This window comes from Coregonus clupeaformis, chromosome 30 (genome assembly GCF_020615455.1).
Source record: "Coregonus clupeaformis isolate EN_2021a chromosome 30, ASM2061545v1, whole genome shotgun sequence".
Lineage (NCBI taxonomy): Eukaryota > Metazoa > Chordata > Actinopteri > Salmoniformes > Salmonidae > Coregonus > Coregonus clupeaformis.
Genome location: NC_059221.1, coordinates 25,240,867 through 25,310,674, shown reverse-complemented (window position 1 = coordinate 25,310,674; position 69,808 = coordinate 25,240,867). Strand labels below are relative to the sequence as shown.

Here is a 69,808-nt window from a genome sequence, read left to right as displayed (position 1 = left end):
CTTACCAGCTGTCTTAGTAACCTTACTGGCTGTCTTAGTAACCTTACCGGCTGTCTTAGTAACCTTACCGGCTGTCTTAGTAACCTTACCGGCTGTCTTAGCAACCTTACCGGCTGTCTTAGCAACCTTACCGGCTGTCTTAGCACCCTTGCCGGCTGTCTTAGTAACCTTACCGGCTGTCTTAGTAACCTTACCGGCTATCTTAGCAACCTTACCGGCTGTCTTAGTAACCTTACCGGCTGTCTTAGTAACCTTACCGGCTATCTTAGCAACCTTACCGGCTGTCTTAGTAACCTTACCGGCTGTCTTAGTAACCTTACCGGCTATCTTAGCAACCTTACCGGCTGTCTTAGTAACCTTACCGGCTGTCTTAGTAACCTTACCGGCTATCTTAGCAACCTTACCGGCTGTCTTAGTAACTTTACCGGCTGTCTTAGTAAACTTACCGGCTGTCTTAGCACCCTGTTCATCAAGAGGTGAACAACAGATGGGGTTAAGAGCACAGGAATAGACAGAGCAGAGAAAGTAGGGAGGTGTGGAGGATTACATTCATTTCACAGTTTAAAATTGAGAGATGGATATGTTGCTACTACTACTAGATTAGAAACTAATTCTCTAAGACTAGATCTGATATACCACTGGAATAATATAACTGGAACTGTATCCCATGACAACGGGCCAACAACACTAGAATGACTAACGTTACTCTACAGAGACAAGCCTTCTCAGATGGTGGTGAACCTGATGAATGCTAAGGAGAACATCGACGTTCCTCTAGATTGTCCTGCTGCCAAGAAACCTCAGCAGATCCTGGCCACACCCCCACGCCAGAAGAAGCCTAAGGTACCTGACCTGCCACCATGGAGATATACAGTATATAATATAGCATCTTCACTCTGTATTGAGTTGGTTGACCTGACACCAAAAACTGTTACTTTTGAAATTATTGCAAATTTATTAAATATAAAAAACAGAAATATCATATATTTATATATATATAAGTATTCAGACCCTTTACTCATTACTTTGTTGAAGCACCTTTGGCAGCGATTACAGCCTCCGAGTCTTCTTGGGTATGACGCTACAAGCTTGGCACATCTGTATTTGGGGAGTTTCTCCCATTCTTCTCTGTCAGGTTGGATGGGGAGCGTCGCTGCACAGCTATTTTCAGGTCTCTCCAGAGATGTTAGATCGGGTTCAAGTCCGGGCTCTGGCTGGGCCCCTCAAGGACATTCAGAGACTTGTCCCGAAGCCACTCCTGGGTTGTGCTTAGGGTCGTTGTCCTGTTGGAAGGTGAACCTTCGCCCCAGTCTGAGGTCCTGAGCGCTCTGGAGCAGGTTTTCATCAGGGATCTCTCTTTACTTTGCTCCGTTCATCTTTCCCTTGATCGTGACTAGTCTCCCAGTCCCTGCCGCTGAAAAACATCCCCACAGCATGATGCTGCCACCACCATGCTTCACCGTAGGGATGGTCCCAGGTTTCCTCCAGACGTGACGCTTGGCATTCAGGCCAAAGAGTTCAATCTTAGTTTCATCAGATCAGAGAATCTTGTTTCTCATGGTCTGAGAGTCCTTTAGGTGCCTTTTTGCTAACTCCAAGCGGGCTGTCATGTGCCTTTTACTGAGGAGTGGCTTCTGTCTGGCCACTCTACCATAAAGGCCTGATTGGTGGTGCTGCAGAGATGGTTGTCCTTCTGGAAGGTTCTCCCATCTCCACAGAGGAATTCTGGAGCTCTGTCAGAGTGACCATCGGGTTCTTGGTCACCTCCCTGACCAAGGCCCTTCTCCCCCGATTGCTCAGTTTGGCCGGACGGCCAGCTCTAGGAAGAGTCTTGGTGGTTCCAAACTTCTTCCATTTAAGAATGATGGAGGCCACTGTGTTCTTGGGGACCTTCAATGCTGCAGAAATGTTTTGGTACCCTTCCCCAGATCTGTGCCTCGACACAATCCTGTCTCGGAGCTCTACGGACAATTCTTTCGACCTCATGGCTTGGTTTTTGCTCATGTCCAATCAATTGAATTTACCACAGGTGGATGCCAATCAAGTTGTAGAAACATCTCAAGGATGATCAATGGAAACAGGATGCACCTGAGCTCAATTTTCGAGTATCATAGCAAAGGGTCTGAATACTTATGTAAATAAGGTATTTTTTTTATTTCTAAAAACCTGTTTTCGCTTTGTCATTATGGGTTATTTTGTGTAGATTGAATTTTTGTTTTTTAAAATTAATTTTAGAATAAGGCTGTAACGTAACAGAATGTGGAAAAAGGGAAGGGGTCTGAATATCTGTTTCTGTCTTCCTCTCCTATGTTCTCCATCACATTTTCAGCGTCTAACTTTCCTAGACACCTGCTCGTCGAACATCTCATTCCAAAATCATGGGCATTAGTATGGAGTTGGTTCCCCCCCTTTGCTGCTATAACAGCCTCCGCTCTTCTGGGAAGGCTTTCCACTAGATGTTGGAACATTGCTGCGGGGACTTGCTTCCATTCAGCCAAAAGAGCATTAGTGAGGTCGGGCACTGATGTTGGGCGATTAGGCCTGGCTCGCAGTCGCCGTTCCAATTCATCCCAAAGGTGTTCGATGGGGTTGAGGTCAGGGCTCTGTGCAGGCCAGTCAAGTTCTTCCACACCGATCTCGACAAACCATTTCTGTATGGACCTCCCTTTGTGCATGGGAGCATTGTCTTGCTGAAACAGGAAAGGGCCTTCCCAAAACTGTTGCCACAAATTTGGAAGCACAGAATCGTCTAGAATGTCATTGTATGCTGTAGCGTTAAGATTTCCCTTCAATGGAACTAAGGGGCCTAGCCCGAACCATGAAAAACAGCCCCAGACCATTATTCCTCCTCCACCAAACTTTACAGTTGTCACTATGCATTGGGGTAAGTAGCGTTCTCCTGGCATCCGCCAAACCCAGATTTGTCACTTGGACTGCCAGATGGTGAAGCATGATTCATCACTCCAGAGAACGCGTTTCCACTGCGCCAGAGTCCAATGTCAGCGAGCTTTACACCACTCCAGCCGACGCTTGGCATTGTGCATGGTGATCTTAGGCTTGTGTGCGGCTGCTCGGCCATGGAAACCCATTTCATGAAGCTCCTGACGAACAGTTATTGTGCTGATGTTGCGTCCAGAGGCAGTGTTGCAACCGATAACATACGATTTTTACTCGCTACATGCTTCAGCACTCAGCGGCCCCGTTCTGTGAGCTTGTGTGGCCTACCACTTTGCACCGTTGCTCCTAGATGTTTCCACTTCACGATAACACCACTTGCAGTTGACCGGGGCAGCTCTAGCATGGCAGAAATTTTACGAACTGACTTGTTGGAAAGGTGGCATCCTATGACAGTGCCACGTTGAAAGTCACTGAGCTCTTCAGTAAGGCCATTCTACTGCCAATGTTTGTCTATGGAGATTGCATGGCTGTGTGCTCGATTTTATACACCTGTCAGCAACGGGTGTGGCTCAAATAGCCAAATCCACTAATTTGATTAATGTAGTGTATCAGTGGATGAACAACCCTCTCTATCTACCCTTTCCCCTGGTCCTTTACAACAACTCACTCTGATATTCTCTTTCCTTCCTTCCGCCCTTCCTTCCATCCTTCCTACCTCCCCACTCCCTCCCTCCCTCCCTCCCTCCCTCCCTCCCTCCCTCCCTCCCTCCCTCTCCCCTACCTCCCTCCCTCCCTCCTCCCTCTCCCCTACCTCCCCACCTCCCCCCTCCCTCCCTCCCTCCCTCCCTCCCTCCCTCTCCCCTACCTCCCCACCTCCCCCTCCCTCCCCCACCTCCCCCTCCCTCCCTACCTCCCCACCTCCCCCCTCCCTTCCTACCTCCCCCACCTCCCCCCTCCCTCCCTACCTCCCCACCTCCCCCCTCCCTCCCCATCTCCCCACCTCCCTCCCCCCTCCCTCCCTCCCTCCCCCACCTCCCCCCTCCCTCCCCACCTCCCTCCCTCCCTCCCTCCCTCCCTCCCTCCCCCCTCCCCCCTCCCTCCCCCCCCTCCCTCCCTCCCTCCCCACCTCCCTCCCTCCCTCCCCACCTCCCTCCCTCCCTCCCTCCCTCCCTCTCCCCTACCTCCCTCCCTCCCTCCCTCCCTCTCCCCTACCTCCCCACCTCCCCCCCTCCCTCCCTCCCTCCCTCCCTCCCTCCCTCCCTCCCCCACCTCCCCCCTCCCTCCCCCCTCCCTCCCTCCCTCCCACCTCCCTCCCTCCCTCCCTCCCTCCCTCCCTCCCTCCCTCCCTCCCTCTCCCCCTACCTCCCTCCCTCCCTCCCTCCCTCTCCCCTACCTCCCCACCTCCCCCCCTCCCTCCCTCCCTCCCTCCCTCCCTCCCTCCCTCCCTCCCCCACCTCCCCCCTCCTCCCCCCTCCCCTCCCTCCTCCCCACCTCCCTCCCTCCCTCCCTCCCTCCCTCCCTCCCTCCCTCCCTCCCTCCCCTACCTCCCTCCCTCCCTCCCTCCCTCCCCCTCCCTCTCCCCTCCCTTCCTACCTCTACAGGGTAAACAAAGGAAGCCTGCGGGTGGTAGTTGGTCAGGGGGGCAGAGCCGCAGTGCCAGGGAGTCCTGCCAGGGGGAGCTGGCCAATCAGGAGGTTGGAGCTCTGCACTTCAGTGGCTCCTCCCACAGCCACCAGCGCTACGACACGCTTCCCGAGGCCTTCAGCAGGACGTGAGTACTAGTACCAGTTTTACCATATCCAATCCTCTGGGATCTAGGACTGTCTAGGGTGAACGGCTAGGAGTCTGTTTGGAATTCAGCTAGAGTGGTGTTTGAGATCGGCTACAGTGCTGTCGTTGACCGCAGATTGACTGATCTACAAATCATCTTGCTTCCTAAATAACTGCTCAGTATTATTTGTAGATCAGTTAGCCTGCTCAATCTGTGATCAGCAACTGAGCAAAATGGCCGGTAAACAACACTTTTCCCACCTGTCACTGCCCCGTCTCTCCCACCTGTAACACCTGTCACTGCCCCGTCTCTCCCACCTGTAACATCTGTCACTGCCCCGTCTCTCCCACCTGTAACATCTGTCACTGCCCCGTCTCTCCCACCTGTAACACCTGTCACTGCCCCGTCTCTCCCCACCTTTCCCACCTGTCACTGCCCCGTCTCTCCCACCTGTAACACCTGTCACTGCCCCGTCTCTCCCACCTGTAACACCTGTCACTGCCCCGTCTCTCCCACCTGTAACACCTGTCACTGCCCCGTCTCTCCCACCTGTAACACCTGTCACTGCCCCGTCTCTCCCACCTTTCCCACCTGTCACTGCCCCGTCTCTCCCACCTTTCCCACCTGTCACTGCCCCGTCTCTCCCACCTTTCCCACCAGTCACTGCCCCGTCTCTCCCACCTGTAACATCTGTCACTGCCCCGTCTCTCCCACCTGTAACACCTGTCACTGCCCCGTCTCTCCCACCTTTCCCACCTGTCACTGCCCCGTCTCTCCCACCTTTCCCACCTGTCACTGCCCCGTCTCTCCCACCTTTCCCACCTGTCACTGCCCCGTCTCTCCCACCTGTAACATCTGTCACTGCCCCGTCTCTCCCACCTGTAACACCTGTCACTGCCCCGTCTCTCCCCCACCTTTCCCACCTGTCACTGCCCCCGTCTCTCCCACCTGTAACACCTGTCACTGCCCCGTCTCTCCCACCTGTAACACCTGTCACTGCCCCGTCTCTCCCACCTGTAACACCTGTCACTGCCCCGTCTCTCCCACCTGTAACACCTGTCACTGCCCGTCTCTCCCACCTGTAACACCTGTCACTGCCCCGTCTCTCCCACCTTTCCCACCTGTCACTGCCCCGTCTCTCCCACCTTTCCCACCTGTCACTGCCCCGTCTCTCCCACCTTTCCCACCTGTCACTGCCCCGTCTCTCCCACCTGTAACACCTGTCACTGCCCCGTCTCTCCCACCTGTAACACCTGTCACTGCCCCGTCTCTCCCACCTGTAACACCTGTCACTGCCCCGTCTCTCCCACCTGTAACACCTGTCACTGCCCCGTCTCTCCCACCTGTCACTGCCCCGTCTCTCCCACCTTTCCCACCTGTCACTGCCCCGTCTCTCCCACCTTTCCCACCTGTCACTGCCCCGTCTCTCCCACCTGTAACACCTGTCACTGCCCCGTCTCTCCCACCTTTCCCACCTGTCACTGCCCCGTCTCTCCCACCTGTCACTGCCCCGTCTCTCCCACCTGTAACACCTGTCACTGCCCCGTCTCTCCCACCTTTCCCACCTGTCACTGCCCCGTCTCTCCCACCTGTTACTGCCCCGTCTCTCCCACCTTTCCCACCTGTCACTGCCCCGTCTCTCCCACCTGTAACTCACCTGTCCTCTTCTTTCCCCCCAGGCCTCACATCTCCATGGGTCTACGTGTGAACTCGTCAGACGGCCTGGTGTTCTACGTGTCAGGATCACTAGAACGTTCTAGTAGCAGCTCTGTGGTGACCCTCTCTGTCTCAGACGGGCACCTGTTGCTCCTCGTCAACGGAGGGAAGAGGAAACACAGCATCCGCAGCCACAGGAAGTACAACGACGGGCAGTGGCACACGGTAGGCCATGTGATAAAGACATGATCGTTGTCACATGCATACAGTGGGAGCAGATCCTTGTATTTGGATTCTTTATTTAGATATAAAGCTCTGCTCTGCAGTACGGAAGGATCACATACTGTCACTGTAGTCTCATCGTCGCTTTGTCACTTCTTTCCTGATTGAAATCAACATTGAGATTGAGGTCTATGTGTATCTGACTTGTGTATCTGTGTGTGTTTGTTCAGGTGTTTGTGAAGAGGGAGAGAGAGAAGGCCAGTTTGATTGTTGATGGGATCGATGCCCAGTCTAAGAGGGTCTCAGGGGGAGAGAAGAACCCCCTCAGTCCCCCTCTCTACATCGGAGGAGTTCCCTCAGCACTCACCAGCTCACTTCTCTCAGTAATACAGCCTTTCCTCCACTCTCCTTTCCTCCACTCTCCTTTCCTCCACTCTCCTTTCCTCCACTCTCCCCTCCACTCTCCTTTCCTCCACTCTCCCCTCCACTCTCCTTTCCTCCACTCTCCCCTCCACTCTCCTTTCCTCCACTCTCCCCCCACTCTCCTTTCCTCTGCTCCCCTCCACTCTCCTTTCCTCCACTCTCCTTTCCTCCACTCTCCACTCCACTCTCCTTTCCTCCACTCTCCCCCCACTCTCCTTTCCTCTGCTCCCCTCCACTCTCCTTTCCTCCACTCTCCACTCCACTCTCCTTTCCTCCACTCTCCTTTCCTCCACTCTCCTTTCCTCCGCTCTCCCCCACTCTCCTTTCCTCTGCTTTCCTCTCCTCCACTCTCCTTTCCACTGCTCTCCTCCACTCTTCTTTCCTCCACTCTCCTCTCCGCTCTCCCCCACTCTCCTTTCCTCTGCTTTCCTCTCCTCCACTCTCTTTTCCACTGCTCTCCTCCACTCTTCTTTCCTCCACTCTCCCCTCCACTCTCCCCCACTCTCCTTTCCTCCACTCTACTCTCCTCCACTCCTCCACTCTACTCTCCTCCACTCTCTCCTCCACTCTCTCCTCCACTCTCCTTTCCTCCACTCTCTCCCCCACTCTCCTTTCCTCCACTCTCCTTTCCTCCGCTCTCCCCCACTCTCCTTTCCTCCACTCTCCTTTCATTTTACATTTTTACATTTTAGTCATTTAGCAGACGCTCTTATCCAGAGCGACTTACAGGAGCAATTAGGGTTAAGTGCCTTGCTCAGGGGCACATTTACGTCATTTAGCAGACGCTCTTATCCAGAGCGACTCACCAATTGGTGCGTTCACCCTATAGCCAGTGGGATAACCACTTTAGAAGGATTACTTTATCCTATCCCAGGTATTCCTTAAAGAGGTGGGGTTTCAAATGTCTCTGGAAGGTGGTGAGTGACTCCGCTGTCCTGGCGTCGTGAGGGAGCTTGTTCCACCATTGGGGTGCCAGAGCAGCGAACAGTTTTGACTGGGCTGAGCGGGAACTATGCTTCCGCAGAGGAAGGGGAGCCAGCAGGCCAGAGGTGGATGAACGCAATGCCCTCGTTTGGGTGTAGGGACTGATCAGAGCCCGAAGGTACAGAGGTGCCGTTCCCCTCACTGCTCCATAGGCAAGCACCATGGTCTTGTAGCGGATGCGAGCTTCAACTGGAAGCCAGTGGAGTGTGCGGAGGAGGGGGTGACGTGAGAGAACTTGGGAAGGTTGAACACCAGACGGGCTGCGGCATTCTGGATGAGTTGTAGGGGTTTAATGGCACAGGCAGGGAGGCCAGCCAACAGCGAGTTGCAGTAGTCCAGACGGGAGATGACAAGTGCCTGGATTAGGACCTGTGCCGCTTCCTGTGTAAGGCAGGGTCGTACTCTCCGAATGTTGTAGAGCATGAACCTGCAGGGAGCGGGTCACCGCCTTGATGTTGGCGGAGAACGACAGGGTGTTGTCCAGGGTCACGCCTAGGCTCTTCGCACTCTGGGAGGAGGACACAGCGGAGTTGTCAACCGTGATGGCGAGATCATGGAACGGGCAGTCCTTCCCCGGGAGGAAGAGCAGCTCCGTCTTGCCAGGGTTCAGCTTGAGGTGGTGATCCGTCATCCATACTGATATGTCTGCCAGACATGCAGAGATGCGATTCGCCACCTGGTTATCAGAAGGGGGAAAGGAGAAGATTAGTTGTGTATCGTCAGCGTAGCAATGATAGGAGAGGCCATGTGAGGATATGACAGAGCCAAGTGACTTTCCTCCGCTCTCCTCCACTCTCCTTTCCTCCACTCTCCTTTCCTCCGCTCTCCCCCACTCTCCTTTCCTCCGCTCTCCCCCACTCTCCTTTCCTCCGCTCTCCCCCACTCTCCTTTCCTCTGTTCTCCCCCACTCTCCTTTCCTCCACTCTCTCCCCCACTCTCCTTTCCTCCACTCTCCTTTCCTCCACTCTCCTCCACTCCACTCTCCTTTCCTCCACTCTACTCTCCTCCACTCCTCCACTCTACTCTCCTCCACTCTCTCCTCCACTCTCCTTTCCTCCGCTCTCCCCCACTCTCCTTTCCTCCGCTCTCCCCCCACTCTCCTTTCCTCCGCTCTCCCCCACTCTCCTTTCCTCCACTCTCCCCTCCACTCTCCTTTCCTCCACTCTCCCCTCCACTCTCCTTTCCTCCCTCTCCCCTCCACTCTCCTTTCCTCCACTCTCCCCCCACGCTCCTTTCCTCCGCTCCCCTCCACTCTCCTTTCCTCCACTCTCCTTTCCTCCACTCTCCTTTCCTCCACTCTCCTTTCCTCCACTCTCCACTCCACTCTCCTTTCCTCCACTCTCCTTTCCTCCACTCTCCTTTCCTCCGCTCTCCCCCACTCTCCTTTCCTCTACTTTCCTCTCCTCCACTCTCCTTTCCACTGCTCTCCTCCACTCTTCTTTCCTCCACTCTCCCCTCCACTCTCCCCCACTCTCCTTTCCTCTGCTCTCCCCCACTCTCCTTTCCTCTCCCCCACTCTCCTTTCCTCTCCCCCACTCTCCTTTCCTCTCCTCCACTCTCCTTTCCTCCACTCTACTCTCCTCTCCACTCGACTCCACTCTCCTTTCCTCCACTCTCCTCCACTCTCCTTTCCTCCATTCTCCTTTCCTCCACTCTCCTTTCCTCCATTCTCCTTTCCTCCACTCTCCTCCATTCTCCTTTCCTCCACTCTCCCCTCCACTTTCCTTTCCTCTGCTCTCCCCCACTCTCCTTTCCTCCACTCTCCTTTCCTCCACTCTCCTCCACTCCACTCTCCTTTCCTCCACTCTACTCTCCTCCACTCCTCCACTATACTCTCCTCCACTCTCTCCTCCACTCTCCTTTCCTCCACTCTCTCCCCCACTCTCCTTTCCTCCACTCTCCTTTCCTCCGCTCTCCCCCACTCTCCTTTCCTCCGCTCTCCCCCCACTCTCCTCTCCTCTCCTCTCCTTTCCTCTCCTCTCCTCTCCTCTCCTCTCCTCTCCTCTCCTCTCCTCTCCTCTCCTCTCCTCTCCTCTCCTCTCCTCTCCTCTCCCCTCCATACCACTCTGGTATTTAGTGCCTTGCCAATGGTCTGTTTCCCTCCATGTAGGTGCCAGGTCCAGGAGGGTTTGTGGGCTGTGTGAGGGACCTGAGGCTGAATGAGGAGAGCCCAGCCAGTCCCTCCACCAGCCTGGGGGTTGTACCCTGCTTCCAGACCACTCTGCAGCCCGGGGCATACTTCTCCTCCCAGGGAGGTCACATGGCTATAGGTATAAACTACCTCCTCTCTTCCGCCTGTCTAACTCTGTTGCCCCCTCTCTGAAACCATTTTGATTAAATTGGCTACTCTTGAAATTGTTGGATTGGAATTTTTTACAAAAATCTGTAACATTTGGGATGTTGATTTTGGGGTCCAGAAAATAATCTATGAAAAACCCAGGATTATGAGACAGCACAACAAAAGACACCGTGTTGTTTTAACAGTCTGAGGCACACTGAATAATCTCTCTCTGTCTAGATGAGTCCCTGATGTTGGGACGGGACCTGGAGGTCCAGCTGGAGGTCAGGCCGGTGTCAGACTCTGGTCTCCTGCTACATGCTGGCACCGGGGCTGGGCAACAGCTCAGCCTCTACCTCAACCAGGGAGCGGTAACTGTCATAGTAAACAGTGGCAATGGAGAGTTCTCTACTTCCTTCACACCAGAGGAATCCTTGTGTGACGGGCGTTGGCACAGTATCACAAGTGAGTGGTTTACATACACACACACACACACACACACACACACACACACACACACACACACACTTTGATGTTTTAAAGAATGAATTGTTTCACCTTCTTTAGCACTGTAACGTCCTGTCATTTGAGATTTGCAACAATATGATATTAATGCTTGGAAGTTTTCTAATAATTGTATATTTGTTTAATAATTTATTGAATGATTGCTTAATTGATTGATTGGTTGATTGACTGTGTGAGTGTTGTGTTCCGCTGTTCTCCCTGTAGTTGTGAAGAAGAGCAATGTGCTCCAGCTCCATGTGGATGCAGCCAGTGAACACAGTGTGGGGCCCAAGCAGGGCCGATCCTCAGGGGCCAAGGGGGCTGTGTACCTGGGGGGAGCACCAGGTGAGGACACCCCCCATATAGAGATACTATAGAGCTTTTCAACTGTCAAAACAATATCACGTTCTGTATGCACGCGCAACCAAAAGGTTCCCCAGTAAACATCCGCCAATGCATCGCGCCATAATTACTAGCTAGCTAGCTAGTTAGTTGGCTAGCTAGTGCAAAATGACAAATTAGTATTTCTTGAGCCAACCAAAAAAACGGAACAAAACTAGTTATATACACACATTGATTTGTTGCTACCAGTTCCACTAAACAAAATGATCAAATAACGTTAGTTTCCCATTTATTATCCGTTTGCTCGGGTGGTGTTAGCTACATTTGGCTAGCACAGTAAATAACCACAAAGCTAGCGTGATGTGAAGTTCGAGAAAGATCAGCTTACCGTGTTAGCGAGTTAGATATATTAATTTCCCTCACGACAGCCAACAATATAACCAAACTAAATGTAGCTAGTATACGAGTCCAATGTTTGACGGCCACATTGTTTACATCAAAAGTTAGCTAGCGGCAGTAATTACCCCACTATCAACCCCTCTCTCTCCCCACTCACCAATCTGTCTCTCCTAGCTCTGTCTTTGTCCTCCAAAACGCAACTATATTTTACCCAGGTGCATTGCCCACTTAGTTTCAGTTAAGATACATACTGTAGTTGTAATGGGGCGGCAGGTAGCTTAGTGGTTAAGAGCGTTGTGCCAGTAACCGAAAGGTCGCTGGTTCTAATCCCCGAGCCGACTAGGTGGAAAATGTGGCCTTGAGCAAGGCACTTAACCCTAATTGCCCCTGTAAGTCGCTCTGGATAAGAGCGTCTGCTAAAATGACTAAAAATGTAAATGTAGTTGTAATGAACCGCTAGCTTTGTGCTCGGCATGTATTATCGACCTCCCATTACGAGACCTAGCTAGCAACTACATGTAGCTAGTAAAGCTAGACTATAATACAAATGCCAGCGCTGACACCTTGTGGCGAGGATGTCAAACTGCATATTAATTACACCGGGATGAGACATTAACATGAAGCAAACAAATTGCTACTTTATTTCAAGCAACATGTGTTTTTGAATTTAAATCAAATTAACCTTAAAATATTCCGTTCTGCACACCCTCATGATAGCGATATTTGCTAATAATGTCTCTCTCCTGTGCATGTCATCCTTAAGGTCTACCTTCATTGCAGGCTCTGCTGTAGCTGGCCGCAACCGGGAGACAATGGGGCGGCGCACAATTGGCCCAGCGTCGTCCAGGGTAGGGGAGGGAATGGCCGGCAGGGAGGTAGCTCAGTTGGTAGAGCATGGCGTTTGCAACGCCAGGGTTGTGGGTTCGATTCCCACGGGGGGCCAGTATGAAAAAAAAAAAAAAAAAAAAGACTAATGTATGCACTAACTGTAAGTCGCTCTGGATAAGAGCGTCTGTTAAATGACGTAAATGTAAATGTAAATTGCACTAATCCATTTAATGACGGCAGGAGCTGTAGTAGTCTAATCTGGTATCCTTCAACATGGTTAGCCTCATTAATTGTCTAATGAAAAAGAGAAACCCACACACTGCTCTTGCCAGTAATGATTCCCACGCCCAAGTTATCTCAGATGCGTGTGCTTTTCATGTTTCTAACAGTATCATTTCAAATGGAAACAGTGTGTTCGGATTTGCCAATACAGTTGCAGTATGACAAGCCACATGTACAAGTGCATTGGACCACGAGGCTAATCCAGACTAATCCCATCATATGCCCAATTTGTAAGTCGCTCTGGATAAGAGCGTCTGCTAAATGACGTAAATGTAATGTCTGCATTGGACATGCCCACGAGGCTAATCCAGACTAATCCCATCATATGTCTGCATTGGACATGCCCACTTTAAGGAGTATTTTTTTACACTAATACAGGAATAATAAAGGCCTAGTTCACTGATTTTGAGGGGGGGAAATAATTTAATTTAAACAAATATACACATTTTTTATTTCGATTTATCAAGGGGTGCTGCACCCTCAACATCACTACTTATATACATGCATTCATGATAGACAGGAGGGGAGACTACTTCAAGTCTCAGGATGATGACATCACACTGGCTACTAGAACTTCCCTGCAGCTCACCTCTGCTCCAGTCACACCCCTTTCACCTTCTCCAACGCCACCAACAGTATAACTCGGCCGCTGACTGTGTGATCTGAGTCAATGTAGCTAAATTGAATACCCACAACATTAACTCTGTGGGTGATAGATTGACTCAAATTCACACAGTCTGCTCTGCTGGCTGCTGAGGTTGATGCGGAGGAGGAGGATGGTCAGTGAGTGTGTAACACACGTGAGCTAGTTGACAGGTGAGTGCTAGGCTCTTTCTCAATCCATCCTTCCTCGATTCCTCTCCTCGCCTCCTTCTCAAAACCCATTGGAGAAGAAGGGTCAGAGGGGAGGGACCTTGTACCTTCTCCTCCAACACAGTCGTGATACAATACAGGTGAGGAGACAGGATGTGAGTAATCAAGGAAGGAACACGTGAGACAAAGCCCTAGGAGCCATTGTGTGGTGCTGTCACCCGCCCTGAGACATAAAGTACTGTCATCCTAGCCATCCAAGATCATGTTTTTTTATTGTAGGATAAATGGACGCTGCTTTGTGGGTATGAAGTGCAGTTGTGGACAGGGGTTGCATCCTAGGTCAGCCATACGGGGATTGTTACACCCACACCAGTGATCAAGGACATCAGCTTCAGCTGCAAATCTGCTCAATATTATCAGACAAAATGAAAGTGTGACAACCAAATAAAACAGACAAATACACCATACTTAATTAAAAGAATCAACACTTTATTTCATATCATACAAGGACGCCTATGTAAATAACAGTGGGTTTAGCCATCCATCTTACTCCAAAACAAGAGATGATTGAATAGTTAAATGAATGGTGACTAATAGAAATAATCAGCAGAATGTCAGGTGTTAGTGCAGGGCTGGAACAGAAACCTGCACACCCAGTAGCTAGATCTCTAGCAGTAAGGTTGGCCATGCATGTTCTAGGTCTATACATTGTTGCTTTAACAACAATTGTTGTAGTCCTACAACCAATTCTAACAGTAAACCAATAGCATATGTAACCCATTTGAGATATACCCTTCAGTCTCTCCAGGACTTGGTACTTTCTTTGGGACATTTAAATCGGCAGACAAGGTTTTAGCAGCTTTCACAGGTCTCAATATCTGAGGTTAGGAAACAGAAATTAGACCAGGTCTTGCTTCATTATTCTCAAAGTGATATACCATTTGATATAAAAACAAAATGTTGGCTTTCTATTCTGTTATCTAGTATAGATGGTTAACTTGATAAACAACTTACCCGTGTGCTACACATCATCCTGGCACCGCCACCTCCTGCTGCTAATGTTACAATGCAATGCTTTTTGGGGGAAATCTATCAAATTACATTTTCAAAAATAGATTCATCCCTGGTCGTAAGGGAATACTATGGTCAAAAAACAACTAGACTAGAATTAGCTAACTCAGCTGTTGTTTACAAACGCACCCGGATGTTCTTCCACTCCTCCTCAAAAAGCTGAACAAATATATATAACGCAACAATTTCAAAGATTTGACTGAGTTACAGACAATGGGCCTCAGGATCTCGTCACGGTATCTCTGTGCATTCAAATTGCCATCGATAAAATGCAATTGTGTACGTTGTCCGTAGTTTATGCCATAACCCCACCGCCACCAGGGGGCACTCTGTTCACAACATTGACATCAGCAAACCGCACGCCCACACGACGCAATGTCTGCCATCTGGCCGGTACAGTTGAAACCGGGATTCATCCATAAAGAGCACACTTCTCAAGCGTGCCAGTGGCCATCGGAGGTGAGCATTTGCCCACTGAAGACGGTTTTGACGCCAAACTACAGTCAGGTCAAGACCCGGGTGAGGATGACGAGCACGCAGATGAGCTTCCCTGAGACGGTTTCTGACAGTTTGCAAACTAACAGCTGTCCGGGTGGCTGGTCTCAGACGATCCCGCAGGTGAAGAAGCCGGATGTGGAGGTCCTGGGCTGGCGTGGTTACACGTGGTCTGTGGCGGTCCTGGGTTGGCGTGGTTACACATGGTCTGCGGTTGTGAGGTGGACATACTGCCAAATTCTCTAAAAACGAAGTTGGAGGCGGCTTATGATAGAGAAATGAACATTCAATTATCTGGCAACAGCTCTGATGGACATTCTTGGAGACATCTGTGGCAAGAAGCTGATTAAACATGTGACAAAACTGCACATTTTAAAGTGGCCTTTTATTGTCCCCAGCACAAGGTGCACATGTGTAATGATAATGCTGTTTAAATCAGCTTCTTGATATGCCACACCTGTCAAAGTGGCTGGATTATCTTGGCAAAGGAGAAATGCTCACTAACAGGGATATAAACAAATTTGTGCACAACATTTGAGAGAAATACGCTTTTTGTGCATATGGAACATTTCTGAGATTTTTTATTTCAGCTCATGAAACATGGGACCAACACATTACATGTTACATTTATATTTTTGTTCAGTGTATATACAACCCCATACCAGAGATACTATATAATACATATACATGTTCGGAAAGTATTCAGACCCCTTTACTTTTTCCAAATTTTGTTAGGTTAGCCTTATTCTAGAATTGATTAAAATGTTGTTTTTCCTCATCAATCTACACACAATACCCCATAATGACAAAGCAAAAACAGGATTGTAGACATTTTTGCAAATGTATTAAAAATAAACTGAAATATCAGATTTACCTAAGTATTCAGACCCTTTACTCAGTACTTTGTTGAAGCACCTTTGGCAGTGATTACAGCCTCGAGTCTTCTTGGTTATGACGCTACAAGCTTGGCACACCTGTATTTGGGGAGTTTCTCCCATTCTTCTCTGCAGATTCTCTCAAGCTCTGTCAGGTTGGATGGGGAGCGTCACTGCACAGCTATTTTCAGGTCTCTCCAGAGATGTTCGATTGGGTTCAAGTCCGGGCTCTGGCTGGGCCACTCAATGACATTCAGAGACTTGTCCCGAAGCCACTCCTGCGTTGTCTTGGCTGTGTGCTTAGGGTAGTTGTCCTGTTGGAAGGTGAACCTTTGCCCCAGTCTGAGGTCCTGAGCAGGTTTTCATCAAGGATCTCTCTGTACTTTGCTCCATTCATCTTTCCCTCGATCGTGACTAGTCTCCCAGTCCCTGCTGCTGAAAAACATCCCCACAGTATGATGCTGCCACCACAATGCTTCACCGTAGGGATGGTGCCAGGTTTCCTCCAGACGTGACGCTTGGCATTCAGGCCAAAGAGTTCAAGCTTGGTTTATCAGACCAGGGAATCTTGTTTCTCATGGTCTGAGAGTCTTTAGGTGCCTTTTGGCAAACTCCAAGCGGGCTGTCATGTGCCTTTTACTGAGGAGTGGCTTCCGTCTGGCCACTCTACCATAAAGGCCTGATTGGTGGCGTGCTGCAGAGATGGTTGTCCTTCTGGAAGGTTCTCCCATCTCCACAGAGGAAATCTACAGCTCTGTCAGAGTGACCATCGGGTTCTTGGTTACCTCAATGACCAAGGCCCTTCTCCCCTGATTGGTCAGTTTGGTCGGGCGGCCAGCTCTGGGAAGAGTCTTGGTGGTTCCAAACTTCTTTCATTTAAGAATGATTGAGGCCACTGTGTTCTTCGGGACCTTCAATGCTGCAGAACGTTTTTGGTACCCTTCCCCAGATCTGTACCTCGACACAATCCTGTCTCGGAGCTCTACGGACAATTATTTCGTCCTCATGGCTTGGTTTTTGCTATGACATGCACTGTCTACTGTGGGACCTTACATAGACAGGTGTGTGCCTTTCCAAATCATGTCCAATCAATTGCATTTACCACAGGTGGACTCCAATCAAGTTGTAGAAACATCTCAAGGATGATTAAAGGAAACAGGATGCACCTGAGCTCAATTTCACGTTTCATAGCAAAGGGTCTGAATACTTATAAGGTATTTGTTTTTTATAAATTTGCTAAAATGTCTAAGCCTGTTTTCGCTTTGCCATTATGGGGTATTGTGTGTAGATTGATGAGGAAAATAAATAATTTAATCAATTTTAGAATAAGCCTGTAACATATCAACATTTGCAAAAAGTCAAGGGGTCTGAATACTTTCCGAATGCACTGTAAAAACATGCATACAATACAGAGGCTGCATTTACACAGGCAGTCCAATTCCGATATTTTGCCCAATTTATTGGTAAGACCTGATCTGATTGGTCAAAAGACCAATTACTGGAAAAAGATCAGAATTGGGTCTGCCTGTGTAAACGCATACAATATAATACTCTTTAATGACTCTTTATTTAGTGGTTCTGTTGTGCTGTGAGGAATCCCCTAACTCCCTTCTCTGCTACTCACTGGAGTCAGAACTAACATTTTATCTCAGAAGTCAAAACATTTGAATAGTTAGGGTAATGATACAATGGTTTTAAATCTTAAACCGTGCGTGGGTACCTTGCGGGATACAGATAAGTGAAATGGAGACGGTGTTTTTTCGCCACACATACAAAACCCATCTTTAAATTATCTTTCTGTATTCTGCAACTCATCATTCACTGTGTTCTTCCTCTTCTGTCCTCTAGGGGGTGTTGACGTGCCTGGCCTCCCCGCTGCCCTGCCCTCCTTCCATGGTTGCGTACGGAGAGCGGTCCTGAACCAGCGACCAGTCATGCTGTCCAAACCCCTGTCAGTACACGGAGCTGTGGGCACACAGGGCTGTCCAGCCATGTAGACCCCCTTTTTAGCCCCGTTACACCCAGCTGGGTCGCGTTCATAAAAAGGACAACATTACAGAAAGTTCAGATAGGTGTTTCTATGTAGAACCAATATGATTGTCTGTCATGTAGAATAGGCCAGCTCTTTTTTTTTTTTTTTTTTTTTTAAACGTTTCACCTCCCTGAATGCACCCCTGGGGCAAGTTCAGTAGGACAATGTTGTGGAGCTTTGCAGATAGGAATGTTATGAATAGAGCTGATGTGATACCTGTATTCTACACACGTCAGAGAGGCATGTGTGTTCTAGATATTGTATTTCTATCTGAACATTCCACAACGGTGTTAGCCCTGTTGGATGCAGCCCCGATGCTCCTTCTACTCATCTCCAAAAGGATCAATATAAAAACACATAGTGTACATTGTACACGTCTACCATACAATCACTGGTGTTGGGGTGATGTACATTAGTTAATTTGAATATATTCGTTTTTATTTTCCATCTCGAGTTCCAGTACGCAAAAAAAAAAACTAAACGCTTCAAGTGCTAGAGTAACGATAGCTTGAAAATCTAGACCTCCGTGTCATACAAGGGAGTGGAATGATGGCACAAACAGACCGGTACCCGGGCTAGAGCGCAAGATGGCTAAAGATGTCTTTTGTTAGTACCGTAGCAGTAACCTACATCTCTCAGGGGCTGGTTTCACAGACATAGATTAAGGGTTCGATTCAATCCGTAGCGCTGAAGATCCGCTCTATGTTCCCGTGTTTTGCGGAGACTGCGTTCACAGTAAATGCTGCATATGTCGGCTCAGTCGGAAATTACCTTTCAATTTCGGTCGCCCTATAACTTCCTTGATCCGGGTTGAATCGAGCACTAAACCTAACTGGACCAAACTGCACTTATTTTATACAGACTACTGAAAATCTTATGGTTGTTTGGCCATGGTTAGAATACACTTCCAGACTGCAACTAGTCCTGGAAAGTCTGCTTAAAAAAAGTAAAAAAAATAATATTAAGAATCCCCTTAGTAGAAAATGTGGTTTGATCAATATTGTTCTGCTTTAGATACATTGATTTTGACTTTAGCTCCATAAAAATGCTTTCATGTTGAGAATACTAAATGTCTGTCTATGAAACCAGCCCTCAGTAATACTGTGGTGCATTTTAGTCATTTAGCAGACGCTCTTATCCAGAGCGACTTACAGGAGCAATTAGGGTTAAGTGCCTTGCTCAAGGGCACATCGGCAGATTTTTCACCTAGTCGGCTCGGGGATTAGAACCAGCCACCTTTCGGTTACTGGCACAACGCTCTTAACCACTAAAGCTACCTGCTGCCCCTCATCCCTTCAAGATGGAAACCGCGCCACTGTCCGCCCCAGCACCTTTTGTTGTTTTATGGAGGAAATGGAGGTGAGCAGTGTGTTAAAATAAACAGTACATACTCTTCTGTTCCGGGGGGACTGTTTGTTGTTGTCAGTAAATTGATATTCTGTTGTAATATCCCAAAACGGACAGTGTCAGTTTCATCATTAAGGATTCCAGCTTTAAAATACTATAAATCAGTTAGCGTTAGCATCCACACCATATCTACTGTATTTTATGGAATTGCACATTTTATATAGTTGGTATAAATGGGAAAATGTATGGATTATATCACAAGAGTTTAAAACTACAAGCAACTACTGTTTTATGTTATTATATAATATTTCACTCATAACATAAGCTGATCCCCCCCTAAGAAGTATAGTATTAAATACATTTTTAAATAAAGCCTTATTTGATAAAAAAAAATGGGCATGAGTCAACTTCTTTGTATTTTAGTGATCAATTGTTTGCTTTTCAATAAGAAACAAAAAAAGGCATTGGTCATTTTCATTATTTTACTAATTTATGTTCACGTCAAGCTGATTGGTTCGTTGGCACATTATTCATGAGACGCATCAGAGAAAGGCAGAACATTAGTTTAGGCAACACTCCAGACTAGCGGTAGTAAGTAACAGGATGTGACATCATCTAATCCAGACTCATATCCTCATCATCATCCTCCTTCTTCTTCTTCTTCTTGTCTTTATCCTTGTCAGTCCCTTCCATGGCTTTGGCAAACGCTTCCACATCTGAATCAGAATTTAGAAAAGGGGAGGGGGGGGGGGGGGTTCAGTTCTTTGCTCAAGGGCACAACAGCAGTAGGCAGCAGATGGTATATTGACGCTAACCTCTGGTTACTGGCCTGTCTCTAACCTCAAGGCTACTGCTGCCCCCTGTTGGCATGTGTGCTTACTGCTCGTGTGAGGATGTGTAAATGACGTGTGTGTGTGTGTGTGTGTGTTTGTGTTTGTGGGGTCTCACCTCCTTTGTTAGCTGCGTCAACAGCCTCTGAGGGCAGACCAAACTGGTTCATGAGAGGTCCAAGCTGTCCTGATGCCAGGGCACTGCTGAACATACTCATCGCCTGGGGGGGGAGAGAGCGACAGAGACAGGAGTTTAGCGTTTACCTGAATAAGGGAATGTTATGGAGGTTCTTTGTCAGTCATACCGATCAAAATGTTTCTCTGTAAACTAGGAGATATACTGTTTGTGATTGTTTTAAAACCCCCCTCACCTGTTGGAACTGCGGCGAGGTGAGAGTGTTCTGGATCTCTTCTGCACTCTGAGGTAGAGACTCCCCAGAGGGCAGGTAAGGCAGGAGCCTCTGTTGAACCTCCGAGTTAGACAGGATAGGAGCCATGATCTCCGGGGTGCACACACTGGCCAGGTCCACTGACGAGAGAGAGAGAGGGTTATACACAGTGTATAAAACATGAAGGACATCTTCCTAATACTGAGTTTCACCCACTTTTATATACTGAACAAAAATATAAAAAACTCAACATGTAAAGTGTTGGTCCCATGTTTCATGACCTGAAATAAAAGATCCCAGAAATCTTATCATACGCACCAAAAAAAAAAATCTCAATTGTGTGCACAAATTTGTTTACACCCCTATTGGTGAGCATTTCTCCTTTGCCGAGATAATCCATTCACCTGACAGGTGTGGCATATCAATAAGCTGATTAAAGAGCATGATCATTACACAGGTGCACCTTGTGCTGGGGACAATAAAAGGCCACTAAAATGTGCAGTTGTCACAAAACAATGGCACAAGTTGATAGAGCGTGCAATTGGCATGCTGACTGCAGGAATGTCCACCAGACCTGTTGCCAGAGAATGTAATGTTCATTTCTCTACCATAAGTCGCCTCTAACGTTGTTTTAGAGAATTTGGCAGTACGACCAACCGGCTTCACAATTTGAATGCACAAAGATACCGTGAAGAGATCCTGAGGTCCATTGTCGTGCCATTCATCTGCCGCCATCACCTCATGTTTCAGCATAATAATGCACGGCCCCATGTCGCAAGGATCTGTACACAATTCCTGGAAGGTGAAAATGTCCCAGTTCTTCCATGGCCTGCATACTCATCAGACATGTCATCCATTGAGCACGTTTGAGATGCTCTGGATCGACGTGTACGACAGCGCATTCCAATTCCAGTCAATATCCAGCAACTTTGCACAACCATTGAAGAGGAGTGGGACAACGTTCAACAGGCCACAATTAACATCCTGATCAACTCTATGCGAAGAGATGTCGTACTTCATGAGGCAAATGGTTGTCACACCAGATACTGACTGGTTTTCTGATCGACTTTTTTTTTTTTTTTAAGGTATCTGTGACCAACAGATGCATTCAGAAAGTATTCAGACCCCTTGACTTTTTCCACATTGTTACATTAGACTTATTCTAAAATTGATTAAATAGTTTCTCCCTCAATCTACAATACCCCATAATGACGAAGAAAAATGTATTAAATATAAAAAAACTGTAATATCATATATACACACACACAAGTATTCAAACCCTTTACTCAGTACTTTGTTGAAGCACCTTTGGCAGTGATTACAGCCTCGAGTCTTCTTGGGTATGACGCTACAAGCTGTATTTGGGGAGTTTCTCCCATTCCTCTCTGCAGATCCTCTCAAGCTCTGTCAGGTTGGATGGGGAGCGTCGCTGCACAGATATTTTCAGGTCTCTCCAGAGATGTTCGATCAGGTTCAAGTCCGGGCTCTGGCTGGGCCACTCAAGGACATTCAGAGACTTGTCCCGAAGCCACTCCTACGTTGCCTTGGCTGTGTGCTTAGGGTCGTTGTCCTGTTGGAAGGTGAACCTTCACCCCAGTCTGAGGTCCTGAGCGCTCTGGAGCAGGTTTTTATCAAGGATCTCTCTGTACTTTGCTCCATTCATCTTTCCCTCGATCGTGACTAGTCTCCCAGTCCCTGCAGCTGAAAAACATCCCCACAGTATGATGCTGCCACCACCATGCTTCACCGTAGGGATGGTGCCAGGTTTCCTCCAGACATGACACTTTGCATTCAGGCCGAAGAGTTCAATCTTGGTTTCATCAGACCAGAGAATCTTGTTTCTTATGGTCTGAGAGTCTTTAGGTGTCTTTTGGCAAACTCCAAGCGGGTGGTCATGTGCCTTTTACTGAGGAGTGGCTTCCGTCTGGCCACTCTACCATAAAGGCCTGATTGGTGGAGTGCTGCAGAGATGGGAGAACCTTCCAGAAAGACAACCATCTCCACAGAGGAACTCTAGAGCTCTGTCAGAGTGACCATCGGGTTCTTGGTCACCTCCCTGACCAAGGCCCTTGTCCCCTGATTGGGTCGGGCGGCCAGCTCTGGGAAGAGTCTTGGTGGTTCAAAACTTCTTCCATTTAAGAATGATGGAGGCACTGTGTTCTTGGGGACCTTCAATGCTGCAGACATTTTTTGGTACCCTTCCCCAGATCTGTACCTCGACACAATCCTGTCTCGGAGCTCTACGGACAATTCCTTCGACCTCATGGCTTGGTTTTTGCTCTGACATGCACTGTCAACTGTGGGACCTTATATAGACAGGTGTGTGCCTTTCCAAATCATGTCCAATCAATTGAATTTACCACAGGTGGACTCCAATCAAGTTGTAGAAACATCTCAAGGATGATTAATGGAAACAGGATGCACCTGAACTCAATTTGGAGTCTCATAGCAGAGGGTTTGAATATCTCTGTACATAAGGTATGTTTTTTTACATTTACATTAGCAAATTATTCTACAAGCCTGTTTCTGCTTAGTAATTATGGGGTAGTGTGTGTAGGTTGCTGAAAAAAAAGTATATATTTAATCAATTTTAGCATAAGGCTGTAACGTAACAAAATGTGGAAAAAGTCAAGGGGTCTGAATACTATCCGAAGGCACTGTATCTGTATTCCCAGTCATGTGAAATTCATAGATTAGGGCCCAATTTATTTATTTCAATTGACTGAATTCCTTATATGAACTGTACCTCAGTAAAATCTTTGAAATTGTTGCATTTATATGTTGTTGTTCAGTATATTTATTAGTCACACACACTGGCCAGGTCCACTGAGGAGAGGGTGATAAATATACACTATTACTTCACGAGACAACACAGCATGACGCCAGATGTTACGGTCTTCTCATATGAAGATGCTGAAAAATCTAAAGTAAAATGTCTAGTCATTATGGTAGTCAGTTTATTCTGCAACTCTACTACAGTCATTATGGTAGTCAGTTTATTCTGCAACTCTACTACAGTCATTATGGTAGTCAGTTTATTCTGCAACTCTACTACAGTCACTATGGTTGTCAATTTATTATGCAACTCTACTACAGTCACTATGGTAGTCAGTTTATTATGCAACTCTACTACAGTCATTATGGTAGTCAGTTTATTCTGCAACTCTACTACAGTCATTATGGTAGTCAGTTTATTCTGCAACTCTACTACAGTCATTATGGTAGGTAGATTATTATGCAACTCTACTACAGTCATTATGGTAGTCAGTTTATTCTGCAACTCTACTACAGTCATTATGGTAGGTAGATTATTATGCAACTCTACTACAGTCATTATGGTAGGTAGATTATTATGCAACTCTACTACAGTCATTATGGTAGGTAGATTATTATGCAACTCTACTACAGTTATTTACTGCCTACAGTTTATTATGCAACTCTACTACAGTCATTATGGTAGGTAGATTATTATGCAACTCTACTACAGTCATTATGGTAGTCAGTTTATTATGCAACTCTACTACAGTCATTATGGTAGTCAGTTTATTATGCAACTCTACTACAGTCATTATGGTAGGTCGTTTATTATGCAACTCTACTACAGTCATTATGGTAGGTCGTTTATTATGCAACTCTACTACAGTCATTATGGTAGGTAGATTATTATGCAACTCTACTACAGTCATTATGGTAGTCAGTTTATTATGCAACTCTACTACAGTCATTATGGTAGTCAGTTTATTATGCAACTCTACTACAGTCATTATGGTAGGTCGTTTATTATGCAACTCTACTACAGTCATTATGGTAGGTCGTTTATTATGCAACTCTACTACAGTCATTATGGTAGGTCGTTTATTATGCAACTCTACTACAGTCATTATGGTAGGTCGTTTATTATGCAACTCTACTACAGTCATTATGGTAGTCAGTTTATTCTGCAACTCTACTACAGTCATTATGGTAGTCAGTTTATTCTGCAACTCTACTACAGTCATTATGGTAGTCAGTTTATTATGCAACTCTACTACAGTTATTTACTGCCTACAGTTTATTATGCAACTCTACTACAGTCATTATGGTAGGTAGATTATTATGCAACTCTACTACAGTCATTATGGTAGTCAGTTTATTCTGCAACTCTACTACAGTCATTATGGTAGTCAGTTTATTATGCAACTCTACTACAGTTATTTACTGCCTACAGTTTATTATGCAACTCTACTACAGTCATTATGGTAGTCAGTTTATTCTGCAACTCTACTACAGTCATTATGGTAGGTAGTTTATTATGCAACTCTACTACAGTCATTATGGTAGGTCGTTTATTATGCAACTCTACTACAGTCATTATGGTAGGTCGTTTATTATGCAACTCTACTACAGTCATTATGGTAGTCAGTTTATTCTGCAACTCTACTACAGTCATTATGGTAGTCAGTTTATTCTGCAACTCTACTACAGTCATTATGGTAGTCAGTTTATTATGCAACTCTACTACAGTCATTATGGTAGGTAGATTATTATGCAACTCTACTACAGTCATTATGGTAGGTCGTTTATTATGCAACTCTACTACAGTCATTATGGTAGGTAGATTATTATGCAACTCTACTACAGTCATTATGGTAGGTAGATTATTATGCAACTCTACTACAGTCATTATGGTAGGTAGATTATTATGCAACTCTACTACAGTCATTATGGTAGGTAGATTATTATGCAACTCTACTACAGTCATTATGGTAGTCAGTTTATTCTGCAACTCTACTACAGTCATTATGGTAGTCAGTTTATTCTGCAACTCTACTACAGTCATTATGGTAGGTAGATTATTATGCAACTCTACTACAGTCATTATGGTAGTCAGTTTATTATGCAACTCTACTACAGTTATTTACTGCCTACAGTTTATTATGCAACTCTGCTACAGTCATTATGGTAGTCAGTTTATTATGCAACTCTACTACAGTCATTATGGTAGTCAGTTTATTATGCAACTCTACTACAGTCATTATGGTAGTCAGTTTATTATGCAACTCTACTACAGTCATTATGGTAGTCAGTTTATTATGCAACTCTACTACAGTCATTATGGTAGGTAGTTTATTATGCAACTCTACTACAGTCATTATGGTAGGTCGTTTATTATGCAACTCTACTACAGTCATTATGGTAGTCAGTTTATTATGCAACTCTACTACAGTCATTATGGTAGTCAGTTTATTATGCAACTCTACTACAGTCATTTACTGCCTACAGTTTATTATGCAACTCTACTACAGTCATTATGGTAGTCAGTTTATTATGCAACTCTACTACAGTCATTATGGTAGTCAGTTTATTATGCAACTCTACTACAGTCATTATGGTAGGTAGATTATTATGCAACTCTACTACAGTTATTTACTGCCTACAGTTTATTATGCAACTCTGCCATCTTTTTAAAAAATCCCTATTTAGCCATCTAAAACAAGCTAATTGTTCAAAGTGAAAAGTGAAAAACAAAGCCAACGTTTTCACAGCATGTGTAATAATAATATAACTACTTCTCCCCATCCATTTCAGTGGCGCAGTCGTCTGCTTACCCTCAGATCCCTGTGCCGCGACGGCGGCGGACATGGCCGGTACGTTCATAGTGGCCAGGATGCTCTGCAGGTCGCTGAGCTGGATGGGCTGAGTGGGGGAGCCGACGGCTGCAGGCACTACTGGGGTCTGGGCTGCAGCAAATCAAATCAAAGTTTATTTGTCACAGACAGGACGTGTGTTATTTCATAGTTTTGAGGTCTTCACTATTATTATACAATGTAGAAAATAGTAAAAAGAAAAGAAAAACCATTGAATGAGTAGGTGTTCTAAAACTTTTGACCTTTGAACTTTGTGTGTATATAAACATCCCCTTTTCAGGACCCTGTCTTTCAAAGATAATTTGTGAAAATCCAAATAACATCACAGATCTTCATTGTAAAGGGTTTAAACACTGTTTCCCATGCTTGTTCAATGAACCATAAACAATTAATGAACATGCACCTGTGGAACGGTCGTTAAGACACTAACAGCTTACAGACGGTAGGCAATTAAGGTCAGAGTTATGAAAACTTAGGACACTAAAGAGGCCTTTCTACTGACTCTGAAAAACACCAAAAGAAAGATGCCCAGGTTCCCTGCTCATCTGCGTGAACGTGCCTTAGGCATGCTGCAAGGAGGCATGAGGACTGCAGATGTGGCCAGGGCAATAAATTGCAATGTCCGTACTGTGAGACGCCTAAGACAGCGCTACAGGGAGACAGGACGGACAGCTGATCGTCCTCGCAGTGGCAGACCACGTGTAACAACACCTGCACAGGATCAGTACATCCGAACATAACACCTGCGGGACAGGTACAGGATGGCAACAACAACTGCCCGAGTTAAACCAGGAATGCACAATCCCTCCATCAGTGCTCAGACTGTCCGCAATAGGCTGAGAGAGGCTGGACTGAGGGCTTGTAGGCCTGTTATAAGGCAGGTCCTCACCAGACATCACCGGCAACAAAGTCGCCTATGGGCACAAACCCACCGTCACTGGACCAGACAGGACTGGCAGAATGTTATTGGTTTCTGGCCATTTTGAGCCTGTAATCGATCCCACAATTGCTGATGCTCCAGATACTCAACTAGTCTCAAGAAGGCCAGTTTTATTGCTTCTTTAAATCAGCACAACAGTTTTCAGCTGTGCTAACATAATTGCAAAAGGGTTTTCTAATGATCAATTAGCCTTTTAAAATGATAAATTTGGATTATCAAACACAACGTGCCATTGGAACACAAGACTGATGGTTGCTGATAATGGGCCTCTGTACGCTCATGTAGGTTTTCCATTAAAAATCAGCCGTTTCCAGCTACAATAGCCATTTACAACATTAACAATGTCTACACTGTATTTCTGATCAATTTGATGTTATTTTAATGGACAAAAAAAATGACATTTTTAAGTGACCCCAAACCTTTGAATGGTAGTATATACACTGCTCAAAAAAATAAAGGGAACACTTAAACAACACAATGTAACTCCAAGTCAATCACACTTCTGTGAAATCAAACTGTCCACTTAGGAAGCAACACTGATTGACAATATATTGCACATGCTGTTGTGCAAATGGAATAGACAACAGGTGGAAATTATAGGCAATTAGCAAGACACCCCCAATAAAGGACTGGTTTTGCAGGTGGTGACCACAGACCACTTCTCAATTCCTATGCTTCCTGGCTGATGTTTTGGTCACTATTGAATGCTGGCGGTGCTTTCACTCTAGTGGTAGCATGAGACGCAGTCTACAACCCACACAAGTGGCTCAGGTAGTGCAGCTCATCCAGGATGGCACATCAATGCGAGCTGTGGCAAGAAGGTTTGCTGTGTCTGTCAGCGTAGTGTCCAGAGCATGGAGGCGCTACCAGGAGACAGGCCAGTACATCAGGAGACGTGGAGGAGGCCGTAGGAGGGCAACAACCCAGCAGCAGGACCGCTACCTCCGCCTTTGTGCAAGGAGGAGCAGGAGGAGCACTGCCAGAGCCCTGCAAAATGACCTCCAGCAGACCACAAATGTGCATGTGTCTGCTCAAACGGTCAGAAACAGACTCCATGAGGGTGGTATGAGGGCCCGACGTCCACAGGTGGGGGTTGTGCTTACAGCCCAACACCGTGCAGGACGTTTGGCATTTGCCAGAGAACACCAAGCTTGGTCGCAAATGGGTCTTCCAAATGGACAATGACCACAAGCATACTTCCAAAGTTGTGGCAAAATCGCTTAAAGACAACAAAGTCAAGGTATTGGAGTGGCCATCACAAAGCCCTGACCTCAATCCTATAGGAAATGTGTGGGCAGAACTGAAAAGCGTGTGCGAGCAAGGAGGCCTACAAACCTGACTCAGTTACACCAGCTCTGTCAGGAGGAATGGGCCAAAATTCACCCAACTTATTGTGGGAAGCTTGTGGAAGGCTACCCGAAACGTTTGACCCAAGTTAAACAATTTAAAAAGGCAATGCTACCAAATACTAATTGAGTGTATGTAAAACTTCTGACCCACTGGGAATGTGATGAAAGAAATAAAAGCTGAAATAAATCATTCTCTCTACTATTATTCTGACATTTCACATTCTTAAAATAAAGTGGTGATCCTAACTGACCTAAGACAGGGAATCTTTACTAGGATTAAATGTCAGGAATTGTGAAAAACTGAGTTTAAATGTATTTGGCTAAGGTGTACATAAACTTCTGACTTCAACTGTATGTATATGTATATGTATATATATATATATATATATATATATATACATACACACACACACACACATATACTTTATTGCACCGTTTACACCCCACTGTGAGTGAGATAGACAGAATACAGCGGGGTGTAAACGGTGCAACAAAATATCAAAGTACAAATGGTAATAACACTAACACAATAAGGTGCAATACTACAGATAGAAAATACGGTGATAACACTACCAGCAGGAGTGGTGGGGGTGACAGTGGGCGAGGCAGCGGAGGTGGCAGCAGGGGTAACCGGAGTGGTGGGGGCCGCGGCTGAACTGATCCTGGTGGCGGCAGAGCCGGAGGAGGGGGTGACGGCCGCAGACTGGCTACGGGAACTGTGGTTGGGGAGGGAAGAGCGGAGGCGTTATAGTGATCGTTATGGTGTGTACTGTACACGTAGCATAGCTTATATCTATGTAATGGTCTACGCTAAAATACTGTACAGGTCAGCTTCCGTCTGGCGTGACTGTGTTAGCTGTGTAGTTGGCTAGCTAGCAAGGAAGAAGAGCCTGCAAAGCAACCATATTTGTTTGGCATAGCAACCTGCCAATAGAACGAACCTCAACGGAACAAACAACCAGTCGGCTTGGCTGGCAACAGAGCCAATGGACAAACGACCAGCCGGCTTGGCTGGCAACCCTAGATTTTTGTCGGGACTGTATTCTCGTGGAAGCATGAAACAGCCTATGATTACATTTAGCAAAATAATGTTTTTATTTCATTGTAGAAAAGCAAATTGTACACTCAAGGTTGTGTGATACAACTTCTTTAGCATGGCTGTGCTGATCTAGGGTACCCGGAGCCGCCTCGAATGCAGCACGGCTGGGCTAGAAAAGTCGTATCACACACCCTCTCCCTCTCGCCTCCAACTGCTTTATTATGAAGTAAGATCTGAAGAAAAATCTACAGCTGCTAGCTAATATGAAGTAATGGTGGTATTAGAATATTACCTGGGAGATGAGGAGCTGGTAGCAGGGCCTCCACTATCTAACAGACTGGCCAGTCCTGGTCCAGCTAGGGCCCCTTACCTGGAAGATGAGGAGCTGGTAGCAGGGCCTCCACTACCTAACAGACTGGCCAGTCCTGGTCCAGCTAGGGCCCCTTACCTGGAAGATGAGGAGCTGGTAGCAGGGCCTCCACTACCCAACAGACTGGCCAGACCTGGTCCTGCTAGGGCCCCTAGACCACCGAGTCCTCCCAGACCAGTTGGTCCAATCAGCTGCATCAGCTGCGTATGGCTCATGTTACCCAGGAGGCTTTGCAGGCCACCCTCACCTGGGAAAAAGACAATTCTGAACTTAAGAGACGAAAACAAAATCAAATAATTTTCCTAAGGAATGTGGCGGTGGTGTGTGTCTGTGTGTCCTAACCTCCCAGAGCAGACAGCTCGTGGCTGCTACTGCCTCCACTGCCCAGAGCTCCAGGCATGGGAGGGTTGTTCAGGTACTCATTCACCTTACGGCAATACTCCTCATCCTTGTCTGATTTAGGCTCCTGGTGATCACAGGAATCAATGACATTAAATGTTAAGAGATTAATATCAAAGTATTGACTCTATGGTGACAAGAGAAATGGTTAACGTAAAGAACGAATAAAGTATTTAAAAAAGGCCCCGTGCAGTCAAAATTCAGTTTTTCCTGTGTTTTATATCACATTGTACAACAGCTGATGAAACTAACACTGTAAAAGTGTGAAAACATATGATCAGTGTTATTTCCTGATAGTTGCTGGTTGAAAATACAATCAACACTGGACCTTCTAAAATCATCATGTTTGCATGGGGTGGGGTGGGAGTTTCGGCTTTCCATGGTGACATCACCATGCGGTAAAATTGGTTAACAGTTCCAAACCGCTCTACCAATAACAGCTAGGTTTCAGTTTCCCTTCCCCAATCAGACCACTCTCAGACCGCCCTAGCAAAATTCTTGCTTGAGAAATATATATATATTTTTTTGCACATCTTTGTTTTTTTTGCACATTTTAAATGGAAACTATTACAGTAAGGTACTTAATTGTTCCCCAGAAAACATATGATATTTATATAAAAACAGCTGCATTGGGCCTTTAAGAAAGGGTCTTACAAAACCCCATTATTTCCTTGACTGGTCCCAGACCCATTGATGCTGTCTTGCCAAACTTCTATGGTCATTGTCACATATTTGGCAAGACAGTACCAACAGATCTGGGACCACTGGGCTAATTAATCCCCAACCCTGTCTGCTATAGTTCCATGTCAAAATAAATGTTATTATGTTATACGTTATGTGTAAATGTAAAATTATTCAACCCTCACCTGCATCCAGAAGAACAGCCTCTTGGATCCGGCCTTGAACTTCAGCACGAACACCCGTCCTGTGGTACACTGGCTCACCTTCTTGAACTCACAGTCATCAGGGAAGATGATCAGGTCCTGGAAACAAAACCAAGAAATGATATATATAAACCTTACCTGAAACCATCACATATTTTTTTACTGGGTTAATCTTGTATAAGTCATTAGACATTCTTCAGTTTATATACTGTTTCGCTACCAGAGACATCATAGACTGGTACAAGATCTGTTTATGCTGTTTTACCAACTCCATTGCTTCTGTCTTTGGCAAACCAATCTGGGATCAGGCTAGAGACACTGCGCCATCTGATTCAACTTGATCAATATCCAGCAATCCACTCACATCATCAACATTTCCAGACCCCCGGTCCTTCCAGCAGAAGTGGATGAGGGAGTCGTCCGTCTGTTGGACGTACACACTGCCCTTACGTTTGTCCGGTGTCACCGTGCTGCCCTTCAGGGTCATCTTACCGGCACGGAACTCCACCAGGTATTTACTGGACGAGCCCCGGGAGCCTGAGACCAGGCTGGGGAATAGAGCACCTGAAGACATGATGATCCTTGGGTTGTTGACAGACACGTAGGCTGGTTGCTTAACTTCTGTAGTGGAGGAGACAAGATAATTGATTTATTCTGACCTAGCTGACAGTTGCATAAGCATGCTTAAATTACTATTAACGACATAGTATTGTTCTGTAGTGTCACATGATATAAGACTACTATTGAAGATGTGCCGTGTAATTATTTGAACATTGCATACTGAACAAAAATATTAATGCAACAATTAACGATTTTACAGTTCATATAAGGAAATAAGTCAATTGAAATAAATTCATTAGGCCCTAATCTATGGATTTCACATGACTGGGCAGGGGTGCAGCAATGGGTGGGCCTGGGAGGCCAGGGAGCCAGGCCCAGCCAATCAGAATGAGTTTTTCCCCACAAAAGGGCTTTATTACAGACAGAAATACTCTTCAGTTCCATCAGCCGCCCGGGTGGCTGGTCTCAGACGATCCCGCAGGTTAAAAAGCCGGATGTGGATGTCTTGGGCTGGCGTGGTCACACGTGGTCTGCGGTTGAACATACTGCCAAATTCTCTAAAACGACGTTATAGGCTGGTTATGGTAGAGAATTGAACATTCAATTCTCTGGCAGCAGCTCTGTTGGACATTCCTGCAGTCAGCATGCCAATTGCACACACCCTCAAAACTTAAGACATCTGTGGCATTGTGTTGTGTGACAAAACTGCACATTTTAGAGTAGCCTTTTATTGTCCCCAACACAAGGTGCACCAGTGTAATGATCATGCTGTTTAATCAGCTTCTTGATATACGACATTGTCAGGTGGGTGGATTATCTTGGCAAATGAGAAATGCTCACTAACAGGGATGTAAACTAATTTGTGCACAGAATTTGAGATTTAAAAAAAATTTGCATATGGAAAATGTCTCATGAAACCACCACTTTACATGTTGCGTTTATATTTTTGTTCAGTATAGCTAGCTAGTTAGCTGGAAAATATTTGATTGGACAATTCAACTGCAGTTTCAAGATGAGACAAATCAACCAAAATATGTTTGGCTAACTATCAAGAAGAAATTCATAGGATGAAAACGTATAATCATCTACAAATAAATGTAGTTTCCAGGCGAATTAGCTAATGTTTCCTTTGAAATTAGAGCGTTAGCTGGCTATCAAAAAAGCGTGTCTAGCTGTGTCATGATACTTCCTAGCTAGTTAGCATAAGCTAGCTAGCTAGCTAACGTTAGCTCATGACAAGGCTAAAACTCAAAAATGAGGACGGGACTAGATTTTCAAAACCGTAATTCTCAAGAAAAACACTTACCGATTTTCTCGCAAATTTAACTGAAGACTTAATCTCTCTACATTTCACATTCCGTATACATTTTTCTTGAATTACCTGAAGTTTAGCAGGCAACAAAAGTTATTTCTTGTATCAGACTTCCTCGTTGGTCTTCTTCGTGGGGTGCGTGAACGTTTGCTTCTTCTATGGTGACTCCTTCGCATTTCTACCAGTAGACAATAGCAGCAGCTCCACCCACTTGAAATGGCAAGCACATTGGCCTCAGGATTTCCTGTGTGGTTTTTATTTTCTTGGATCTCAAAACCAAGGATATACTGCTCAATTTAATTGTTTTTGTTGTCTTGTGAGATTTTGTAAACAGAGATTAAAGGCTTCCAATAATGTATAAAAAGTGTCTCATGGAAAGTCATACATGACTTGACCACTACAAATAAAGTGTATTACAACGAACGCCCCTTGCTTAGATAGGCACTGTCCTCGTTTGCTACACTAGTGTCAAAAGTGGGTCGAGGCCACCAAAAACGTGTGTAAATAGAACACTAGGATGGATATAGTTCTATTTAATTCTACAATACATGTACATGCCTCTCTGATGGCCTCCCACTTCTGACACCAATGTCTCGTATGCACGGAAACTGGGAAGCGGTCCTCTCCATAAGATTTAATGAAATTCTACAGTATTTCAATAAAATGTTTAATGGACAAAATTACATGTATTTAAGTATTTTTGTAATGGGGACAGTAACATTAGAACTTTCCAAAAATTATACTTTAAGGAAAAGGTTTTATATTGGGCTTCCGAGCGGCGCAGCGGTCTAAGGCACTACAGACCCCCTGGTTCGATTCCAGGCTGTATCACAATCGGCCGTGATTGGGAGTCCCACAGGGCGGCGCACAATTGGCCCAGCGTCGTCTGGGTTTGGCCAGTGTAGGCCGTCATTGTAAATAAGAATTTGTTCTTACCTGATTTGCCTAGTTAAATAAAGGTACAAAATATATTTGTTCATGTTTTATTTGTATGTTTAGCTCACATAATGTAATTGCATTAAGGTATCTGGAATAGAATAAACATGTACAAAACATTTTGGGACATTAATAATTTTAATGCATTTCTATAACATCAAACGTTGTTTTTTTTACAACGGTGGGGGAGTGCCAAATGGAGGCTTCAAAACAGCGCCCCCTGTCAGTCGTCTAGTGTATATATAAATCATTGTTAGGTGAACTTGCTAACCCACTTGGGGGCGATAGTAAACAAGCATACCAAGGCAAGCCTTCTAATAAAACACTGCCAGGAGGTTAGACCTATAAATACAAGTTACAAAATCTGATCCAGGAACATGTCCAGCTTCATGTATTGCGCCATCAAAGACTAGCTATTGGAAATGTTGAACGATAGACCAGAGATGTTTTAGAGATGTTTTAGAGATGTTTTAGATATGTTTTAGAAAGCTATTGTAAGTGGAATTGGGAAAGGTGGAAACACTCCTTCATTTTTCTTGATTACATCACTCAGACAGATTTACGGAAGAACAGAGAGGACATATGAAAATAAATATCCCTTGTTTTGTCGAGATCACAAAATAATTGTGTGATCTCGATAAAACAACCTTTGTTATGCCGTGATCACAAGACAATTATTTTGTGATCTCGTCAAAACGAGGGATTTAAAAAATATATATAAATTAATATGTCCTCTGGATTTCTGTGCGAATTATCTCCTACCTCCTACTTTTCCAACACCCGATGTGCGTTCAGTTCGATTGAACCTGTGCTACGTTGCAGAACGGTTTGTACTGAAATACACGTTTCCCCAAAACGTTCTTTGTATGTTCTTGAACAGGGGTATATTCATTATGCCAATTCTGTTGCAAAACATTTCTTAAACGGAAGCAAACGGAACGAAGCAAACCCCTCCCCGTTTTTTACCCATGGTCGTTCAGTACAGCACTTGTTTCCGTTTCATTGAATGGTCGGTCCATTACGTGTTTTTTGTAATGAAGGCAGCCCCAGGCGCGCGCACGTCAGCCTGCGACGTATCATCGGGAGCGAGCTTGGGAGGGATTGACAGCCGGACAGTAACGCTTCTAGTTTAGCTAGTTTACTACCTGCCTTTTTATTTTTTAAATGAGTGCTCAACCAAGCAAGGTAGCCTGAATTGTTGCTTGGCATGCGAGCAGCATAGATACCTTTCAATATCTCAAATCGGAAATCCACTGTGCCCAAGTAGCTAAACGGTAAGAAGTGCATTTTATAGTACATTTCGTATCCCCGGACCATGCTAGTTATCTAGCTGGCTGGCTTCTCCGCAGTCCTTGGATTAACGTTAGCGAATGAATCGTTGCCTGGTGGTGTTAGCTAGCATGTTAACTATCTAGCACTTCTAACTAGCAACTGCTAAACCAACATGGATGCTGTGTTTCTTTGATGCGGTAGCAAGAGATTATCCGCTTGACTGTTTGTCTTCCGATCTTTCTGTTTTTAGACAGCGAGTGGGAGATTGCTGGTAGGTTCGTTTAAAAAAAACCAGGCCATAATGAATTGGCTAACGTTAGCTGGCTAGCAAGTTTAGCTATATTTTAGTAAACCAGTTAACTAGCTAAACATCTTCTATTTGAGGATATCCAGCTAACGTTAACTAGCCAACATGGACTCCGGCGAGTTGAGTAAATCTGGATTTGCAATAAATGTGACCGGTGATTATAGCTACCTAGCTAACTAACGCTAGTTGTTGTCGATGTTTGTCACAACAAATGTTTTAGCTACTTTTCGTATAGAACCATATTACATTCACTGGTCCAAGGAAACACTAAGTTATATGTTTAGGTCCCCCTGACCATAGATTCGTTAAGTTCTTTAGCAAGTTAAACAAATCAGATCTAGGTTCGTGTTAGTCAGCCTTGCTTGGACCCTTTTAAACGAATCTAGTTCCTGCGAGCTAGTTACCTATTTAACTGATCAGCTGATGGCAGTACTAGCCATGTTAGCATGCCATGCCTTAGTCATTTAGAATAACAGAACAGCTCAACTCACTATATCTTGAGTTCAGTGAGGCCAACCCTTAAGTCTGTGGGCCAAACATGAGCCCTTGATTCCACATCACGTTCTACAAAGGATCTGATCACTATAATGGAAATAATAGCTCTCATATAGACTGGATGCATGATTTAGTTATGTGGACGGCAAGACAGCGTGGATGTGCCTTTAACTTCCTCCAAAACGCACTCACATTTAGCATCGTGTAGCCTCACGATGTGCACATCTAAAGGGAGTTGTTTCGTTCTGTCATCATGAAGAAGAGCGTCATCTCTGACGATGACTGACTAGTGACTATAGAGGATATCATAAATCAAATGTATGGTTCATTATTAGGCAGGTCACAGCCAGGAGGAGAAGCCTGGATGCAAATATGGCCAACCTTTTATTTGAGCTGATTTGAGGGTGTGGATTAGCGGTAAATCCTAGTTAGTGTCAACAAGTTCATTGTGTGTACAGGCCTAAAACTTGTGCTATTGACAGTCTTTCTGCTTCAGGCAAGATGTGGGTGGAGCTGACCATTTAGTTACAGTATCTATTTGAATGTTGTTGACCCAGAAAAATTACTCCCTCAGTTAGGCAACTCAAAGATCAACATATGTTTGTGTGATGGTTACCAGTGATGTAGTGGTCAAATTGGTGGGTGAAGTCTGATTGCCGGTCGCAGTGAAAAAAGTCACGCTTTCTATAATAATAATGCATTTTTCTTCAAAAGATGGGTAAACTGGTCCGGAGAGAAAAATAAAGTTGAGTAAACTGTGTTTACTTGCGTTTACCATCCATTACTGGCTAGCTTCTCTCTATGGTCAGAAAGGATGGGCCTATTTCTCCTTTCAGGCATGTTGAGAGCATTTTAGCTAGTTGATCTTAGTGTCTTGTAATCTGTCCCAATACACTGTTCAACTTTCACTTCCATTGTCCCTGCTCTCTCTCACACACTCTCTCTCCTCTCGCTGAATGACATGAATCCCAAAGCTTCTGCTTCCACATGTGGAAAGGGGCCCACGGTAGGGTTAGTAAATCAGCATAGAAGGGTACTGTATACCATCAACACACTGCACAGTAAGCATCTCATTGGGAAAATACTGTGGCTCTGTCACAAATGGCACCCTATTCCCTATATAGTGCACTACTTTTCATCAGGGCTCTAAGGGTAGTGCACTATATATATAGGAAAAAGGGACGCAGACCATAACGCAGGATTGGTTGGCCGCTGCCCGTTAGTTCATTCGTTGGATGCTTTTGCTTCAGAGGTCTCTTCCAAAATGTCAAATTATAGAGCTTAGCAGGCTACGTGAGAGCGAGCGACCTGTGTGTGAGAGCCAGCGACCTGTGTGTGAGCGCGAGCGACCTGTGTGTGAGAGCCAGCGACCTGTGTGTGAGAGCCAGCGACCTGTGTGTGAGAGCCAGCGACCTGTGTGTGAGAGCCAGCGACCTGTGTGTGAGAGCCAGCGACCTGTGTGTGAGAGCCAGCGACCTGTGTGTGAGAGCCAGCGACCTGTGTGTGAGAGCCAGCGACCTGTGTGAGAGAGCCAGCGACCTGTGTGAGAGAGCCAGCGACCTGTGTGAGAGAGCGAGCGACCTGTGTGAGAGAGCGAGCGACCTGTGTGTGTGTGCCAGCGACCTGTGTGAGAGCCAGCGACCTGTGTGTGAGAGCCAGCGACCTGTGTGTGAGAGCCAGCGACCTGTGTGTGAGAGCCAGCGACCTGTGTGTGTGTGCCAGCGACCTGTGTGAGAGCCAGCGACCTGTGTGTGAGAGCCAGCGACCTGTGTGTGTGTGCCAGCGACCTGTGTGAGAGCCAGCGACCTGTGTGAGAGAGCGAGCGACCTGTGTGTGTGAGGAGGTTTCAGCAGCTGTGTTTACCTCAGGGCTTGTAGCTCCAGTATCATATAACTTTGTACACAAGGAGGACGGCATTGGTGGTGGGACAGCTGATAGGACTGAAAGGGAAAGCCATTCATCCACTCACCATTTAGGCCAGAGCACAGCAGGGCACGTTAGTTGCCTGGCAGTCTGTGTGCGTCACAAACTGTACCCTATTCCCTATATAGTGCACTACTTTTGACCAGGACCCACAGGGGGAAATCGGTTGAGTAATACAATTTCACGCGTATAGCCTCTGTCTGCTGCGCTGTGTGTATACACACTGAACAGAAATATAAATGCAACATGCAATAATGTCAAAGAATTTACTGAGTTACAGTTCATATAAGAAAATTAGTCAAATTCATTTGGCCCTAATTTATGGATTTCACATGACTGTGAATACAGATATGCATCTGTTACTCACAGATACCTTAAAGAAAAGGTAAGGGGGGTGGATTAGAAAACCAGTCAGTATCTGGTGTGACCACCATGTACCTCATGCAGCGCGACACATCTCCTTCACATAGAGTTGATCAGGCTGTTGATTTTCGCCTGTGGAATGTTGTCCCGCTCCTCTTCAATGGCTGTGTGACGTTGCTGGATATTGGCGGGAACTGGAACACGCTGTCGTACACGTTGATCCAGAGCATCCCAAGCATGCTCAATAGGTGGCATGTCTGGTGAGTATGCAGGCCATGGTAGAACTAGGACATTTTCAGCTTCCAGGTATTGTGTACAGATCCTTGTGACATGGGGCCGTGCGTTATCCTGGGCTGGCGTGGTTACACGTGGTCTGCGGTTGTGAGGCCGGTTGGTCGTACTGCCAAATTCTCTAAAAGGACGTTAGAGGCGGCTTAAGGTAGAGAAATGAACATAACATTATCTGGCAACAGCTCTGGTGGACCTTCCGGCAGTCAGCATGCCAATTGCACGCTCCCCAACTTGAGACATCTGTGGCATTGTGTTGTGTGAGTGGCCTTTTATTGTCCCCAGCACAAGGTGCACCTGTGTAATTATCATGTAGTTTTAATCAGCTTCTTGATATGCCAAACCTGTCAGGTGGATGGATTATCTTGGCAAAGGAGAAATGCTCACGAACAGGGACGTAAACGAACTTGTGCACAAAATCTGAGAGAAATAAGCTTTTTGTGCGTATGGAACATTTCTGGTATCTTGTTTTATTTCAGTTCATGAAACATGGGACCAACAATTTACATCTTGCGTTTTTTTATATTTTTGTTCAGTGTATTTTGTCTGAGCTACGCTGTCTGCATGCTATCTGCATCCATTATTATGAAACTATGAGAGGCCATTGAAAGCTAATCAACTGAGCACCGTATTAGTGGCCTTTTCATTATCGGATTATATCCTCCTGATATTTTATAACGATCGTAGTAATAGGATAACTGTCTCTCGGTCCAGGGCCCAGTCATTGTTATACTGAGTAGTGTTAATTTGTGGCAGCTATTGTAATAATAATAATAATAATATGCCATTTAGCAGACGCTTTTATCCAAAGCGACTTACAGTCATGTGTGCATACATTTTTTCGTATGGGTGGTCCCGGGGATCGAACCCACTACCCTGGTGTTACAAGCGCCATGCTCTACCAATTGAGCTACAGAGGACCACAATTTAGATGTCTTAAAATACCCTTTTTAGTCTTAGTCACATTTTAGTAATTTCATCCTTGGTTAGTTTTAGTTATCAGTTGACTAAAACTGGACAATTGTAGTCTAGTTTTAGTCAGCCATTTTAGTCACATAATAATAGTATTTAAAAAAAATATTAAATAGTGAGTATTTAGGCTACCTTTAACTTCCATGTGATTTCTGCATAGTGCATCTTTTAAACTAGGCTACTTTTCATTTTAAAAGTTTCAATTCGCTAGTCCGTCAAGCCCTCTCCCGCTAGAATGAATGACATTCATTTTCTAGCGATCGATTGATAAGATAGGCGCCTGTCAGTCAGTTTTCTGACACCATTTATTTGATTTTGCCTGTTTCATATAGCCTGCCACAGGGAGTCATGGCGCATATTAGGATGTTTACTGTGCGTTGACTGACAACTGAACAGCAAGTGTTGACTCGTTTATAAAAGTTTCTAACTGACTGAATAAAGTCCATCTGCTATATCCCTTTTACCATTCATAAATCATGCAACGTGGTTATACTGGATGTCCGTGGTATCGCATCGGGACAAGTAAACCAAAGGATTTGTCAGGGCTTGCCAGACAGCGACGTTAAAGTGAGTGACTCTCGTCTCGTCACTCAGTGAGTACTGATGGGAAAAACGTTTTCAGTGTAAACTTAATAGACTAAAACCACATATAAAGTATGTAGAAAATGTTATCTTTGAGAACTAACAATCACCAAAATAAAAGCTAGACAGTCAGCGGAATTGAAAATTTCCAAAACAATGAATTTAACAGTATTGATTTTGTTTTTTAAGTTTGGACAAAATAACTCAGCAATACATAGAATCGCAGAAAATGATCTTTTTAAAACTGCAACATTTTCTCTCATCTCCATGGCAGAATACTTTGTGTAGAATCCCTGGAAATTTGCTTAAAACTGCAACATTTTCTTTCAGCTCCATCACAAAATGTGTAAAATTGAAGGAAATTAAATTTTAAACTGCAAAAATGGATCTCGGCTCCATTGAGAAATTCGGAGAAATGCAGAAAATTGGCTTAAAATGCAAAAAGTGCTTGAAAAAAAACAGTTGGGGGCCTCTAAAATGTTCTCTAAAATTCAATGGACATACACAAAATAGTCCAAATTGGTGAAGTGAAATGAAAAAAATAACGTGTTAAAAAAAATTCACAAAAAAAAATAACGGAAAAGTGGTGCGTGCATATGTATTCACCCCCTTTGCTATGAAGCCACTAAATAAGATCTGGTGCAACCAATTACCTTCAGAAGTCATATAATTAGTTAAATAAAGTCCACCTGTGTGCAATCTAAGTGTCACATGATCTCAGTATATATACACCTGTTCTGAAAGGCCCCAGAGTCTGCAACACCACCAAGCAAGCTGCACCACCAAGCAAGCGGCACCATGAAGACCAAGGAGCTCTCCAAACAGGTCAGGGACAAAGTAGTGGAGAAGTACAGATCAGGGTTGGGTTATAAAAAAATATCAGAAACTTTGAACATCCAACGGAGCACCATTAAATCCATTATTTAAAAAATGGAAAGAGTATGTCACCAGAACAAACCTGCCAAGAGACGGCTGCCCACCAAAACTCACGGACCAGGCAAGGAGGGCATTCATCTGAGAGAAAACAAAGAGACCAAAGATAACCCTGAAGGAGCTGCAAAGCTCCACAGCGGAGATTGGAGTATCAGTCCATAGGACCACTTTAAGCCGTACACTCCACAGAGCTGGGCTTTACGGAAGAGTGGCCAGAAAAAAGCCATTGCTTAAAGAAAAAAATAAGCAAACACGTTTGGTGTTTGCCAAAAGGCATGTGGGAGACTCCCCAAACATATGGAAGAAGGTACTCTGGTCAAATGAGACTAAAATTGAGCTTTTTGGCCATCAAGGAAAATGTTATGTCTAGCGCAAACCCAACACCTCTCATCACCCCGAGAACACCATCCCCACAGTGAAGCATGGTGGTGGCAGCATCATGCTGTGGGGATGTTTTTCATCGGCAGGGACTGGGAAACTGGTCAGAATTGAAGGAATGATGGATGGCGCTAAATACAGGGAAATTCTTGAGGGAAACCTGTTTCAGTCTTCCAGAGATTTGAGACTGGGACGGAGGTTCACCTTCCTGCAGGACAATGACCCTAAGCATACTGCTAAAGCAACACTCGAGTGGTTTAAGGGGAAACATTTAAAGGTCTTGGAATGGCCTAGTCAAAGCCCAGACCTCAATCCAATTGAGAATCTGTGGTATGACTTGAAGATTGCTGTACACCAGCGGAACCCATCCAACATGAAGGAGCTGGAGCAGTTTTGCCTTGAAGAATGGGCAAAAATCCCAGTGGCTAGACTTGCAGCTGTAATTACTGCAAAAGGTGGCTCTACAAAGTATTGACTTTGGGGGGGGTGAATAATTATGCACACTACAGTTTTTAGTTTTTTTGTCTTATTTCTTGTTTGTTTCACAAGAAGAAATATTTTGCATCTTCAAAGTGGTAGGCATGTTGTTTAAATCAAATGATACAAACCCCCCAAAAAATCAATTTTAATTCCAGGTTGTAAGGCAACAAAATAGGAAAAATGCCAAGGGGGGGTGAATACTTTCGCAAGCCACTGTACATATGAGATGGGTAATGCAAGATATGTAAACATTATTAAAGTGGCCGGTGATTGATTTTCAAGTCTGTGTGAAGGCAGCAGCCTCTCTGTGCTAGTGTGGCTAAACCAACTAGGCTTGTAATTTAACAATTGTATTCGTATTTACAGATTCCATACAAGTTTGTAATTAAAGGCACATGAAAGTTCACAGGTTACATAAGGTATTTCTGCCAAAAAAATGAACTTTTATTTAAAAATAATAATGATTACATTCAAATGGCTCTCCTGTGAAGTAGTGACGTGCGTCATACGCCTAGTTTCCTGAAACGAGTCACATTTTGTGTTTAGTGAGTCGGCCAGATCGGAGGCAGTAGGGATGACCTTGGATGTTCTCTTGATAAGTGCGTGAATTGGACCATTTTCCTGTCCTGCTAAACATTCTAAATGTAACAAGTACTTTTTGGTGTCAGAGAAAATGTATGGAGTAAAAAGTACATTTGTTTTCTTTTAGGAATGTAGTGGAGTAAAAGTTGTCAAATATATAAATGGTGAAGTACAGATACCCCAAAACTACTTAAGTAGTACTTTAAAGTATTTTTACTGAAGTACATGACACCACTGGCCATGAGCACTGCACAATGCCGAGGAATGTCTATCTGGGAAGATCAGCAGCAGCTAGCTAGCTCATTCTCCAACAGGAAGTTGTTGAGACATGGATGAATTGACACAGTGACCAAAATGTACCAAAATGTAACTCTGCTGCAAATATTAATTTAGTTTGCCCGGACATGCATGCAATGAGGAAGCTAGCTAGCTAAGCAGATGGCTATGTGACCCGTTAGCAAAGATTACGGTAACTAACCCTTTTAAATCTGTGGTGTTGGCTAGCTAGATGAACATGGTGCTAAGATATCAGACAGGAGCTAATAGCCAACGTAGCTAGCTAACGTTAGCTGGTTATCATTTTGAACGATTTTCAGCAGCGAGCAGTCTGACTTGCAATTTACTGGTGTGCTGATCTAACCTGCCGCAATCGTATCCGTAAATTAAACAGTTGATAGTCGGATTAGATGATTGTGGTAATAGGGAAAGAAGGAAGTGTTTTAAAATGCCTAAATAAAGATTGGCAATAGGTTTAGCTACCTAAGAATCTTCCTGCATGTTTATGGACCAAAAAAGCTGTAGATCTGCATCTGTGTGGTACCATTTGCATTGAATAGATATTTTATATTCTCAAACTAATAGCAGTGCTTGATTGATGACCTTCCATACAGCTCTGGTCCTCTGTAGCTCAGCTGGTAGAGCACGGCGCTTGTAACGCCAGGGTAGTGGGTTCGATCCCCGGGACCACCCATACGTAAAAATGTATGCGCACATGACTGTAAGTCGCTTTGGATAAAAGCGTCTGCTAAATGGCATGTTATTTATTATTATTATTATATATTATGCTTCTATGCAAATGTTGTTAATCAAAAGGCTAATATAAGTCACAAAAGGAAGGCAAACCGATTGTTTGTCATCTCTAGCACCATAAACTCCACTGATCAGCCAAAACAAGCTCAATAACTCAATGCATGCACACACTCCTATTGAATATGCGTTCACCTGTACAGTGAGTAGACCTATGTCATCTTAATTTACCCAGTTTATTCAAATATTTACCATTCAAATAAAATTATTGTTTGATTTTAAAGTGTACGCATTCATGCATACATGCCTGTCTCTTGTACATTTTGTCATCAACATTTAAAAAATGTAATGATGCTGAATATCGGCCTAAATTATTGGCCATCTGCCTCCTTGACCCCCCAAAAAAAGAAAAATCGGTTTCGTCATCGGCCCTAAAATAATCCATATTGGTTGTTTCTATAAACCATGGCGCTCAGACCGCTGACTGTCTATTGTTCTGTTTTACGTCTCATTAGGCAGAATGATCCGGAATGGCCTCAGGCCTCCTTTGTCTTCCTCTCAGCTCTGGTTTTAATAGATTACCCTGGTTCCCTTCCTCTCAGCTCTGGTTTTAATAGACTACCCTGGTTCCCTTCCTCTCAGCTCTGGTTTTAATAGATTACCCTGGTTCCCTTCCTCTCAGCTCTGGTTTTAATAGATTACCCTGGTTCCCTTCCTCTCAGCTCTGGTTTTAATAGATTACCCTGGTTCCCTTCCTCTCAGCTCTGGTTTTAATAGATTACCCTGGTTCCCTTCCTCTCAGCTCTGGTTTTAATAGATTACCCTGGTTCCCTTCCTCTCAGCTCTGGTTTTAATAGATTACCCTGGTTCTCTCTCCCTCTCAGCTCTGGTTTTAATAGATTACCCTAGTTCCCTTCCTCTCAGCTCTGGTTTTAATAGATTACCCTGGTTCTCTTCCTCTCAGCTCTGGTTAATAGATTACCCTGGTTCCCTTCCTCTCAGCTCTGGTTTTAATAGATTACCCTAGTTCCCTTCCTCTCAGCTCTGGTTTTAATAGATTACCCTGGTTCCCTTCCTCTCAGCTCTGGTTTTAATAGATTACCCTGGTTCCCTTCCTCTCAGCTCTGGTTTTAATAGACTACCCTGGTTCCCTTCCTCTCAGCTCTGGTTTTAATAGATTACCCTGGTTCCCTTCCTCTCAGCTCTGGTTTTAATAGATTACCCTGGTTCCCTTCCTCTCAGCTCTGGTTTTAATAGATTACCCTGGTTCCCTTCCTCTCAGCTCTGGTTTTAATAGATTACCCTGGTTCCCTTCCTCTCAGCTCTGGTTTTAATAGATTACCCTGGTTCCCTTCCTCTCAGCTCTGGTTTTAATAGATTACCCTAGTTCCCTTCCTCTCAGCTCTGGTTTTAATAGATTACCCTGGTTCCCTTCCTCTCAGCTCTGGTTTTAATAGATTACCCTGGTTCCCTTCCTCTCAGCTCTGGTTTTAATAGATTACCCTGGTTCCCTTCCTCTCAGCTCTGGTTTTAATAGACTACCCTGGTTCCCTTCCTCTCAGCTCTGGTTTGGTGGGCTTCCTACTCAGTGTGACACGTAGCTACTAGATCTGCCTCTGCTCATAGAGAAGGCCTGTACGCTTGCTGTTTGACAGTATAAGCTGATGGTTCACAGGAGTGGTTCAGCTCATCAAAGCCATGAAGCCTATTAGCCAATAGACATAGAGTTGACCCTTTCTCACACTGTTTTAATAGCAAGTCCAGACTCCATGACCCTCTCAGTCATTTTTTTTAGGCTATTCACGGCCTCACTTTGCCTGCCTGTCCTGACAGGGCCTGTGCACGGAAATAACCCCAACAGGCAGGCAGTAAGACAGGCTCACCACCCTGTAGCAGGACGACAGCCCGCTGGTTCAGGATAATCTGATCATTTCCTCTGACAGCCCCGTGGGATTAACCAGGGGTGGAGCCAGAGACAGGGGGGCCCTAGACACCGACTGATCTGGGGTAAATGTTTTATATTCCTCCAGAGTGGTTCAGGTTAGGCTATGGGGAAGGTAAACTGGTCCTAGATCAGTGACTACAGGCCAGTGTGTGGGGCCCATAGTGTTAAGGGGGAAGGGAGGCGAGGGGTTAAAGTGTGGCACACCCCCTCACGTGACACCCGGGCAGAAAGCTGGTTCCTTAATTACACTGTTGCCTCTTACTGACGTGTGAATTAACCTACTACACACACTCTCCCTCTTCACATGCACAGAAACACTCCACTAGCAGCCAGTCATAGCAGCTCACAGGGTGTTTACAATTCTCTCTGTCTAGCAGCTATTCAAGTTAGATGTACAGAATAAAGAGGTGATGAGAGGAGAGAGAGAGAGAGAGATCAGGTGTTGAGAACAAAAAGACAGTGAGTGATAGAAGTATTGTCACCGTGGTTACAGAATCCTGTTGCAACAGCTGCCATTAGGTCTGTGTGTGGGCCTGTCCACTAAAACCCTCACCAGATGGTTGCCACTCCACCACGTCTCCCTTAACAACCCTCACTAGGTCTAAACACACTGATACAACACGGCTACAACACACAGACTGACAAGGCTGAGGCTCCGCTGCCTGGTTGGAGCCACTAAAGCCTAGTTAGTCAGTCAGTCAGTCAGTCAACCAGCCAGTCAGTCAGTCAACCAACCAGCCAGTCAACCAGCTAGTCAGCTAGTCAGTCAACCAGCTAGTCAGTCAGTCAACCAACCAGCCAGTCAACCAGCCAGTCAGCTAGTCAGTCAACCAGCTAGTCAGTCAACCAGCTAGTCAGTCAACCAGCCAGTCAGTCAGTCAACCAACCAGTCAGTCAACCAACCAGCCAGTCAACCAGCCAGTCAGCTAGTCAGTCAACCAGCTAGTCAGTCAACCAGCCAGTCAGTCAACCAGCTAGTCAGTCAACCAGCCAGTCAGTCAACCAGCCAGTCAGTCAACCAGCCAGCGGCGTGTTTCTACGTTTTACAGCTTTCACAGACAGTCTGCATGGACAGGTCGGTACGTGTTGATGGTTAGGCGTGTTTGTTTGTGTGTATAGGGCAGACTTAGGGAAGGTCAGTACGTGTTGATGGTTAGGCGTGTTTGTTTGTGTGTATAGGGCAGACTTAGGGAAGGTCAGTACGTGTTGATGGTTAGGCGTGTTTGTTTGTGTGTATAGGGCAGACTTAGGGAAGGTCGGGAACGTGTTGATAGGGGTTAGGGCCGGGAGATACCAGTATCGCAAAAACTCTTTGGTCCTTTAAAACCTGCTGTATGTAAAATATTGTGCTATAGCCTGGAAAATAAATACATGTGACTCTGGATGACAACATAATGATGTTTGTTCCCAGCATCAGGGCTGTGTTCCTAAAGAAATAAAATCCACTCGGTGTTCTGTTTCCTTGCCACGATACTAACGAGCATGGTGATGCTGGTATGGTCCCGCTCTAGTGGGCGCGTCTGTGTTTGTGTGTAAAGAGCACACTACGGACAGGTCCCTGTCTATGGACTGCTAAGTGTGTTGGTAGCTGTGTGTTTGGGGCAGGTCAGTGTGTGTTCTTGGACTGGCCTGTCATCCTGCGTTACGGTCACAGGCTCAGCCCTCCGCTCCACCTCAGGCTCTCCCTCTACTACTATACCACAACAGGGGGATTTCCAGAACCAGCACTGACAGTCAAACAGGGGAGGCAACTACTCAAGAGCTCGTCCTCCTAAAACATGACGACAGCAGATCAGTTTGTCCTTCGTCTCACACACACACACACACAGTCCATATACCCATACTGGTATAACTACATACTTAAACTCCATACTATGTACTCATTGTCGCATACCATTTAGTTAAAAGTATGCAGTATGCTACGTCCGCAACACAGTAGTGGTTCCTGACAGGACTCCTTCAGGACTAAGATTGAATCGTACTACACCGGCTCCGACGCTCGTCCGATGTGGCAGGGCTTGAAAACTATTACAGACTACAAAAGGGAAGCACGGCCGCGAGCTTCCCAGTGACACAAGCCTACCAGACGAGCTAAACCACTTCTATGCTCTCTTCGAGGCAAGCAACACTGAAGCATGCATGAGAGCACCAGCTGTTCCGGATGACTATGTGATCACGCTCTCCGTAGCCGATGTGAGTAAGACTTTTAAGCAGGTCAACATTCACAAGGCCGCAGGGCCAGACGGATTACCAGGACGTGTACTCCGAGCATGCACTGACCAACTGGCCAGTGTCTTCACTGACATTTTCACCATGTCCCTGACTGAGTCTGTAATACCAACATGTTTCTAGCAGACCACCATAGTCCCCGTGCCCAAGGACACTAAGATAACCTGCCTAAATGACTACCGACCCGTAGCACTGACGTCTGTAGCCATGAAATGCTTTGAAAGAATGGTCATGGCTCACATCAACACCATTATCCCAGAAACACTAGACCCACTCCAATTTGCATACCGCCCCAACAGATCCACAGATGATGCAATCTCTATTGCACTCCACACTGCCCTTTCTCACCTGGACAAGAGGAACACCTACGTGAGAATGCTATTAATTGACTACAGCTCAGCATTCAACACCATAGTGCCCTCAAAGCTCATCACTATGCTAAGGATCCTGGGACTAAACACCTCCCTCTGCAACTGGATCTTGTACTTCCTGACGGGCCGCCCCTAGGTGATAAGGGTAGGTAACAACACATCTGCCACGCTGATGCTCAACACGGGGGCCCCTCAGGGGTGCGTGCTCAGTCCCCTCCTGTACTCCCTGTTCACCCATGACTGCATGGCCAGGCACGACTCCAACACCATCATTAAGTTTGCCGACGACACAACACTGGTAGGCCTGATCACCGACAACGATGAGACAGCCTATAGGGAGGAGGTCAGAGACCTGGCCGTGTGGTGCCAGGATAACAACCTCTCCCTCAACGTGACCAAGACAAAGGAGATGATTGTGGACTACAGGGAAATAAAGAGGACTGAGCACGCCCCCATTTTCATCGACAGGGCTGTAGTGGAACAGGTTGAGAGCTTCAAGTTCCTTGGTGTCCACATCACCAACGAACTATCATGGTCCAAACACCCCAAGACAGTCGTGAAGAGGGCACGACAAAGCCTATTCCCCCTCAGGAGACTGAAAAGATTTGGCATGGGTCCTCAGATCCTCAAAAAGTTCTACAGCTGCACCATCGAGAGCATCCTGACTGGTTGCATCACCACCTGGTATGGCAACTGCTCGGCTTCCGACCGCAAGGCACTACAGAGGGTAGTGCGTACGACCCAGTACATCACTGGGGCCAAGCTTCCTGCCATCCAGGACCTCTATACCAGGCGGTGTCAGAGGAAGGCCCTCAAAATTGTCAAAGACTCCAGCCACCCTAGTCATAGACTGTTCTCTCTGCTACCGCACGGCAAGCGGTACCGGAGCGCCAAGTCTAGGTCCAAAAGGCTTCTCAACAGCTTCACCCCCAAGCCATAAGACTCCTGAACAGCTAATCATGGCTACCCGGACTATTTGCACTGCCCCCACCCCATCTTTTTACGCTGCTGCTACTCTGTTAATTATTTATGCATAGTCACTTTAACTCTACCCACATGTACACATTACCTCAACTAGCCGGTGCCCCCGCACATTGACTCTGCACTGGTACCCCCATGTATATATAGCCTCCCTACTGTTATTTTATTTTACTTCTGCTCTTTTTTTCCCTCAACACTTTTTTGTTGTTGTTTTTTTTACTTTTTTATTAAAAAATAAATGCATTGTTGGTTAAGGGCTTGTAAGTAAGCATTTCACGGTAATGTCTACACCTGTTGTATTCGGCGCATGTGGCAAATAAAATTTGATTCGATTTGATTTGACTGGCTGAGTAGGTGGGGAGGGGTTGAGTGCGGGTGGATTTTTCCAAATTCAACAGACATGCATCACATTAACAAGCCTGATAATATCTCATTTACAATTCTCTAAACTCTGAATAGAATATGAATGGAGTTATAGGCCTACTCAGGCTGGTTATAAGCAGACGATCACATTCGACCTGTAGCCTACTGTAGCCCATCTATCCTATTTAAAAAGGACTGAAGACAGAAACAGAATTTGGTTCCATCTCAACATATTTATTAGTGAAATCAAAGTGCTGTAGGATATATAAATTAAATCAAATAGCCTAGTACACATTAAAACTTTTCAAAAATGTTCTAATAAAAAAGGCTATTGCACAGTAAACCGTGGACAGTCGAGTGCATCAGAACCACTGGAGCAACATAATAAAGTAAAGCACTGATCATTGGGAACGAGATCAGAATGAGGCTTGATCCATAAATTAAAATAATTAAAATAGGTAGCCTAGCCTACAAAACTAAAACAATCCATGTGTTCAAATCAAAAGGACTGGTTAACATGATATCAATAGCGCAGCCACATCCCGAGTCCCCGGTGCCGACACATTAAGAAATCAAAAGATGGTTTAGTACTCAGAATAGACTCTAGGGGGTTTAAGGAACATCATAAAAAAATCCCAATGAAAATCCATCAGTTTAAGCTAGAGATGTTGTTGTTTTTTTTGGGCTGCGTCTCAATCCACCCCATCCGCCTATGTCGCCCTTCCGCATCTGCGGTGGAAGGTGGCAGAACTACAGTGCTGTTTGTCAGACCAGGGGACATCCCTAAAAATCGGCCTTCTCACGAAAACGTCTGTAGCATTCGAACAGTTTGGCGTACAAAAACTAAATTTGACTACTCTACAGAAAGGGGAGACTCTCACGAACACAGTGGTTTGTGTATTTTTAACTAAAGGGGTCCATCCAATTCAAAATGATCCATGGTATGACCTTAAAATTAGAAAACAGAAATCCACTTTGGGTTTAAAAAAAAAAAAAAAAAGTGTAGCCTACAATACTGTGATCATTTTAACGAATAAAAATGCTACTTAGCCTACATTTTAACACCACCGCAGAAACTTCGCTATTCAGCCTTTTCCCAATTAAGTAACCTAGTTTTGTTTGGCTACTTAAAGAGAACTAGGGCCCTTCACTCGCAACCCACCTCTTTCAAAATTGTGCATTGAATCCTACTAGATGTAGAGCCGAAATGAGTATTACATCCTGGTATTTAAACCACTCTCGATTTGAGAAAATTCACATAATACGAAACAGAATGCATCGTTGCAATGTGTACCGCTATTTGTTGATTTCGGTAGCGCATCCCCAAATATATAATTGATCAGCTGTTGTCAAAGGCGAAATTAGTATGACATCCGGGCATTTAAAGTATCCTCGATTTTCGAGAAATGTTGCATACTATTAAAACGCAAAAAATGTCGCATACTCAAAAACGGCCTATTGTTTAGGACGCAAGTATGGATCAAGGCCACTTTGTCTGCCACACAAGCCTGGGAGGAGGGATTTCTAGGACCTCTCATACCAGTTTGCGACATCTCTGCACTGTATAACCACACAAATGCCCTATGTAAGTGTTTCCCCTAGTAACTTTCCTACATACTTTGTCTGGTTTTAGTCGTTTAAGTTTACACAAAGCATTTTTCCACAGAAAGCTTTTTTTTTTTTTTGGGGTGTGACGGCTAGAGTTCTCTCATCCTGGGATTTACGGTATTACCTGCTTAGTACACAAAGGGGCGGCAAAAAACGCAAAAAAAAAACGCAAAAAAATTTGCACAAGGAATAGTGAATTTCCAAGGAGGCTGCTAGCTAAATATGCTAACGAGCATGACATTGTTGCTAAATATGCTAACGAGCATGACATTGTTGCTAAATATGCTAACGAGCATGACATTGTTGCTAAATATGCTAACGAGCATGACATTGTTGCTAAATATGAATCGACAAATACGAATCCACAACCCTGGCGTTGCAAACGCCATGCTCTACCAACTGAGCTACATCCCTGCCGGCCATTCCCTCCCCTACCCTGGACGACGCTGGGCCAATTGTGCGCCGCCCCATGGGTCTCCCGGTCGCGGCCGGCTACGACAGAGCCTGGATTCGAACCAGGATCTCTAGTGGCACAGCTAGCACTGCGATGCAGTGCCTTAGACCACTGCACCACTCAGGAGACTAGTTGTCACTGTATTAGACTAAGCAGAGGCGATTTGATGATGTTGAAGTTGAAATGGTGGAATAGTGGAGGCAGCTCCGGTTTTCTTTGTGAGTTGCGGTAATTCTCTGTGGTTCTAAATCAATAGTTGTTTAGTGGTCCGAAAATGTCGGAAACATTAACTTGCTTGACCATGCTGTAGGTCATGTAACTGTTTGTTACACACAATATGCTTTGTGGACGTCATCGGACAGAGGTTGCTCTCCGGTTGTGTGATGAAACAAAGGTGTGGTTGAATTTATTCTGCCACTGTCTTCTCATTGTCTCAGTCTTAGGCCTATATATCACGGTGTCAAGGCATATGAACTAACAGGTTATAGAGCAAACAATGAATTTATCACAACACATAGGTTGTAATATGGCTTTTTTGTGATTTTAATGACGTACCGCTACTGGCTTCATAATGTAAAATAATGTGACAGGTGAAATGATGTACTGCACAAGTTGACTGCAGGTATTTACTTAAAAAGTAGCTACAAAAAAAGTTTCCCTCTAAGCTGCGCGCGGTAGCCCTGAGAATGCAGCGCGGCTAGCCCTGAGAATGCAGCGCGGTAGCCCTGAGAATGCAGCGCGGCTCCCCATGACCGCAGCGCAGAAGAAATATCAGCCCACAGAGAGAAGCGAGAGATCGAACTTCACTCAACTTTCCAGAGCGGCGGTCACCAACCGGTCGATCTCCAAAAGGCATTCCTAGTCGATCGCCAAACGTTTCTGGAAAAACCAACGATAAAGACTTGTGTTCCTATTTTGTTGTTATTCGTCTCAGGCTGTTGGCGGTAGGTGCACCCGATTCAGCTGCCCTGTGCGCCGGGTAGGCAAACTGTTGCCACTTTGTACCATTTCATGTGTCTGAAGGTACAAACTCTGCCTTCCCGGCTGGCCCGGGAGAGCAAATCAAGTGCACTATAGGCCTACCGCTGGCCAATCAGATTACAGTGTCTGCATTAACGTAGCAGGCATAAAAAAGAAAGCTACAGCGCCTCCGGAGTGGCGCAGCGGTCTAAGGCACTGCATCGCAGTGTTGCGGCGTCTCTACAGCCTGAGGTTCGATCCCAGGGTGTGTCACAACCGGCCGTGAACGGGAGTCCCATAGGGCGGCGCACAATTGGCCCAGCGTCGTCCGGGTTAGGGGAGGGTTTGGCCGGGGGGGGCTTTACTTGGCTCATCGCGCTCTAGCGACTCCTTGTGGCGGGCCGGGTGCCTGCAGGCTGACCACAGTCGTCAGTTGAACGGTGTTTCCTCCGACACATTGGTGCAACTGGCTTCCTGGTTAAGCGAGCGGGTGATAAGAAGCGCGGCTTGGCGGGTCACGTTTCGGAGGACGCATGACTCGACCTTCACATCTCCCGAGCCCGTTGGGGAGTTGCAGCGATGAGACAAGATCGTAATTGGATATCACGTAACTTGGGGGAAAAAGGAGGTAATAAAAATATATATATATATATATATATATATATATTGTGGTGTCACGAGAGGCTGTGTCCTGGAGGGACGTTACATCCCCCTGAGATGGCTGCAAACCCAGACAGCTATGGCTCCATCTGCTGGTATGGTCGGGAACTCCAACCCTCTATGGCCAATCTTCCCACGCAGCTGAAACCAATCAGGAGCTGATGAGCTGAAGGTTTGTTGAAGGGAAGAGACACAGTCTCCAAGCTGGTCTCTGGAGGACAAGAGTGCTGCACGTCCACTTCCATGAGGAATATAAGGATTTGGAGATACTTACCTTTGGGAAATACTCACCTTTGGATATATGCACCTGTGGAAATACGTGAGAGACATTTGGAAGGACTTTTTGCTGGGTTGGCCACTAGCTGCAACGTGGACTACAGTAAGGCTGGGGAAAAGTTATCTGAGCGAGGGAGAATTATGATTTTGGATGTGGAAGAGACATCCCTGAACTGTTAACCCTTAAAGAGCCACAAGAGAACAGAATTTTGTTATATTTTCGTTAATTTCCCAAGACCTATAATAAAATCCTTGTTTTGTTTGAACCTTGTCTCCATGCACTACTTGAGCAATCCCGCTGAAAGCTGTGTAGCCTCTCGTGACATCACAGATGGTGGAGAATACAGGCACGCTCAAGCGTTAATAGTGCATGTCAGAGGAGGATACCGAAGGTTTGATCACCCAGTTTTCCAAGTTGGCCGTAGGCTCCCCGCCGACTGAAATGGAGGACATATTGAAAGCCCTTGTTGCTGGCCAGCAAGCCCAGATGCAAGCAAACGTGGCTCTCTTGGAGGAGCAAAAGAAAGCCAACCTTCTGAAGGCAGAGGAATTGCAGTTGCAGAGACAGAGGGTGGTCCAAAATACCCGCCCAATAAAGGCAAGTGACTTTATATCTAAGATGGGAGCTACCGATGACATTGAGGCATACCTGCATGCATTTGAGGCCACGGCCACTAGGGAAGCCTGGCCCAAGCAACAGTGGGTTGGTCTGTTAGCCCCCTTCCTAACCGGGGAATCGCTGAATGCTGTCCGGGACCTGGGCCCTGACCAGGTTACTGACTATGATGCCCTGAAGTCTGAGATCCTCAGCAGATATGGACTCACAAAGTTTGGTATGGCCCAGCGCTTTCACAGCTGGACCTTCCAACCAGACCAACCTCCTCGGGCGCAGATGCATGAACTTGTCCGAATCGCAAGGAAATGGCTGGATCCGCAGAGGAATACAGCAGCGGCGGTGGTGGAGGCCGTTGTGGTGGATCGTTACCTACGCGCCCTGCCTTATGAGGCAAAACGGTTCATCAGTCAACAGGCCTTGACCACGGCTGATCTGACCGTGGAAGCTGTGGAAAAGTACCAGGCCACAGCGGAGATGCTGAATCCTTCCCGAAAAGACCCCAGGAGTGCGGCCCCACCACAAATGGGAAGAACCCGTCCAAAGGACCCCAAGGTCTCGAACCCAGCCACGTCAGGACTTATCCCGGCTCCAGGGGGAGCCAGAAACCAGGCGGGTCCAAGAAGAGTACACCAGGAGGGGGAAACTCGAGCAGTGTTACCGGTGTGGGGAGATGGGACATATCTCCTGGCAGTGTGGGAAACCAGCCGATGAACCTATGCCCACTGCGAGTCCTCCAGCTCAGCACCCACACACCGTTTTGCCTCGCTCTTGGGAGTCGTAGATGGCGGCCCAGATCGACCCCCCACCTGCCCGGTAACTGTGAATCACCATGATGTGGAGGCCTTACTGGATTCTGGTAGCCGGGCCACCCTGGTGCGTAAGGATTTGGTGGGCCCAACGTGTCTGACCCCGGGAAAGTCCTCCCAGTTTCCTGTGTCCATGGGGACACCAGAGAATACCCCATTACTGAACTTACAATGACCAGCACACGGGGAACCATACACACGACGGCGGGGGTGGTTGATTCCCTCCCCGTCCCTGTCCTAATTGGACGAGACTGCCCAGCCTTTTACCCACTCTGGAGAGAGTCTCAGGAGAGGATAACCCGAGTACCTCGGAAACGGAGAGGCAAGACTCATCCTGGGAAGGCTCCGGTGCAATCCTCCGAATTACTCACTCCCGCCCGGGCTCTGATAGGGATGGCAGGTGCCCAGACCGACACAGAGACGGAGCTACAGAATCTGGACAAAGAACTGTCTGGTCTGGAGGGGACCGCTGAGAGGTATCGTTTGTTAAAGCAACAGTTAGACATGAAGACAGAAGAGTTAGATATCCTCCAGGCTAAACTCCAACAGAGCTCCTTCCTAAGCAACAGGGAGGAGCTGGAGAGGCTGCGCAGGACCATCGAGGAGTGTGAGGAGACCCTGCGCAGTAGTAAGGAGGTCCAGAAGAAGGCAGAGGAGAAGTACAAGGTGTTGGAGAACAAGATGAAGAATGCGGAGGCAGAGAGAGAGAAGGAACTGAAAGCTGCTCAACAGAAGCTAAACTCTGCTAAAACCAAGGCTGATGCGTTCAGTAAGAAACTCAAGGAGAGACAACAGGAGGCTGAGTCCCTGGTCCTAGAGTTGGAGGAGTTGAAGAGAGAGCAGTCTGGCAAGCACCACGGCAATGCGGACGCCCTCTCCCGGCGTGATGCCTTCTTCGCTGCCTTTACCCCGACGAGGACGTCGGTCCCGAGGAGGGGGATGTGTGGTGTCACGAGAGGCTGTGTCCTGGAGGGACGTTACATCCCCCTGAGATGGCTGCAAACCCAGACAGCTATGGCTCCATCTGCTGGTATGGTCGGGAACTCCAACCCTCTATGGCCAATCTTCCCACGCAGCTGAAACCAATCAGGAGCTGATGAGCTGAAGGTTTGTTGAAGGGAAGAGACACAGTCTCCAAGCTGGTCTCTGGAGGACAAGAGTGCTGCACGTCCACTTCCATGAGGAATATAAGGATTTGGAGATACTTACCTTTGGGAAATACTCACCTTTGGATATATGCACCTGTGGAAATACGTGAGAGACATTTGGAAGGACTTTTTGCTGGGTTGGCCACTAGCTGCAACGTGGACTACAGTAAGGCTGGGGAAAAGTTATCTGAGCGAGTGAGAGTTATGATTTTGGATGTGGAAGAGACATCCCTGAACTGTTAACCCTTAAAGAGCCACAAGAGAACAGAATTGTGTTATACTTTCGTTAGTTTCCCAAGACCTTTAATAAAATCCTTGTTTTGTTTGAACCTTGTCTCCTTGCACTACTTGAGCAATCCCGCTGAAAGCTGTGTAGCCTCTCGTGACATCACAATATATATATATATAAAAAAAGAAAGCTACAGCAAAGTTGATACAGTGAGATTTCCAAAACGTTTAAAACCATGACTAGAGAGACTGTCAACGAATACAGCAAAGAGCTGCTGTTATGAGTGAGTTCATGTTTAAATTCTTACTCGGCACTGTCAACACTTTGTATTCATCACTTTTATAAAGTCATAACATGCGCTTTCTTCCTATTTCCACTCAGCACTACAACAAGCACTGCAGCAGTAATGAATGAGTACTCATATCCTTTGCTAGTTAGTGAGTTATTAGCCCAGTTATAGATCATTTGTAGTCAGCAGTAGGGGAGTGATTGCTTCTTACAAGAGCACAAAACGTATACATTTCTAGACATCTTTGAAAAGCAAGTCAGGTAAAGAGCAATTTTTTGTCTTAAAAAGGGGCAGTGTTGTATTTTCAGACAGGCTTCAAAAAGCTAAGTAGCCAATAGGCAGAGGGTAGCATAATTTGTCTGATTCTCTGTAATAATGGTATGAGAATAATAATGCATTTTATTTTGTAAAGTGGTTTCTTGCATCAAACCACAACAACAACATTTCCAGTCACCACCTTGTCTGAAGGACAGGTGGATAAGCAGGTTAATGTCAAGCCCTGCATGTTTTTGTCAAAAGTCTAATGGAATGTAGGCTTACATTGAACACTGAACGTTGGCTGCTACTGTAGGCTGAACGATAGAACCGCTAGTTACATGTTAAAATGTTACGGGATGCATTTTCTCCAATGTTTTTGATGGTAGGCCACTCTGGTAGGCCTACATTATGATCAAATAGCCACAGTAGCCTACTTGGCCAATGTTAAAACTTAAAGCGGGTTCAGCCTCAGTGATCACAGTAAACGCGAGCCGGAAGTTGCACAGAATTTTCACAACGTTCAAGTTCGCGCTCAGCAGACCTGAAATTTGCTCAGTGCCCAAGAAAATTACATTTTTAGTCATTTTTAGTAGACGCTCTTATCCAGAGCGACTTACAGTTAAGTGAGCGCATACATTTTTCATACTGGTGATGGAACATTGGCTACAAATATTAAAAAATGTGTTGAAAAACTGCACCGCTGCTAAATGAATACATGGGAAACATTGGCCTACGTGTCCACGAGTCATGAACAATATAACATGGACTGATCAACCTTGCTTCACTAAATTCATCAACCATTCTTATATTGTATATTAGCTCACATTATAATTTAATAAAAATGGAAAACGCAGCTCTGATTCACCCACCACAGATCAATGATCATTATCTTTACTCCATCCACCACCCCATAATACCCCAGAAACCCTAATGTAGGGTCTTGTGTTAAGCACCAGTCAGTCAGTAACACAGTCCCAGGTTCCTAAATGAACCAATGAACCAGGGTTTGGCCTGTCCCCTCCCAAGCACACCAGACAGCCTTGGAGAGCCTTGAAGTCACGGCGTGACACACAAACACACACTCCACCGGCTCATAGCCATAGCTACCCCTCTGCTGCATCATTTCTCTCAACTTCTCATGTTCTCTCCTCTGTTTACTCCCTCGGTGGTTGTGAGTGGTGAGCAGGCTGGCCCTCGGTGGCTGTGAGTGGTGAGCAGGCTGGCCCTCGGTGGCTGTGAGTGGTGAGCAGGCTGTCCCTCGGTGGCTGTGAGTGGTGAGCAGGCTGGCCCTCGGTGGCTGTGAGTGGTGAGCAGGCTGGCCCTCGGTGGTTGTGAGTGGTGAGCAGGCTGGCCCTCGGTGGCTGTGAGTGGTGAGCAGGCTGGCCCTCGGTGGCTGTGAGTGGTGAGCAGGCTGGCCCTCGGTGGCTGTGAGTGGTGAGCAGGCTGTCCCTCGGTGGCTGTGAGTGGTGAGCAGGCTGTCCCTCGGTGGCTGTGAGTGGTGAGCAGGCTGGCCCTCGGTGGCTGTGAGTGGTGAGCAGGTTGTCCCTCAGTGGTTGTGAGTGGTGAGCAGGCTGGCCCTCGGTGGTTGTGAGTGGTGAGCAGGCTGGCCTTTCTCACACACACACAAATCCCTCACACTCACATAGACCGACACACATATTTCTCTCTCACAAAAATATGTTATGTAGGCCAATGCTATGAGGTTATCATGGTCCATTTAAGTGTGTAAACAGTGTGAGTATTTGTCTGAGATGCGGGCGGTTCAAAAATATTTATGAACAGTCAATCATGTTTTTCATTAAATGTGATGATATTTGAAGGAAACGAGATTACAAATGACTGTCCTCCCCCCATGTCAAACACTTGGATTCATTATTAAGGGGACAAGGTGACATCACCTTAACTCTCATTTTAATACACCAATGGTAACATTATTTTACCTAATTTAAATAAGTACTGCCTTGTAACCAACATCGGAGAAGGTGTGTTTGCAGAGGGGTGTGGTTTATATAGCTAGATAGCTACTCTACTGATGCCAACATTTGACTGTAGGGTGTCAGCAAATATAATTATAAGTTTACCCTATTCATCTATGGCAAATATGCTTATGTTTCCCCTTTCATCTGTGTCTGGTGTTAGCTAGTTACTGGCTAGCTAGGTCTTCATCTGTCTGGTGTTAGCTAGTTACTGGCTAGCTAGGTCTTCATCTGTCTGGTGTTAGCTAGTTACTGGCTAGCTAGGTCTTCATCTGTGTCTGGTGTTAGCTAGTTACTGGCTAGCTAGGTCTTCATCTGTCTGGTGTTAGCTAGTTACTGGCTAGCTAGGTCTTCATCTGTCTGGTGTTAGCTAGTTACTGGCTAGCTAGGTCTTCATGTGTCTGGTGTTAGCTAGTTACTGGCTAGCTAGGTCTTCATCTGTCTGGTGTTAGCTAGTTACTGGCTAGCTAGGTCTTCATCGGTGTCTGGTGTTAGCTAGTTACTGGCTAGCTAGGTCTTCATCTGTCTGGTGTTACTGGCTAGCTAGGTCTTCATCTGTCTGGTGTTAGCTAGTTACTGGCTAGCTAGGTCTTCATCGGTGTCTGGTGTTAGCTAGTTACTGGCTAGCTAGGTCTTCATCTGTGTCTGGTGTTGGCTAGTTACTGGCTAGCTAGGTCTTCATCTCTGGTGTTAGCTAGTTACTGGCTAGCTAGGTCTTCATCTGTGTCTGGTGTTAGCTAGTTACTGGCTAGCTAGGTCTTCATCGGTGTCTGGTGTTAGCTAGTTACTGGCTAGCTAGGTCTTCATCTGTGTCTGGTGTTAGCTAGTTACTGGCTAGCTAGGTCTTCATCTCTGTCTGGTGTTAGCTAGTTACTGGCTAGCTAGGTCTTCATCGGTGTCTGGTGTTAGCTAGTTACTGGCTAGCTAGGTCTTCATCTGTGTCTGGTGTTAGCTAGTTACTGGCTAGCTAGGTCTTCATCTGTCTGGTGTTAGCTAGTTACTGGCTAGCTAGGTTTTCATCTGTCTGGTGTTAGCTAGTTACTGGCTAGCTAGGTCTTCATCTGTCTGGTGTTAGCTAGTTACTGACTAGCTAGGTCTTCATCTCTGGTGTTAGCTAGTTACTGGCTAGCTAGGTCTTCATCTGTCAGGTGTTAGCTAGTTACTGGCTAGCTAGGTCTTCATCTGTCTGGTGTTAGCTAGTTACTGGCTAGCTAGGTCTTCATCGGTGTCTGGTGTTAGCTAGTTACTGGCTAGCTAGGTCTTCATCTGTCTGGTGTTAGCCAGTTACTGGCTAGCTAGGTCTTCATCTCTGGTGTTAGCTAGTTACTGGCTAGCTAGGTCTTCATGTGTCTGGTGTTAGCTAGTTACTGGCTAGCTAGGTCTTCATCGGTGTCTGGTGTTAGCTAGTTACTGGCTAGCTAGGTCTTCATCTGTATGGTGTTAGCTAGTTACTGGCTAGCTAGGTCTTCATCGGTGTCTGGTGTTAGCTAGTTACTGGCTAGCTAGGTCTTCATCTGTCTGGTGTTAGCTAGTTACTGGCTAGCTAGGTCTTCATCGGTGTCTGGTGTTAGCTAGTTACTGGCTAGCTAGGTCTTCATCGGTGTCTGGTGTTAGCTAGTTACTGGCTAGCTAGGTCTTCATCTGTCTGGTGTTAGCTAGTTACTGGCTAGCTAGGTCTTCATCTCTGGTGTTAGCTAGTTACTGGCTAGCTAGGTCTCCATCTGTCTGGTGTTAGCTAGTTACTGGCTAGCTAGGTCTCCATCTGTGTCTGGTGTTAGCCAGTTACTGGCTAGCTAGGTCTTCATCTCTGGTGTTAGCTAGTTACTGGCTAGCTAGGTCTTCATGTGTCTGGTGTTAGCTAGTTACTGGCTAGCTAGGTCTTCATCTGTGTCTGGTGTTAGCTAGTTACTGGCTAGCTAGGTCTTCATCGGTGTCTGGTGTTAGCTAGTTACTGGCTAGCTAGGTCTTCATCGGTGTCTGGTGTTAGCCAGTTACTGGCTAGCTAGGTCTTCATCTCTGGTGTTAGCTAGTTACTGGCTAGCTAGGTCTTCATGTGTCTGGTGTTAGCTAGTTACTGGCTAGCTAGGTCTTCATCTCTGGTGTTAGCTAGTTACTGGCTAGCTAGGTCTTCATGTGTCTGGTGTTAGCTAGTTACTGGCTAGCTAGGTCTTCATGTGTCTGGTGTTAGCTAGTTACTGGCTAGCTAGGTCTTCATCTGTCTGGTGTTAGCTAGTTACTGGCTAGCTAGGTCTCCATCTGTCTGGTGTTAGCTAGTTACTGGCTAGCTAGGTCTTCATCTGTCTGGTGTTAGCTAGTTACTGGCTAGCTAGGTCTTCATCTGTCTGGTGTTAGCTAGTTACTGGCTAGCTAGGTCTTCATCTCTGGTGTTAGCTAGTTACTGGTGTAGTTACACATGCGCCGAATACAACAGGTGTAGAATACAACAGGTGTAGAATACAACAGGTGTAGAATACAACAGGTGTAGAATACAACAGGTGTAGACCTTAACGTGAAATGCTTACTTACAAGCCCTTAACCAACAATGCAGTTCAAGAAAGAGTTAAGAAAATATTTACCAAATAAACTAAAGTAAAAAATTATCAAAAGTAACACAATTAAAACAACAATAACAAGTGGTCCTCTGTAGCTCAGCTGGTAGAGCACGGCGCTTGTAACGCCAAGGTAGTGGGTTCGATCCCCGGGACCACCCATACACAAAAATGTATGCACGCATGACTGTAAGTCGCTTTGGATAAAAGCGTCTGCTAAATGGCATATTATTATTATTATTATTATTATTACAAGGCTATATGCAGGTGGTACCGAGTCAATGTGCGGGGGTACAGGTTAGTTGAGGTAATTTGTATATGTAGGTAGGGGTAAAGTGACTATGTATAGATAATAGACAGTGGGTAGCAGCAGTGTAAAAACAAAGGGGGGAGGGGGGGGGTGTCAATGTAAATAGTCCGGGTGGCCATTTTATTAATTGTTCAGCAGTCTTATGGCTTGGTGGGGTAGAAGCTGTTAAGGAGCCTTTTGGTCCTAGACTTGGCGCATCGGTACCGCTTGCCATGCGGTAGCAGAGAGAACAAACAGTCTATGACTTGGGTGACTGGAGTCTTTGACAAATTTTTGGTCCTTCCTCTTCCAATTATAATGTGGGGAGGTCAAAATAATGAAGAACTATCTACCAAATCGATTCATTTTAAAATGTTGATTACTTCTCCTTGCCATTATCATTTACCTGATGATAAGACAAGACGTGAAGAAAAAAAAAAAGAATCCTAACATATGGGAAACTGGGTCGCCAGTTTCCCTGGGTGTTGGGGGTCCGTTGTCAAGGAAAGGTTTAAGACCCCTGGGCTATATCATATCTACATTAGCATAGCTTTATTAGGAATGCTTTTTTTCCCCTGATCTTCTGGGCCCATATTCATCAACATTCTCAGAGTGATCTAGGATCAAGTCCACCCTCTCCATGTAATCTTATTAATGATGATCTAAAATGGCTAAACGGATCCTAGATCAGCGCTCCTACTCTGAGACACTTCATGAATTTGGGCCCTGGTAGTCTGTACACTCCTGACTGACTGTATCCTCTGCAGGAGGTTGGTGAATGTACTTTGCGTCTTTCTCTCAGACCAAAAACAGGAGTTGTATCAGGGATTTTAAACCCAGGTCTCATCATGAATGTTGGTCTGTCCGTCTGCTAGTGTAGTCTGTCTGGGCGTCCGTCTGCTAGTGTAGTCTGTCTGGGCGCAGACAGATTAAGTGTCATGTTTTACTTGGTCATAGATATTTCTAGAATCTCTGTCACTGACTTTCTGTTTCTCTCCCCCTCTCGCACTCTCTCTCCCTCTCGCGCTCTCTCCCCCTCTCTCTCTCCCTCTTTCTCAGACTGGTGAGGCTGTGAGCGAGAAGTGTGAGAGACAGAAAGAGAGAGAGAGAGAGAGAGAGAGAGAGGAGTGGTCGTCATGGCAGCTGAGGCGCAGAGACAGCGTTCTCTCTCTACGTCAGGAGACTCGCTCTACCTGGTCCTGGGGATCGACAAGAACGCCACGCCAGAGGACATCAAGAAGTCCTACAGGTAACAATATGCACCACTACACCAGGACACAACATATTACAGCACACCGTTACTACACAGCACCACTAGCCACGGCAGAGGACATCAACAAGTCCTACAGGACTAGCCACAGGACACAACATAGAGATAATGGACTTATTTGCATGGCAGTGCTAGCTGTGCCACTAGAGATCCTGGTTCGAATCCAGGCTCTGTCGTAGCCGGCCGCGACCGGGAGACCCATGGGGCGGCACACAATTTGGCCCAGCGTCGTCCAGGGTAGGGGAGGGAATGGCCGGCAGGGATGTAGCTCAGTTGGTAGAGCATGCAGCAGGGTTGTGGGTTCGATTCCCACGGGGGGCCAGTATGAAAAATAAAAAATAATGTATGCACTCACTTAACTGTAAGTCGCTCTGGATAAGAGCGTCTGCTAAATGACTAAAATGTAAAAATGTAAAATGTTATTTTAACACAGTTCACTGTGAGACGAGATCCACTAGAGGTCAACAGAGAGCTGTGGCGTGCTGCTATTGCGGAACTACACTGAGTGTACAAAACATTAGGAACACCTCCTCTTTCCATGGCAGACTGACCAGGTGAATCCAGGTGAAAGCTATGATCCCTTATTGATGTCACTTGTTAAATCCACTTCAATCAGTGTAGATGAAGGGGAGGAGACAGGTTAAAGAAGGATTTTTAAGCCTTGAGACAATTGAGACATGGATTGTGTATATGTGCCATTTAAGAGGGTAAATGGCAGTGGTGTAAAAATACTTTAAAGTACTACTTCAGTAGTTTTTTTGGGTATCTGTACTTTACTTTACTATTCATATTTTTGACAACTTTTACTCCACTACATTCCTAAAGAAAACAATGTACTTTTTACTCCATACATTTTCCCTGACACCCAAAAGTACTCGTTACATTTTGAATGCTTAGCAGGACAGGAAAATTGTCAAATTCACACACTTATCAAGAGAACATCCCTGGTCATCCCTACTGCCTCTGACCTGGCGGACTCACTAAACACAAATGCTTCGTTTGTAAATTATGTCTGAGTGTTGGAGTGTGCCCCTGGCTATCCATAAATAAATATGTAGAAAACAAGAAAATGGTGCCATCTGGTTTGCTTAATATAAGTAATTTGAAAGAATTTATACTTTTACTTTTGATACTTAAGTATATTTTAGAAATTACATTTACTTTTGATACTTAAGTATATTTAAAACCAAATACTTGTAGACTTTTACTCAAGTAGTATTTTACTGGGTGACTTTCACTTTTACTTGTCATTTTCTATTAAGGTATCTTTACTTTTACTCAAGTATGATAAATTGGGTACTTTTTCCACCACCGGTAAATGGGCAAGACAAAAGATTGAAGTGTCTTTGAACGGGGTATGGTAGTAGGCCCCCCTGTAGCTCAGTTGGTAGAGCATGGCGCTTGCAACGCCAGGGTTGTGGGTTCATTTCCCACGGGGGGGGCCAGTATGAAAAATGTATGCACTCACTAACTGTAAGTCGCTCTGGATAAGAGCGTCTGCTAAATGACTAAAATGTAAAATGTTCCTGGCGCACCGGTTTGTGTCACCCAAAGGACATTAAGCCAACTTGACATGACTGTGAGGAGCATTGGAGTCAACATGGGCCAGCATCCCTGTGGAACGCTTTCGACACTTTCTAGAGTCCATGCCCCGACGAATTGAGGCTGTTCTGAGGGCAAAAGGGTGTGCAACTCAATATTAGGACGGTGTTCCTAATGTTTTGTACACTCAATGTAAATTTATGTGATAGGACTGAAGTGATGGTGTTAAATCAGGGTTCTAGGACTATAGAATGGGGGGATATTTGGCACACACACACACCAGTCATAACGTCTTCCTGTTCTCTGTCCAATCAGGAAACTGGCTCTGAAGTTCCACCCAGACAAGAACCCAGACAACCCAGAGGCTGCTGATAAGTTTAAGGAGATCAACAACGCCCACGCCATCCTGAACGACTGTACCAAGAGGAACATCTATGATAAGTACGGCTCCCTGGGACTCTACGTGGCCGAACAGTTTGGAGAGGAGAACGTCAACACCTACTTTGTCCTCTCCTCCTGGTGGGCTAAGGTAAGACCACGTCTGTGTGTGTGTTGTGTTTGGAGAGGAGAACGTCAACACCTACATTTAGAGATAGATGTGCCGTTATGATGGAGTCCCCAGTACATGTACTGATGTGGAGTTATGATGGAGTCCCCAGGAAATGTAGTGATGTGGCGTTGTGATGGATCTCGATTCCCACCTCTTACCTCTCGACTCCCACCTCTTACCTCTCGATTCCCACCTCTTACCTCTCGACTCCCACCTCTTACCTCTCGACTCCCTCCTCCCACCTCTCGACTCCCACCTCCCACCTCTCGACTCTCACCTCTCGACTCCCACCTCTCGACTCCCACCTCTCGACTCTCACCTCTCGACTCCCACCTCTCGACTCCCACCTCTCGACTCCCACCTCTCGACTCCCACCTCTCGACTCCCACCTCTCGACTCCCACCTCTCGACTCTCACCTCCCACCTCTCGACTCTCACCTCTCGACTCCCACCTCTCGACTCTCACCTCTCGACTCTCACCTCTCGACTCTCACCTCTCGACTCCCACCTCTCGACTCCCACCTCTCGACTCTCACCTCTCGACTCCCACCTCTCGACTCTCACCTCTCGACTCCCACCTCTCGATTCCCACCTCTCACCTCCTTCCATCTCCCTGACGGTCTCCTCTGTCTGCAGGGCCTGTTCATCTTCTGTGGCTTGGCGACTGGCTGCTACTTCTGCTGTTGTTTGTGCTGCTGCTGTAACTGCTGCTGTGGGAAGTGTAAACCGCGGCCGCCCATGGACCAGGAACCAGAGTTCTACGTCTCCCCTGAAGACCTGGAGGCACAGATGCAGTCTGACGAGAGAGGTGAGGAGTTTAATCAATCAATCAATCAATCAACCAACCAATCAATCAATAGAACTAGAGATGAGTGGTGAGAGCTTAATCAACCAATAGAACTAGAGGTGAGAGAGCTTAATCAACCAATAGAACTAGAGGTGAGAGAGCTTAATCAACCAATAGAACTAGAGGTGAGAGAGCTTAATCAACCAATAGAACTAGAGGTGAGACAGCTTAATCAACCAATAGAACTAGAGGTGAGAGAGCTTAATCAACCAATAGAACTAGAGGTGAGAGAGCTTAATCAACCAATAGAGCTAGAGATGAGAGAGCTTAATCAACCAATAGAACTAGATGTGAGAGAGCTTAATCAACCAATCAATTATCAATAGAACTAGAGATGGAGAGACTGTTACAGAGGCCTTTGTTCAAATCAAAGAATTTCAGGGTAACAATGAAAGTACCCTACTGTAATTGTTTTCTATTAAAATGGTCAAAAATTAACAAAAATAGCTTCTTAGCAAAGATACAATTCTCAAGCAAGACTTTTGCTAGTACTGTCTGGGAGTGGTCTGAGTGGGGAGGGGAAAACTGAAAATTAGCTGTTATTGGCAGAGGTTTGGAACTCTTTTTCTTATTGGTCTATTAACTAATTTACCACCTGGTGATGTCACCAGGCAGGCCAAAACTCCATCCCACCAAAACAAGCTGAAATCTCAGTCAGTCTTTTCCAACAGCTCTTACACTAAAAGGGCATTTTCACCATTTCACAGTATTATTCCAACCTCAGTGTGGAAATATATATAAAACACAGGAAAATCACGTGTTTGACTGCACTAGTCCTTTAAGTAGAGTGGATTTTCACTTGGTTGAATGAAGGGAAGACCGATAGAGGGGATTTGATCCCAGGCAGGCAAGGGAACTGTACATTAGAACAGATGAACTCTGGTCCGTCCCCTGCAACCTGGGCCTGTGGGTTGGTCATGCAGTTAACGCTTCCTGCCTGTCACACATGTACAGTTATTTCGATTGGTAACGTGTGTGTGTGTGTGTGTGTGTGTTGTTCCCCCAGACGTTGGTGGTGACCCCATCATGGTGCAGCCGTCCGGAACAGAGACCACCAGGCTGACGTCAGACAGCCACTCCAGCTACCGGACCGACACTGGATACAACTAAACCCCCCGTACTCCTACCTATACCCCTAACCCCCCTACACCCCCCCGTACCCCTACACGACTCGGTCCTGCCAGAGAGAAGGTTTCTGTTACTTTGACTGCCACTTGAAATATTAGCCTGGTATTATCAACAACACCCCATTTCACTCTGACACACGCATAATTCCCACCAGCACCTCTATCCACCAGCCTCTCAATCTCCTCTATCCACCAGCCTCTCCATCTCCTCTATCCACCAGCCTCTCCATCTCCTCTATCCACCAGCCTCTCCATCTCCTCTATCCACCAGCCTCTCCATCTCCTCTATCCACCAGCCTCTCCATCTCCTCTCTATCCACCAGCCTCTCCATCTCCTCTCTATCCACCAGCCTCTCCATCTCCTCTCTATCCACCAGCCTCTCCATCTCCTCTATCCACCAGCCTCTCCATCTCCTCTATCCACCAGCCTCTCCATCTCCTCTATCCACCAGCCTCTCCATCTCCTCTATCCACCAGCCTCTCCATCTCCTCTATCCACCAGCCTCTCCATCTCCTCTATCCACCAGCCTCTCCATCTCCTCTCTATCCACCAGCCTCTCCATCTCCTCTATCCACCAGCCTCTCCATCTCCTCTCTATCCACCAGCCTCTCCATCTCCTCTCTATCCACCAGCCTCTCCATCTCCTCTATCCACCAGCCTCTCCATCTCCTCTATCCACCAGCCTCTCCATCTCCTCTATCCACCAGCCTCTCCATCTCCTCTATCCACCAGCCTCTCCATCTCCTCTCTATCCACCAGCCTCTCTATCCACCAGAGAGGGGGAATATGATGTCATAATGCTCTGCTAGGTAGTTTTCTGAGCTAGGACTTTAACTAGGTCGTTTCCTGAGCTTTAACTAGGTAATTCTCAGTGCGGTAGGGAGAGGAGTAGAGGGTGACTTGGGTGTTGATGCTTTTCCTGGACATACATTACATTATGGACATTACATTAACTTCAACATATATATATATAATGAACAAAAATATAAACGCAACATGAAACAATTTCAAAGATTCTTCTGAGTTACAGTTCATATGTCCCCTGTAGCTCAGTTGGTAGAGCATGGCGCTTGCAACGCCAGGGTTGTGGGTTCGTTTCCCACGTGGGGCCAGTATGAAAATGTATGCACTCACGAGCTGTAAGTCGCTCTGGATAAGAGCATCTGCTAAAATGACTAAAATGTAAAAACATGAAATAAATTAATTAGGCCCTAATCTATGGATTTCACATGACTGGGAATACAGATATGCATAACAGATACCTGTATAAAAAATGGGCCTCAGGATCTCGTCACAGTATTTCTCTACATTCAAATTGCCATCGTTAAAATGCTATTGTGTTTGTTGTCCGTAGCTTATACCTGCCCATACCATAACCCCACCGCCACCATGGGGCACTCTGTTCACAACGTTGACATCAGCAAACCACTCGCCCACACGACACCATAAACGTGGTCTGCGGTTGTGAGGCCGGTTGGATGTACTGCCAAATTCTCTAAAACGACAGAGGCGGCTTATGGTAGAGAATTGAACATTCAATGATCTGGCAACAGCTCTGGTGGACATTCCTGCCGTCAGCATCCCAATTGCACGCTCCCTCAAAACTTGAGACATCTGTGGCATTGGATTGTGTGACAAAACTGCACATTTTGGAGTGGCCTTTTATTGGCCCCAGCCAATGATCATGCTGTTTAATCAGCTTCTTGATATGCCACACCTGTCAGGTGGATGGTTTATCTTGGCAAACGAGAAATGCTCACTAACAGGGATGTAAACACATTTGTGCACAAAATTCGAGAGAAATAAGCTTTTTGTGTTTATGGAAAAAAAAATTCTTCCTGAGTTCTGAGCCATATTCTACCATTTCTGTTTGGACCGTGATTTCGACTGCTGTAGATGTTTTGACCCTGTTCCCTTCCTCGGGCAGCAACAAAGATATGTGTTGCAACTTGCCATGATCCATAGGTCCTCAGCTACCATTACATTATTTAAAACAGTTTAGTCATTTAGCAGACGCTCTTATCCAGAGCGACTTACATGTCAACAGGTTCTCTTAGTACAGAAAACCCACGCACAAACCCACAAAGAACGTTGATTTAGTTTATCGTTGTGTACTGTAGACGGTGTGAATCATTGCCTCCCTAACCATGTACTGATAAAAGGCACGTGGTATTCTGCTCTTGGGCTAAAACACTTGCACTGCTTTCAGATTTTGTTTTCCTTTTGTTGCGTCGTTCCTAGTAGTTTTGATCATAGTTTCCATAAGACTTGTGAAATATGAGAAGCATGTGACTCGATCGAAAAAGGGAGCAGGGGACCACACTATGAGGATGTGTGTGTTTGATGAAGGGTAAACGGTGATTACACCGAGGCCTACCTAGACTGTTACCGTGGAGACAGTATAGCAGGGTTCCCCAACTGCCGGTTGACATGTGATCGTATACAAATGTAACCAAGGTTTGAAATGATTATGTATTTAGTCAATTATTATATCTGTACAAATGATTTGTAATTATGTTCCGGCACCCTGACCATCCGCTCAAGAAAGAAATCTGCCCGCGGCTGAATCTAGTTGATGATCCCTGCTGTATAATATGAACAGTGTCTTTTAAGCCAGAATTATTTCCATTAATTTCTCTAAGAACAATATCTCCATTTAACTCAATGTCAACACTTGGATACTTTCCCTCTTCCTCCTCTTCATCGTCCTCCTCCTCACTTCTCCAATACTACTACTACCACTACTACTACTACTACTACTACTACTACTACTACTACTACTACTACTGCTACTACTACTACTGCTGCTACTACTACTACTACTACTACTACTACTACTACTACTACTACTACTACTACTACTACCCTCTGTTTTCTCTCCAATACTACTGCTACTACTACTACTACTACTACTACTACTGCTACTGCTACTACTACTACTACTACTACTACTACTGCTGCTACTACTACTACTACTACTACTACTACTACTACTACTACTACTACT

The 69,808-nt window shown here is 45.8% G+C and overlaps 3 protein-coding genes and 1 long non-coding RNA gene across 7 annotated transcripts in view; 2 read left to right on the top strand and 2 right to left on the bottom strand.

Moving 5' to 3' along the window:
• Nucleotides 1-18,261, top strand: part of lama5 (laminin, alpha 5) — a 194,445-nt gene extending 176,184 nt beyond the window's left edge. For both annotated transcript variants that reach the window (XM_045209507.1, XM_045209506.1), the window contains exons 72-79: nt 714-843; nt 4,500-4,669; nt 6,349-6,550; nt 6,778-6,930; nt 10,065-10,224; nt 10,473-10,697; nt 10,962-11,081; nt 17,690-18,261. In XM_045209507.1, coding sequence (XP_045065442.1) covers nt 714-843; nt 4,500-4,669; nt 6,349-6,550; nt 6,778-6,930; nt 10,065-10,224; nt 10,473-10,697; nt 10,962-11,081; nt 17,690-17,838 — 1,309 coding nt within the window. In that variant the 3' untranslated portion in view covers nt 17,839-18,261. The remainder of the gene's footprint in view (nt 1-713; nt 844-4,499; nt 4,670-6,348; nt 6,551-6,777; nt 6,931-10,064; nt 10,225-10,472; nt 10,698-10,961; nt 11,082-17,689) is intronic.
• Nucleotides 5,741-6,250, bottom strand: LOC121546165. 2 transcript variants are annotated; one of them, XR_006657661.1, is made up of 4 exons: nt 6,169-6,250; nt 6,013-6,111; nt 5,791-5,955; nt 5,746-5,757 (listed from the first exon to the last, which is right to left on the bottom strand). It is a non-coding gene; the product is annotated as an uncharacterized LOC121546165 (long non-coding RNA). The 2 variants fall into 2 exon arrangements; XR_005996338.2 differs by having other exon boundaries at nt 5,741-5,955.
• A 1,427-nt stretch (nt 18,262-19,688) lies between the features above and the next one.
• adrm1 (ADRM1 26S proteasome ubiquitin receptor) lies at nt 19,689-33,111 on the bottom strand. 2 transcript variants are annotated; one of them, XM_041857225.2, is made up of 10 exons: nt 32,990-33,111; nt 31,412-31,668; nt 31,030-31,146; nt 30,107-30,230; nt 29,843-30,011; nt 28,929-29,071; nt 26,028-26,159; nt 20,422-20,579; nt 20,169-20,271; nt 19,689-19,936 (listed from the first exon to the last, which is right to left on the bottom strand). In XM_041857225.2, exons 2-10 carry the CDS (start codon nt 31,619-31,621, stop codon nt 19,836-19,838), a joined length of 1,257 nt encoding a protein of 418 aa, XP_041713159.1. In that variant the 5' UTR covers nt 31,622-31,668; nt 32,990-33,111; the 3' UTR covers nt 19,689-19,835. The 2 variants fall into 2 exon arrangements, with proteins under 2 accessions (XP_041713159.1, XP_041713160.1); XM_041857226.1 differs by having other exon boundaries at nt 32,915-32,994.
• Nucleotides 33,112-34,940: 1,829 nt separating this feature from the next.
• LOC121546162 (dnaJ homolog subfamily C member 5-like) lies at nt 34,941-67,029 on the top strand. The gene is made up of 5 exons (XM_045209511.1): nt 34,941-35,130; nt 62,524-62,713; nt 64,592-64,805; nt 65,463-65,634; nt 66,680-67,029. Exons 2-5 carry the CDS (start codon nt 62,601-62,603, stop codon nt 66,781-66,783), a joined length of 603 nt encoding a protein of 200 aa, XP_045065446.1. The 5' UTR covers nt 34,941-35,130; nt 62,524-62,600; the 3' UTR covers nt 66,784-67,029.
• Nucleotides 67,030-69,808: the final 2,779 nt, after the last annotated feature.

Excerpts from the sequence above, each read along its gene's own strand:
- LOC121546162 (XM_045209511.1), top strand. The coding sequence starts at position 62,601 with ATGGCAGCTGAGGCGCAGAGACAGCGTTCTCTCTCTACGTCAGGAGAC. Across the intron at positions 64,806-65,462 it reads TCTCCTCCTGGTGGGCTAAG|GGCCTGTTCATCTTCTGTGG; the intron begins GTAAGACCACGT and ends CTCTGTCTGCAG. Across the intron at positions 65,635-66,679 it reads GATGCAGTCTGACGAGAGAG|ACGTTGGTGGTGACCCCATC; the intron begins GTGAGGAGTTTA and ends TTGTTCCCCCAG.
- adrm1 (XM_041857225.2), bottom strand. The coding sequence starts at position 31,621 with ATGTCTTCAGGTGCTCTATTCCCCAGCCTGGTCTCAGGCTCCCGGGGC. Across the intron at positions 30,231-31,029 it reads GGCTGTTCTTCTGGATGCAG|GAGCCTAAATCAGACAAGGA; the intron begins GTGAGGGTTGAA and ends TGTGATCACCAG. Across the intron at positions 19,937-20,168 it reads TGACGCAGCTAACAAAGGAG|ATGTGGAAGCGTTTGCCAAA; the intron begins GTGAGACCCCAC and ends ATTCTGATTCAG.